General features: G+C 43.4%; 1 protein-coding gene across 1 annotated transcript; it reads right to left on the bottom strand.

The window, feature by feature from the left end:
• Nucleotides 1–505: 505 nt before the first annotated feature.
• Nucleotides 506–46678, bottom strand: LOC120023356 (grainyhead-like protein 3 homolog). The gene is made up of 18 exons (XM_038967366.1): nt 46563–46678; nt 46315–46360; nt 45963–45979; nt 12096–12207; nt 11936–12000; nt 10983–11105; nt 10829–10928; nt 10551–10639; nt 10172–10328; nt 9409–9520; nt 9008–9102; nt 7130–7288; nt 6868–6949; nt 6219–6349; nt 4974–5100; nt 4695–4780; nt 4494–4558; nt 506–623 (listed from the first exon to the last, which is right to left on the bottom strand). Exons 1-18 carry the CDS (start codon nt 46676–46678, stop codon nt 506–508), a joined length of 1800 nt encoding a protein of 599 aa, XP_038823294.1.
• Between the last annotated feature and the right edge of the window lie 25411 nt (nt 46679–72089).

Genomic DNA, 72089 nt, shown 5'->3' on the forward strand with positions numbered 1-72089 from the left:
AAACTATAAGTACATGAAAAGCAGCAAGAATGTCAGTCTTTGGAAAAGTTGACAACATACATGGACGGTATGTCCCCTGAAATGGAAATGCATAGCTTTGGATGTTTGTGGAAAATGGGTTATGCTATCGCTGTATGTCTCCTCAAAGGGACAACTCATATGTCATATTCATTTCTATTTACATCAAATATTTACAGCATAATTCATCAGAATCGCTCTGTTATAAAATATATACTACAGTAAAAAGTCATAAGATGGTTAAATTGTATTTACAAAGGCAGTGACTGGCATCGGTATAAAGCTCTTGGTCTGAAGTCGGTTCGATGGTTGAACTGATGGTGGGTGTAGCTTGTCTTCTTTGGCCCCATTGGTCTTTGCCCTCTTGGGCTAGCCAATAGAGTCTCTCACAGAGTAGTGCTTAAAAAGTTGAAATCGGCAGGCAGTTTGATTGGCCACGCTTTGCAATGGGGTGGGCCCGAACATCAAAAATGTCCGCCCCCTCTCTTCATAACTCCATGAGAGTGACCTGGAACTGACCGCACATGATTTCAGAGATCTCTATGAGGAATGCTGAGTGGTTGCTGTAGTGTTCAATGATGTTGTCATCCATGTTGACGAAAATCCTGAAAAACAAAACAGACAAATAACAGATTCATGTCTTGTAGGGGGGAAACCTTTACGTAAAATACCAGTTTTCTGCTGTCTGGCTGATACATTTTGTAGTCACGAAACAAAAGAGTGAGAAGCCTACAATTCCCTCAACGCTGCAGACAATTAAATCAGGCCAGACTCCTTTTCCCATAGGGCAATCTGTCTTTACGGTAAGTAAAGCTCTGTTGATAATCAAGCGAACTGCCTGCTCACGCTACCCGGAGGGAAGGGACTGATTGAAGACTATAAGCGAAATGAGACATAACCTGTTGGGTTCTCCATTCAAACCTCAGGGCAAACTCAACTTCAGTCAAAGTTATTAAAGCCTTTCAGACAGTGTGACAGAATAACCATACAACATTCTAGGTGACAGTGATCTACTCCATCAAGTCAGCTTCAACAGATTACTGCCTCGGAGCACGTTAGTTACACATCTTCATTGGTATGAATGCTTGTGTGAAGACACATACAGCAGGCCTACTTTACTACTAGTGGTAGATCTGAAGCTTAGGGAAATGTCAGCTATTCAGTAAAAATAAATACCTTCAATGTACACTATAAAATTAGAATAGTACAGATTTTTTCCCCCAAAGACTATGGTGGCGTCCAAATACGCCACGTTCTAAATAGAAGGCATTTTAGTTATGCGAAAAGAGTATGTTTTATAGTATGTGAAATGTCTAAAAATCGAGTATGGTTTAAAGGTGCAATATGCACAAACAGTTCTGCCATTTTCTGGTTGCTAAAATTCAAATAGTTAATGTGACAAAACAAGCAAGTGTAGAGAATCATTGTACCATCTAAAGTGCTGGGAAATATTTTTTCAACAACCAAAAATATTGTATTTTCAGCTTTTTGAAGCTGGTGTACAAAACCAAATGTAAAAGATGCAAAAACTAAACTTAATAACGGGAACCATAGAAATATCGCACATAGAACAGATCTACCACTTAGACTTGGTTTCAATGAGAATGACAGATCTATATACCTCACATTTCTATGTGAATTTGATCAGGTTGCCCAAAAAGTTACATATTGCAGATTTAAATGCCAGGATGCTATACTCATTACTGGTTTTCATCTAGTAGAACTTGCTGCACACTATTAAGGAAAATAATTGTCTTTCCAGACTTGTGTGTGTTTGATAAAGACCTTAGATAATGAAATAAGCGGACGCGCTGTGACCAAATGAACGAATGGCGGGAATCAACGCAATTGCACATTAGATGACAGGTTCTCAGGATGGGTGAGCCTAGTATGTTGATATTTGTTGATAACTGCATTCGTTTTTACTAAACAGTACGTTCTAAATAGTATGTAGTACAATGAGTACATAGTATGACATTTTAGTAAATATTTGGCAAGACCGATTTCGGACACGGCCTAAGGCTCAAGCATTGAAAACAAAATGGCCACCATTATTTAATTTCATGGTTGACATGCTGCCAATAGGGAGACCAGCTCTTCTTCAAAGGCTAGTCCTATTTAATGTCAACCACCTGGCCTCCACATTGTTGCTCAATAAGGCGCCACCCTCTTTTCACTCTCTGAAGTAAATAGACCAGAACACTTCTTGGTGTAGCTATGGGATGGGTAGATCAGATTAGAGGAACATAAATACTGTAAAGTAAAAGAATAGGGTGACTCATCCAGCCTAGTTTTAAAATCTTTCCGTCCTGTGTTTTTTGGAAGAGCTGCAATTATCACATTCCAGAAGACAGAGCTAGCTAGCTCACCTAGCCGGTCTGTCAACTTTAGTTGCCTTCCTTACTGAGGAAAGACCAAAATTCAACCAAAATTCAACTTAGATTCAACCTAGTTGACAAGTTTTGCTTGTCAACAATCAAGTTATCAAGATATGTAACTTTCAAAATACAGAAATCATCCCGTATGATGCATTTTGCAGCATTATACAGGGATGATTTCACTATTTTGAAAGTTATATACGCTACATGACTAAAAGTATGTGGACACCTGCTCGTCGAACATCTCATTCCAAAATTATAGGCATTAATATGGAGTCGGTCCCCCCTTTGCTGCTATAATAGCCTCCACTCTTCTGGGAAGGCTGTCCTCTAGATGCCGGAACATTGCTGCGGGGACTTGCTTCCATTCAACCACAAGAGCATCAGTGAGGTCGGGCACTGATGTTGGGCTATTAGGTCTGGCTCGGAGTCGGTGTTCCTATTCATCCCAAAGGTGTTCGATGGGGTTGAGGTCAGGGTTCTGTGCAGGCCCGTCAAGTTCTTCCACACCAGTCTCGACAAACCATTTCTCTATGGACCTCACTTTGTGCACGTGGTCATTGTCATGCTGAAACAGGAAATCGATTTCCTCAAACTGTTACCAAAGTTTAAAGCACAAAATCGTCTAGAATGTCATTGTATGCTTTAGCATTAAGATTTCACCAGCAGCATACCACCTTGCATACCACTGCTGGCTTGCTTCTGAAGCTAAGCAGGGTTGGTCCTGGTCAGTCCCTGGATGGGAGTCCAGATGCTGCTGGAAGTGGTGTTGGAGGGCCAGTAGGAGGCACTCTTTCCTCTGGTCTAAAAAATATCCCAATACCCCAGGGCAGTGATTGGGGACACTGCCCTGTGTATGGTGCTGTCTTTTGGATGGGACGTTAAATGGGTGTCCTGACTCTCTGAGGTCATTAAAGATCCCATGGCACTTATCGTAAGAGTAGGGATGTTAACCCCGGTGTCCTGGCTAAGATCCCAATCTGTCCCTCAAACCATCACGGTCCCCTAATAATCCCCAGTTTACAATTGGCTCATTCATCCCTCTCCCCTGTAACTATTCCCCAGGTTGTTGCTTTTACTTACCTGGTAAAATAACAGATTTTTAAAAATCCTTTCACTGGAACTAAGGTGTGTAGCCCAAACAATGAAAAACAGCTCCAGGTCATTATCCTCCTACTGAACTTTACAGGTGGCACTATGCAGTCGGGCAGGTAGCGTTCTCCTGGCATCCGCCAAACCCAGATTTGTCCATCAGACTGCCAGATGGTGAGGTGTAATTTATCCCTCTAGAGAACGCGTTTCCAATGGCGGCGAGCTTTACACCACTCAAGCTGACGCGTGGAATTACGCATGGTGATCTTAGGCTGCTCGGCTATGGAAACCCATTTCATGAAGCTCCCGAAGAACAGTTCTTGTGCTGATGTCGCTTCCAGAGGCAGTTGGGAACTCGGTACTGAGGTGTTGCAACCGAGGACAGGCAATTTTTACGCGCTTCGGCAGTCCCGTACTGTGAGCTTGTGCGGCCTAGCAATTCGCGGCTGAACCGTTGTTGCTCGTAGACGTTTCCACTTCCCAATAACAGCACTTACAGTTGACCGAGGAAGCTCTAGCAGGGCAGAAATTTGATTAACTGACTTGTTGGAAATCTGGCATCCTATGACGGTGCCACGTTGAAAGTCACTGAGCTCTTCAGTAAGGCCATTCTACTGCCAATGTTTGTCTATGGAGATTGTATGGCTGTGTGCTCGATTTTATACACTTGTCAGCAACAGGTGTGAATGAAATAGCCAAATCCACTAATTTGAAGGGGTGTCCACATACTTTTGTATATATAGTGCATCTTGAAAACATGATTGCTGACAAGTAACACTTTTTGGAACTATGTCAACAATAGACTCATTCTTTTCGGGGTGGAGTTTTCCTTTAAACAAATCCGAACAATTTCCCTTCAACTCAGTCTTGCTAACGTTACATGCTAATACTATTGGTAATTATGTAGCATAGCTAATGCTGACACTTATTCCTCCTGATGTAAAAAAAAAACAACAACAGGAAAACACAGATCAATGCAGGGCCTCGGTTTAAGAAGTAACTTACCCTCTTTTGCATTTCTTGTAGATGTTCCCGATGGTGTCCTGTTGCATGACGTACTTTTCAGAAATCTGAGAAAGGAACAAGCGAGAGATGAGTGTCACTGTCAACTCCACGGTATCTTCTCCTGGTTGCTGGATGAGATGCTTGGAGGATGACAACAAGGCTGGGTAAGGAAGGAATAAGTATCGTGAATGTACCACCTACCGCTTGTCTTAGGCCTTTCAGGGTTGGGCTGCTGAGCATGAGAGCATCGAACACTTCCTCCGACTCTGTTCTCACGTACAGGAGCACTGCAAAACAAGATAACAGAATACTTCAGGTTGTGTGCGCCAGACAAGGACCACAGCAGTACTTTGTTTTGCATATTGACCACTTATTCTTTGCCTCATACTAGATGTATTGTCTGTACAACAGGTTTGGGTTTGACCAATTCCATTTCAATTCAGGAAGTACACTATTTTCAATTCAAGAATTCTTCTTTACCTCGTTGTTGCTCCTCGCATCTGGCCTGCTTGCTTGGTGGCGGGCTACCATTGCTTTGTTCCAGTCTATCACGGTAAAGTCTCTTCAGTGAGCTCTTCTCAACCTCCTCCAACGTTGTGGGGGGTGCCTACACAGAGAAAAGGAGATAAGTAAAACGATTGGGTACAACTTCTCCATCGAATGTTGTTGCTTCATTTCCCATCCCAGTCATTGTATGGTTGCAACAGTCATGAGTATGAATGCTGTTATCATAAATCTGTAGATGTGCACATGAATGGTGACGCAGATGCAGATAGATAAAAGGTTCCCGACAAAGACGTTCGTCTAACTACCAGAGATGTTTGTTTCACAACCTGCCAGCGAGTCACATTGTATATTATAGGACAGAACATTTCCAGACTCTTTTACGAGTCAAGTTAATGCTAATGTCCCTCCCCTCTAAAGAAGCTGACCTTTTCTAAGAAAGTTATCTAAGACATTTTCTTTGAGAGATGGAATGATTTACGATACTCAAGTCTTGAAACCCCCCCCCCACCTCCAAAATGCAAGGTACCCCCTTCACCTTTAGCCTAAATTAGGTCACATCTCCACCTTACTTTCCTCTCTTAAAGCTGTGAAAATGTATATAATCTATGTACTGTCTAGTAAGTGTGTGTTCATTAACACTAGGGAAATAATGCTGGAAAGGGCTGGAAAGGGGCTGGCATGCAGACCTTACTAGGCAGACTGAGCACACACACACACTCTCCTTCCCCACTCCCTAAATCCCAGACTGTGGGAACTAAAGGCCTGTCAGGACAGCAGCCCTTACCACTTCCACTGGCTTGTGTCAACAACACTGAAAAGGGGGACTTGTGTGTGTGCCAGGTGTGTGTGTGTGTGTCTTTGTCTAAGCCCCCGCAGGTTAATCCGTGTGTCAGTCACACTTGAGTCGAGTTTCGAGTCGAGGAAACTGAACGACCCACCAATTAGATCGTCTGATCTCGGGCGTCTGTCTCTCCTCACTCTCCCTGACACTCTCCCCATCCCAACCCACTTTTCCCACAACATTTTTTCCCACACTATCCCTTTTCCCCCCCTCTGTGTGCCACAGCCTGGAGCTAAAGTCCAGGGATAGCAGGGAACATGACTCAACTCACTGTTGTGGTGGTGAACTCCAAGATCCCTCAATCCCAGAAAAAGAGAGAGAGAGAAAAAGAGAAAGGAAAATAAAGGGGGCGTGGATAAGGGATGGGGGGAACCTACCAAGCCGCAGCGCTGCATGTTGGAGAGGTGCATCTCTGGGATGAAGAGTACAGGGTTGGTGACGTGGTCCTCCAGGGTCTTGAAGAAGGTGCTGCCACTTCCCATTGAGCTGGACACTACTGACTTGTTGGCTGAGGAGGGAGAGGAGAACACTGGGTTAGAATTGGCGTTATAGACTGGCCTAAGATATAAAGGACTGGTTTACCGGGTGCTCTTTAGTTTATGAATAAGGTTTACCTGAGTGTAGGAAACTGGCTCTATGACATTGTAATGCACCACTAGTTATTCTCTTTAAGAAAGAATAGGATGCTATTCAAATGGGGCTAAATCCCCAAATTCTAATTTTGTTAGAAACCCATGGTGTTAAATTACAATCACAGGCTTAAAATACAGGATGTATTTCTTGCTTGGGTTAGTGTCTTGCTCCACTGCTGATCTAGTCAGAGTACATTTTCAATCACGTAATGGAGTTGAGTTGGACTTGGGAAGGCCAAGCTTCATGATAAAAACAAATTGCTGAAAGATACCCAAACTGTAATTAAATTCCTTATTTGCATGTTCTGACACACACCATGATGTATTGGTGGATTATTTGTTGGTGGATGTAGGTTGTCATTATTTTAGTAATAAGAGCCTGAGGTAGACTTACTGTTGTTGCTTGAGTCAATGACTGTCTTGACCCTCCTCTTGCTCCTCTTCCTCTCTTCATCCCTCATCTTCCTCTCTGCACCCTGAGGAAAAAGACAGACGGTCACAACTCTACTCTGACACTTTTACTCCTCATTTAACAAAATGAGTCAGCCGTACAACAGGTGCATTTCTTTGAAAACAAAAAAAATAAAAAATAAATAAATCAATGTTTATGTCATGGATGAGCATAGCTAGCACAGTGGGTAGAGATCTTTACTGACCTTATCGCAGAAGATTTTGATCTGGCAGGCCGCTCTGTGGATAAGGCGGTTGGTGCCGCTGCTGAAATCATATGTGTCGATCTGGAGGTTGAGAGGAAGCCCCTTCACTCCCTTCTGAGAGGAGAAGTCTGTGCTCAGAGAGTTAATGCCAATGTACACCTGGAGGGGAGAGAAGAAGAGGGTTAACAGGATATCAGACAACAGTCGAATTGGAACTTTCTAGAACAGTTGTGCTGCCCTGTAGCACTTTCCTGTCGTCAAATGACCTAGTGGCCTCACGGGTGAAATGCTATTCATAATGAATGAACATTATTTTTTAAAAGCCGCAGAAAATACAGTGTATCTTTGTCAAACGGTTTTGCTATATTTCAGTGATCTCTGATGTATGTAAAGTGTAATATTGGGATGCAAACTCAACATTGAATACATTTCAACTCTATATCTGACATGGTGCAGGTGTCTTCTTTTTTGTAGGCCCATAACCATGTGTGGGAAGTGTATATTTTGTTTCACTGTAGATTTGTTTAAGACTACCAAGAAACACTCTGTGTGACCCTGATTTAGCCCACTGCAGTAAAAGGTTAAAGGTCCTTGCACAGCAATTGGAACCTTAAAAATCATTAAAGCATTTTTTAAATTTAACCTTCATTTAACTAAGCAAGTCAGTTAAGAACAAATTCTTATTTACAGTGACGGCCTACGACAAGAGAGACAACACAACACTACATAAAGAGAGACCTAAGACAACAACATAGCAAGGCAGCGACATATGACAACACAGCATGGTAGCAACACAACATAACAACAATATGGTAGCAACACAACATGGTAGCAGCACAAAACATGGTACAAACATTATTGGGCACGAACAACAGCACAAAGGGCAAGAAGTTAGAGACAACAATATGTCACACAAAGCAGCCACAACTGTCAGTAAGAGTGTCCATGATTGAGTCTTTGAATGAAGAGATTGAGATAAAACTGTCCAGTTTGAGTGTTTGTTGCAGCTCGTTCCAGTCGCTAGCTGGGGACCTTTAACAAAATGTGACTGGCAGAACGGGTGTTGTATGTGGAGGATGAGGGCTGCAGTAGATATCTCAGATAGGGGGGAGTGAGGCCTAAAATGGGTTTATAAATAAGCATCAACCAGTGGGTCTTGCGACGGGTATACAGAGATGACCAGTTTACAGAGGAGTATAGAGTGCAGCGATGTTTCCTATAAGGAACATTGGTAGCGTTGACACAATTCGCAATTGTTTTACTAAACAAACGCTAGAAGTCTATGGACACATGGTGTAATGACACCTTTTTGGATTGGAAACCCCCTCCAATGTGGACAAATGTACAGAGGTACAGTATAGCAGAAAAGTCTAGAATGTTTCCACACTGGTCGGGTCTTGGTAAGGTTTTAGGATATGAGAGGCATTGATTTGAACATACTATTGTGATCGGCCAGGAGTGGAAAGGGATGGTTGTGACAACAAGTGCCTTCTGTGTTTATTAAAAGGAGTTTTTCTCTTTTCTCTCTCATTCCTTCCAACCCGTCCTTTCCCTTCTCTCTCTCTCTTTCTCATTCTCATTCCCTCTCCCTCACCTGCAGTGAGTTTTATTGCCCCACCCTTATACCCTGGGGGGCAGTGTGCAGATTGCAGTAAGCACTCTCGACGTGACGCTCTTCCCTTGTGGTGACAGGCGCACCGGGGCAGCCGCATGCCAGGGATTCCTCCCCTCCCAACCCTCAGCGCTCCTTCATCGCCCCATTTCAGCTCAATGGGTAGCGCGGCTATAATAGGGGTGCGCCAAACGTTACGACATCATCTGTGTGTGTGCCAGTGTGCGTGTTTTCCACTGTTGCTTCAGTTTCCTCGCCGCTTTTACCTTAGCTTCCTCATTGGGGTTCCAGATGAAGGATAAAGCGTTGAAGGCCACCTCTTCCACGTGGCTGATGCCACTGAATACCTCTTTGTAGTCCGCTAGAAGATAAATAGAAAGATATTGATTTAGTTCAGAGAAATCTCTGGAACCATTGGAATAGTTATTGTCTTTCGTTGAAGTGGTTATCTGCTCTGAAAAGATACAGGCTTACAAAAAGCAACAGCAAAAACAACAACTGATAAAACAATTCTTCCAGTCGCTGGCATTTGTTGTTGTAGATGTTGACCTATGGCATTTATCCATGACATTCTTCAGAGAAGACAACGGGGAAAGTCTCGTAACTGTCTGTTTCTATACTATACTATCTGTTTGTGTGTAAGACGGTCAACGTTGCGGTGCCATACCGATGTCAATGACTCTCTGCTTAACGGTCGGCTGCCGTGCGTGCCAGTGATTCCAGCACCTCAGCTGAATCTCTGCGCTCTTGTCGTTCTCAAACACCGCCATGACCACCGTCTGGAGAAAGAGAGCCACAAAAAGAGAGAGAGAGAAAGAAGAGAAAATAGGAAAAGAGAGAGCGAGCGAGAGCCATCAGACAAGGTACATTTTGGGTAGGTTATACGTCTTTGTTGGTGCGTCGTCGACTTTGAGAAAGGCACAACTGGGCACGTTTTATTCAGACATCAGACCCGGTTATCATAATTCTAAATCCTCAGTTCTCTCCTGGTATTGTCACCAACTATTAGCAGGGCTTGTGTGTGCTCTCTTTATACTTGACAACAGAGAGGGTTGTCACCCAGGCCGTTGGCACCACACCTCTCCCCCTGTTCTCCTTCTGACTTAGTCACTTAGTCACAAAGAACTCAGGGCCTGACTAACTGGCTAACATGCATTGGGTTTGTCCCCGCCAGATGAAATATGCAATGGCCCGAGTACTGAGCTTGGCGGAACTCCAAACCCGAAATCACTCGTCACAGAAAGAGAGAAAAAGTTTCCCACCCCAATTCACCACGACTTGGTTCAGACAGTCAACAATGTTGAACCGAGATATTTTTTTTTCCCCTCGGGAGATTCCTAAGGAACATACTTTCACTGGGGTTGTGTCAGACAGAACATCCTATGGGTAGAGGAAATGTTCTTGGGTGATGTCATCAAAGCTTGACTCACCTTGACTTTGTTGGAGATCAGGCTGGCTGAGCTGTCCACCCCCTGAAGGGAGATGGGGTAGAACTGGCCCTTGTTGAGGTAAACCATGGGCAGCTCGGACGACTTGTATTGGATGGCTTGAGGGGCTCCCAGAATGAACTGGAAATTGTTCCTGGAGACAGAAAAGAACAGAGAAGAATGTTAATGCACAGCATTATGCTTTGCTATTGGAATTTTACCCCCATTGCTTTATAATTTATACACAGCTCAATTATATGAATTTTCTTTAGCCTAATAAGCATTAGCGATACTGGGCGTACAATAGTTCAGTGTTCAAGCTGACGTGATGACTTCGAAGTTGGTGTTCTAGTTTGATCTGACTCTCGGGGCAAATAGCTACCTGTATCTCTCTGGAGGAGATTTGCTGTAAGAGTCCGAGTAAACTGGGCTGTGCTGCTCGGCAAATGGATCGCTGTAGGGTAGAGTCTGCTTCAGGGCAACAAAGGAAGAAATGTGAGAAGAGGGAATATGAAAAGGACAAAAAGAAGTAGAGAGATGGAGGGAGGGAGGGTAACTAGAAGTGAAGGGGGAGATGAGACATTGCCAGAGATGAAAATGTACAAAGGACAACACCAGTTGTGATATAGACAAAAAAAACAAGATGGCTACTCTTCTTACCTCAGTGGTGGCCTCAGGGAAGGCTGTCTCTGTGGGCCACTTCTGGGAGAGCAAGGAGTTGAAGATGTTGTTGATGACCTGCTTGTCGTAGGTGTCGGCACTGGGGGTGAGAGGGAGAGGGTTTTGGGGGACAGAGGGGGGACAGAGGGGGGACAGCTTGCTGTTCAGCTCCAGCGCCTCCTGGGGGTGGTTGGAGGAAATGTTCTCGGAGAGCAGCTTCATAATGTTGGCTGGCGTCTCCAGGGAGACCAGCTCGGGGGAGGAGCCAATCATAGTCCTGGATTGGGGGGAGGGGGAGGAGTTTAGATACAGGACCAACCCAATTCGCCACCCCTTTGATTGACACTCAATGAAATCAATGGGGTTGTTTGACAAATAGTACTCTCGTGAGAAACACTGATTGTCAATAGTCCTTCCTTCGAATAAACTCCAGCTCTTTTATGCAGTAGCAGATACAGCAGCACACATGCACACAATTACAGACTCAAAATATGTGTCAAAGTCAATAAAACATGAAGAAAGCCAGTTTAGTTCTCAGAGTCCACTAAGCACACAATGCTACTGAAAGTGAACTAAACAGAGCTGGGCAGGAACTGTTTACTGCCTAATCCTGGAATGTTTTCTCTCTTTCTATAAGTTTCTCTGTGGGACTGACTGCTGTGTTTGACGGGACAACAGCGTGCCCCACCGACGGCCATTTTCCAACCCAGACAAAAGAGAGGGTGAGAGAGCGGCAGAGCTGGGGCTGCTTCTCCTCCTTTGTGAGTCAGAGTGTTGTTCGGGGGAGGGAGGAGGATGATGAGAAGGAGGTGTACCACGGCCCATAATCCCTTGGGGCTCTGTTTGACATGGGGATTAGCCACCAGCTCACCCAACTCTAACCTCACCAAAGCCCTGCCCTGCCTCTACCGCTTGACTCCATGTCAATGGGCTTGACTTCATGACATGGGAACTCCTAATACCACCCGGCAACCACTTAAAATCCTTTTATCTGTCCCATAAGCACACCCCTTTAGTGTCTGCCTCTCTCCCTAGATTGACAGGTGGCTATCTCAATCAAGTCCATACTCTTGGTAGTGTTAATAATGGCTCAGAAGTCAATCTTACCTCTCTGATGGCTTGTACATACTACTGCCTCGGCTGCATGCAACCATTTTCTGCTCTTTGGGTGTCTGTGAAAGTGAAACAACAACCGTGAGTACTGATACAGCACAATATCTATACATAGGACTCAAACAGGTGGTATAACACACAGACACACAGTTACCTTGCACTGGTCGTATGTGAGTAGGCTGTCTGTGTAGGCCCAGGAGTCCATGATGTAGTTATTGTAGCGCTGGTAGTTGAAGCTCTCGTTCTGAAGGACCTGTCCCAGAGTCCTGCAGCAAACAGACCAGGAGAAACATCACATTCATAAACTTACATTATAGATTTATTACAGATCAAAATGGTAGGCTTCCCATTCAGAATGTGGCATGACAGTGAAGGGTTTAGTAATTCAATTCCTCTTCTTTTTTTAAATTGTAAAATAATATATTAGAAAGGCAACAATGAGCATGTTTTGGCTATAGAAGGGACTGCTTACCTGTGCGTTAGAAATGCAAGGCTTTTACAGTGTGATCATCTGCATGGTAATAACAACCTTAAGTACTGCACATACCTGCCTCTGGAGGGTTTCCATTGCAAAACCACAGATCGTAATAAGATTTGGCTGCAAGTGTCAGAGAAGTTCAACATGCCAGGGGCCAAGAGCTCATGTACACACAAACATGCCTTGTACGACCTCGACGTGATCAAGTTACCTCGGAACTTACATTTACATTTACATTTAAGTCATTTAGCAGACGCTCTTATCCAGAGCGACTTACAAATTGGTGCATTCACCTTATGATAACTTGTATGGTGTTTTTTTGTTTTGTTTGTTTTTTTTTAGGAAAGAAAGAAACAACTTATTTGATTTGAGCCTTTCCCTTCCTGGGAGCATAACGATTTCTAAAGTAAACATTTCAGGACCGGAGCGCTCACCTGGGAGTCCCTGGGTTTCAATACTGCCAAAAGGCCAGAAACAAAACAAGCGATTTAGGGGAAGGATGAGTTAATCCTCAGACCAGGATAAACAGAGAGAAAAGCAGGATTTGTTTTGGGAATTTCCTTGCTACTGGGAATGGGATAAACCTTCTCCTGTAAGTTGTCCTGAAATGGCCAGCATGCAAACAGTGCAGGTTTACCTATGGGCTACCACATCATGTGCTAACAACAGAGGAAGACTCCAGGCATTGACAGCCGACTATGTTCGATTAGGAGAGAGGGAGAATGGAAAGAAAAATACCTAAGTTATTACGATCCAACCCAAACTCTTAATGACTGTCACAATAAGGTATATTAGCATCAAATAAGACCGTGTGATCACCTATACGGCTTATATAATTCCATACAACTGTTTACTAAAATGCTTCATCTCAAAACTGCAACCCACCACTGTTCTAAGATACACCTGTCTCTCCCTGTACGCTCACTCACCTCAGTACACTGTAACACCACATTATATCTCATTAGCTACTCTCCTTTCCCTAAATAATGCTCAATACAGATGTTACAATAGAGAATCCCGGTCTAGAGTTTCACTACTACACTGTTATGTAATTCAACTCATTACACATTGTCATTAACCAGCCCCTCTAAGACATTCGGGGGATACCCGTTTCTCTCTCCCCATTGTGTGTTGTACCCCCTGGGTTAGTGTCAACACGGCTTATGACAGGCCAGTTTAAATCACGAGCCGGCTTAAATTCACAACATAGTGGGGAAAGAGAGAATGTCAAATATAAAATGGAGAAACCTGACACACACGCACACTTTTCTAAAAACACACCTTTCACATGGGGGTCTCATTACACAATGTAAAGAGAGAAAGAGAAGGGGGGCCCCCGAGTGGCTGATTTCTCACCCTCTCGCTGGAAGTCTAAGTGGCTCAAACTACTGTACAACAGAAGATGAATGAACAAGTCAACGCTTGCATAATTTTCGATTCTGGCCCTCAGCAGAAAAGATTAGATGAAAATTATAAAAGGAAGGGAACATGTTGCAGAATCAACAGCAGTTTCAGCCAAAGGCCTTACATCTGGTCATTCTAACCAACCAATACACTTGACTATACGACTGGTTGCATTTCACCTTGGAAGTTAAACCACAAGGCACAAGTCAGATTGGGGCCAGATGAAAAACTAACTCCACTACATCCCCCCCCCCTCTGTTGTTGACTATCTGAAATGTCAACGTGGATGAGCAAGTTTTTAAAACGAAACGACGACAAAAAAAAGAGATCATGCTCATGGGCCCCCAACTCCCTCATCAGGAAACTGGGTCAACTCAACATGAGAATCGAGGGCTGCACCATCCACTCCAACTCCACAGTCAGGAACCTTGGTGTTTTATTTGACCCCACTCTGTCATTTCAACCCCACATCCGGAACATCACCAAAATCAGACTTCTTCCAACTCAACAACACCTCACGACTCAGACCCTCTCTCACTGACCCCATTGTTGAAACCCTCATTCATGCTTTTGTTTTATCACACTTGGATTACTGCAACGCCATTCTCTACAGACTCCCCGCCAAAACCACTGGGCAGACTTCAACATATCAAAATTCAGCTGCACGGGTCCTCACACAAACCAAACCTTGGGGACCACATCACCCTCAACTACACTGGTTCCCGGTTCACATCAGGATCGCATTCAAATTGCTCACGCTCACCTACAAAGCACTTAATGGACTGGCGCCCACATACCTTACTGACCTCCTGCACCCCTTCACTACCACCTGTTCACTGCGCTCCTCTGACACTGGCCTCACCATCCCTCGCGCCAGTCTCCGCTCCATGGGAGACCTGGCTTTTAGCAGTGCAACTCTGGAACTCCCTCCCGCTCCATGTCAGAACCTTGCAATCCATACATAAATTCAAGTCCACACTAAAAGACACAGCTCTTCACACCTGCTAACCCGGATTCTCTGTCGTCTTAGCTCTAATCCTCCATCTAGTTCACTTTCTGTCATCATGTTCAGTGTTCTCCCTGGTGAGTCTGTCATCATGTTTAGTGTTCTCCCTGGTGAGTCTGTCATCATGTTCAGTGTTCTCCCTGGTTAGTCTGTCATCATGTTTAGTGTTCTCCCTGGTGAGTCTGTCATCATGTTCAGTGTTCTCCCTGGTTAGTCTGTCATCATGTTTAGTGTTCTCCCTGGTTAGTCTGTCATCATGTTTAGTGTTCTCCCTGGTGAGTCTGTCATCATGTTCAGTGTTCTCCCTGGTTAGTCTGTCATCATGTTTAGTGTTCTCCCTGGTGAGTCTGTCATCATGTTTAGTGTTCTACCTGGTTAGTCTGTCATCATGTTTAGTGTTCTACCTGGTTAGTCTGTCATCATGTTTAGTGTTCTCCCTGGTGAGTCTGTCATCATGTTTAGTGTTCTCCCTGGTTAGTCTGTCATCATGTTTAGTGTTCTCCCTGGTTAGTCTGTCATCATGTTTAGTGTTCTCCCTGGTGAGTCTGTCATCATGTTTAGTGTTCTCCCTGGTGAGTCTGTCATCATGTTTAGTGTTCTTTTATATACTTACTTATTTTAATGTGTGATTTTAACTATTTTTATCCTGCTGATTTTCTTGTGTATGTAAAGTGACTTTGGGTGTCGTTAAAAGCGTTTAAATAAAATGTATTATTACAATTCCAAACACGTTTCCCTTAAATAACACATTCTGGCATGAAACACCAACTCCAACCCCATAGCATGTCACAGAAAAAAATTGTCAACTTACTCAATCTCTTTGGTCATGACTCCTTTCCAAGACAGTAGATCTCAGGCTTCTTTAGGTAAAGTCTCCTCTAGTGTGTATGTGTTTGTGTGTTCTTTTGAAAGGCTGTCAGTCAGTCTTAGCAGAGAGAAGCAGACTTGTCCCGCTGAGGGAGCTTGTTTGATTCCTGTCCACACCGGCTCCCAACATTTATTTCATGCCGACAGGTAGCTTTCCTCACTCACTCCTGATTGGCCGAGGGCTCTGGAGACAGGTGCCTGATAGGACAGGTGTGGATGGGTTAACTGTTTCAGTGCTGGTGAGAAACCAGATGTGAGTGGTGGGTACTTAGCAGGACAATGCTGGGCAGCGTTTCACGCATCTCATTGAGAGTTAAAGAAAATAGTGAGATTGGCTTCTCCAAGGTGTGAAATGCTTCTTATTTAGAGTGGTAAACCAAAGAGTTTTTGCAGGAACTAGGCTTTAAAATGGTAACGTTAATGCAGTATCATTATTTTCTCTCTCTGAGTCTACAGTGTTGTGAACTGGTGGTTTTGGTGCCCTTGTGTTTGTCATTATCATTGGCAAAACTATTTGATGGGAGTAGCTGGGGGTAGTGGTTCAATACTTTATATTTGAGTAGGATTTGTAAGGATGTGTTACATTGCATAATTAAATTATCCAAAAGAGGCACATAATAAAGATTAGAATATGTTCCCTATAAAGAAAGTCATTTTCATGTGCTTAGTGAATTTCTGCTATAGTTTACTAAAAACATTTGCTGATTTACATTTTTTAGAATTAGGTTAGGATTTTTTCTGGTTTGAATTTTGCATTTCAATAAAGGTGACATATGTATTATTTCAAATCTGGAAAGAAATCCGAGTGAGAGTTCATGATTCTCAAAAGCAGTACATCTTTACATATTTCACATATAATATGAAATATCACAAACATAGAGTACCAGTCAAAAGTTTGGACTCACCTACTCATTCAAGAGTTTTTCTAGTAATAGTGAAGACATCAAAACTATGAAATAACACATATGGAATCATGTAGTAACAAAAAAAATGGTGGCTACATTGAAGAATCTAAAATCAAAAATATATTTGGATTTATACATGTTTCCATGTATTATTTCCATGTGTTATTTCATAGTTCTGATGTCTTCACTATTATTCTACAATGTAGAAAACAGTAAAAAATAAAGGAAAAACCCTTGAATGTGTCCAAACTTTTGACTGGTACTGTATATTATATTTGAATGTAGTGTATTTCTTTAGGCTTATTACCATGTGATTACAGAGGAAACTAAATGACAGATGAATAAGAAAGGGGGTCAGCCCATCCAGCACAGACCACAATATACAAATGATATGATACCTTACTGTCTTCACAATTATTTCACAATGAGTTATGAATTGAGTTACCAACAGAAATCTGTTTTTATCAGGATCTTCTTAGATTGTTACAACGATACGGCTCTTCCAGGCAAACGTGCACTGGCCTCATCCACCCACACAGTTTCCGTTCCTTTCTGAATTACCAAAAAGAAAAACACATAGGCATCTCAGAGTAGAGGGGCTGATTTAGGATCAGCTGTGCCTTTTAGATCATAATAAATATGATTAATGGATGGATGGACTTAAAATGTAATTGATCCGGACTCTGGTGTAAACATGCCTTTCTGACCATCTGTGCACTGAAGATAAATGAATATGTAATGCATGCATCTGTAAGGGTGTATACTGTATGTGTGTGTGTCCCTCTGTCTGTATGTGTGTATGCATGTGTGTGTGTGTGTGTGTGTGTGTGTGTGTGTGTGTGTGTATACGTGTGTCTGTGTGTGTTATCTGTTCCTGGGACCTCAGGGCATCTGGCGTGGAGACACATAAGGGTGTGTGCTCTGAGACTTGCCCCTCCCCCCCGCCCCCCACTCACACACAAACCCTCTCACACACAGAGACACACACCCTCACACACACACCGAGGCCTGAGGGCAAGTCTGATGTAAAATCAGATCAAAAGAGAAAGAGAGAAAATGCACTGAGTGACACACCTCTGGGTTAAATACGGAAGACACATTTCGGTTGAATGCATTCAGATGTGCAACTGACTAGGTATCTACTTTCCCTAGTTCAGCAAAATAAGAAATTATGAAACATTTAAAAAAGTTATCCTTTTAAGATAAAACTATACTAAATATATTCACATTTCACCAAATGCCTGATTAAAACACTGTTTTGCAATGAAGGTCTAAAGTAGTCTCAACAACTCACTCTAGGCTAGCAACGTGGTGTAGCCAGAGGACAGCTATTCCCTGTCCTCCTCTGGCTACATTGACTTCAGTACAAAACCTAGGAGGCTCGTAAGCCTTACCCCCTTCCATAGACCTACATGGTAATTATGACCACTTTCGGAGGACGTCCTCCAACCAATCAAAGATTTTGCAATATGAACTGACATGTTGTCCATCCAATCATAGGATTGGATGAACGAACCTAGTGTGGTGTATTGGGGTTGTACCACAGAGCATTATGGGGGTTCTATGTGTTGAGAAGCTTGGTGAGTTGGTGACATATTGGATAGACATTGAGAATGAAGAGTGATAGTTTAGCATTTTTAGGATATTATTCAATTCAAATTAGTTTGTTCAAACTACAGGAGATGTAGGAGGTAGATTAAATATTGTTTTCTTGATTTTTGAAGTTTTATTTTTGTGTCGGGTTAGTGCCATTTATTTCAAGTTGCATTGCTAACTTTAGTAGCAATTGCTAATGTTAGCTAGCTACCAGAGTGCAGTTTTCTCAGCCAGAATGGCTAGCTAACGCTAACAACAATGTATTGGATTTTTTTGTTGAAGAACCCCATTCATTGCCCACATCAGATTCAAGCTTCTTGGAAAAAGCTGCATCGATCATGTAATGGACGAATGTCTGCATATTCAAACTGCGCAACACAACGAGAAGGTAAGAAGAAACGGTCACAAGCAGCTTATCGGCAAGAGTTGGCTTTTAGGGCCACAATGAGAGGGAAAGTTCAGCTAACAAGGGCAACTACAAGGAACTTGCAGCGGTAATTGCGTTTTACGATGCTTTACTTGCTGAGCATATGGACATTGCTAATGTCTTCTTTGGGGTGTAGACATCAATTCAGAGTGATTTGACTGCTTCCATCGCGTCATCCATTAAAAGTGAGATTAAAAAGAGGTCGACGCAGCGCGTAGGCTTTCCACTTCCCTCTGGTATTTATTTAGCAAAGGTGACAACACATAATCACTCCAGACAGACACAAAAGCAAAAACTCATTTCATAAATGTTGCAGCGGCCGAGGCTACACTTAAACATTAGAGATCTGACATGCTGTATTGGTTGAAAACAAGACCATTTTTCAGTCTGATCAACTGTAGGCTACCAATAAGAGCAGATGCATACAGCCTATGCGCCCTGTCCATCTGGTCAGAGTAAACAAATTGGTAACTCTATGTATTTATAGTCCATTTATTTGTCAGGAGAAAATGTGAATGTGATCCATTTAGAATTGGGCTGCCTAGGCTACCTATACCTTTTCAATCCAAAATTATTACCTGGAATTAGTCAACATAATAGTGATCATAGACTGTGAGTTCATGTTATTGCATAAGCCAGCATGATGCAAACATGCATAAAGCAAGCTCAGCCCTGTGAGTTAAATTGTCTATCAGTTGTTGTCTCTCTGTTTGGGTAGAGGAAACCCCCCCCTTAGTCTAGTCTAAATATAATTCATATGAACAAGTATAAGGTTGATGCAGTTTGACAGGGTTTTCATCCCGCCCAGGGCCAGGAGTTTTCCCCAGGAGTTTTTTAAACCATGTGACCTGATTTAGAAAAACTGGTCCTATCATAGCCCATATAAAACCTTTTAACAACTAATTCATCAATGTAATACCCTATAGGGTCCAGAGTTTTCCTGGTTAGGTTACCAGATAAAGAAAAAGAGGGGGGGGGGGGGGGGAATTGCCCTACCACTCTGGGACCAACGGTGCCACCAGTCTGCTCACAGTTGTCAGTTATTGTCAGGTATGTGGATGATCATGGCTATATTCAGGAACAATTCTTGAGCTCCTTTGATCTGTCAAGTGGGTGAGATGTGCAGGTCTGTGTTTGACGTTGTGACATCTGAGATGTCTGCGTTTTAACTTCATGGAGAAACGTGTTGCCCAAACCTATGAGGGTACTGATTTGATTTGCTTTAATGGAATGTATCTGCTATTTGTATTGAAAGCTAAGTCCCCTCCTGTTCCCTGATTAAGAGGTGATGACTACTCCACTCCACTACCATTGTCAACTTTCTCCTGACATGAACTGAAGCCACGTCTCATGTACCTGCTCATCCACTGGCACATTGAATGTGAGTAGACCTGTCCATTTTCTCTCGTCACTGTATGTGGTCAATCACATTCGCAAACACAATCACATTATTACACATCAATAATTTTACTCCTTGCTTGGACTAACTCATTCTTAGCTCTTTTGTCTAACTGTGTAGTGCGTTGTGTTATTGTTTTTTCTTTGTCTTCCCAGTCAAATCCTGTCCTGCCCTCAGTGGAAGTTGAGCTCTTCTTCAACACCATCCGTCCATGACGAGCCTGTCCTGCTCTGAAGCCAAGGAACACCTCAAACCCTGTCCTGCATTGAAGTCAAGCCTCTGAACACCTCAACGCATGCCTCATACCCTCATTCAATCACTGCTGTGATCCCTTCCCAACACTGTGTAAGAAGCTCTCTCATTCCCATTCCCCATAATATTGTACTACTAATGTCTTTATTCAATTGTTTAGGTTAAGATAATTAGTCTTTGGCGATTTTTGAAACACGCTTTGCCGTCTCAGTGGTCCGCACCTATACCGTAGATCTCCCTTCCTCCTCAATTTTCCAAGTCACCAGTCTCCACTGCACTGTATGATCATTAAATGCTTCTTTTTTTTGTTTGCAGACACTGATTTGAATTAGATACTGTAGCATCTTTGAATGTATGGCGCGACAGGGCTCTCTACATAGCAGAATATTTGTTAGTGGCATACCGTGTAAAGATGCCTGAACATAGATTGTTCATGGAGAATTCTCCACAGATCTGTGTGCAATTATTCAGCCAACTAGTGATCTGGTTTCCGTTCAATCACTTTGCCTACTTCTGAATTGATGTTTCGCAGTGCATCGCAGTGCTAGCTGTGCAACTAGAGATCCTGGTTCGAGTCCAGGCTCTGTCGCAGCCGGCCGTGACTGAGAGACTCATGGGGCGGTGCACAATTGGCCCAGCGTCGTCTGGCTTAGGGGAGGGTTTGGCCGGCAGTGATGTTCTTGTCCAATCGCGCACTAGTGACTCCTGTGGCGGGCCGGGCACAATGCACGCTGACACAGTCGCCAGGTGTACGGTGTTTCCTCCGACACATTGGTGCGGCTGGCTTCCGGGTTAAGCAGGCATTGTCAAGAAGCAGTGCGGCTTGGCTGGGTTGTGTTTTGGAGTCCATACGGGAGTTGAAGCGATGGGACAAGACTATAACAATACCACGAAATTGGGGGAGAAAAAGGGCTAAAAAAACAAAAATAATTATAAAATAAATTTACAAAAAAAACATTATGGGATATTAGCAGGATCCTTTACAGTTACTTTCAATCCCTCAGTGGAGATGAAGCATAACATATGAAATCAGGTATGCAAGCTGGAATGAGTCAAAGAGAAATACAACAAAGAGAATAACAACTTACTGTCAAAGCAACCTTGCATACTGTCAGACACCCACCACCCTTTAGCCTCAACACTTTCCCACTGTTGTCTCAATCCTACATCTTTCTTGAAACTTCTGATGAGAAGAGATGGCGAGTTTGACATTTTTTTCTCCCGATGGTAGATTGATTTGAGAAGCAAATAAATGTAAATTAAACCTGCCTGTTTAGTGTTGAAGCATCTAGAGAGAGGAGAGAAGTGAGAAGCTTTTCCAGGAAATAGAAACAATGCCATGGCATCTGCAACAACCTCAGAGAGAGAAAGAGAGAGGAAGGAGAGAGTCAAGTGGGCGAAGTAGAACGAAAGAGAAAGAGAGAGGGAATGGGACGATAGAGAATGGGAGAGACAAAGGGAGAGACAAAGGGAGATAGTACCAAAAAGAATGATGGGTTGAAAGAGAGGGCCTTTTGCACAATACAGCCCCTGACAGCTATTTGTTCACCTTTCATCACCTCTCCCTGGGCGTGGACGGCCTCTCCTTTCAGGTGTGGGACTCTCTCGCTCTGTCCCTCTCTCTCTCTGCCCTTCTCTCTGATTATGGAAGTGATATTAACATATTAGTTATTAGGTTACAGAGAGCTGGTAGTCCTATCCACCAAACTACCAGGTGTGAAACAGGGAAGGGACTCAGGGGGTATGCTAATTTGGTATACGAGCCAACCTAACTCACTCTATTAAATTAATCAAAACAGGAACCTTTTACATTTGGCTAGACATTCAAAAGGAAATGATCTTAACATAGAAAAATGTCCTCCTGTGTGCTACCTATATCCTCCCACTAGAATCCCCATACTTTAATGAAGACAGCTTCTCAATCCGGGTAGGAGGAAATCAATCATTTCCAGGCCCAGGGACATATACTAGTCTGTGGCGACCTAAATGCCAGAACCAGATAAAGAACCTGACATTCTCAGCACACAGGGGGGAAAACACCTGCCTGGAGGTGACAGCATTCCCTCCCCCATATGTCCCTCTAGGCACAACTACAACAACATAACCAACAAAATCTCCTGCAGCTCTGTCGCACGCTGGGTATGTACATAGTCAATGGTAGGCTTTGAGGGGACTCCTATGGTAGGTACACCTATAGCTCATCTCTTGGTAGTAGTACTGTAGACTACTTTATCACTGACATCAACCCAGAGTCTCTCAGAGCGTTCACAGTCAGCCCACTGACACCTCTATCAGATCACAGCAAAATCACAGTCTACTTGAACAGAGCATTACTCAATCATGAGGCATCAAAGCCAAAGGAACTGAAAAATATTAAGAAATGCTATAGATGGAAGGACTGTAGCGTGGAAACCTACCAAAAAACAAATAGTCAACAACAAATTCAATCCCTTTTAGACAACTTCCTGGACAAAACATTCCACTCTAATAGTGAAGGTGTAAACTTGGCAGTAGAAAATCTAAACAGTATATTTGACCTCTCAGCTTCCCTATCAAATCTAAAAATGTCAAATAGAAAACCCCAAAAAATTAACAATGACAAATGGTTTGATGAAGAATGTAAAAACCTAAGAAAGAAATGGAGAAACCTATCCAACCAAAAACATAGAAACATAGAGAAGTCTACGCCTTCACTATTGTGAATCACTAAAACAATACAGAAATACGTTACGGAAAAAGAAGGAACAGCACGTCAGAAATCAGAAATTCTTCAGTAATTGAAGAATCCATAGACTCTAACCACTTCTGGGAAAATTGGAAAACAAACAGCACGAAGAGTTGTCTATCCAAAATGGAGATGTTTGGGTAAACCACTTCTCCAATCTTTTTGGCCCTATAACAACGAACAAACAGCAAAAACATGATCAAATACAAATCTTAGAATCAACTATTAAAGACTACCAGAACCCACTGGATTCTCCAATTGCATTGAATGAACTACAGGACAAAATACAAACCCTCCAACCCAAAAAGGCCAGTGGTGTTGATGGTATCCTCAATGAATTGATAAAATATACAGACAACAAATTCCAATTGGCTAAACTTAAACTCTTTAACATCATCCTTAGCTCTGGCATCTTCCCCAATATTTGGAAGCAAGGACTGATCACCCCAATCAACAAAAGTGGTATAACACTGACGCTGTGGGGCCTCCCGAGTGGCACAGTGGTCTAAGGAACTGCATCGTAGTGCAAGCTGTGAGATCCTGGTTGGAGTCCAGGCTCTGTTGCAGCCGGCCACGACCGGGAGACCCATGGGGTGGCGCACAATTGGCCCAGCGTCGTCCGGATTAGGGGAAGATTTGGCCGGCAGGGATGTCCTTGTCCCATCGTGCACGAGCGACTCCTGTGGCGGGCCAAGCGCATGCACGGTGACACGGTCGCCAGGTGTACGGTGTTTCCTCCGACACATTGGTGTGGCTGGCTTCCGGGTTAAGCGGGCATTATGTCAAGGAGCAGTGCAGCTTGGTTGTGTTGTGTTTAGGAGGACGCACGGCTCTCGGCCTTCGCATCTCCCGAGTCTGTACGGGAGTTGCAGCGATGAGACAAAACTGTAACTACCAATTGGATATCACGAAATTGGGGAGAAAAATGGCAAAGAAAATTACAAATTAAAAAATTGACGCTGTGAGTCGAGAAGCAGGTGCAGGTGAAACGTTTAATAAAACAACAAACATGAAAACGAGACAGCGTAACAGTGGCAATATAGCATGAACACAGGAACAATACCGACTGAGGAAGGAACCCAAGGGAGTGATAGATAAAGGGAAGGTAATCAGGGAGGTAATAGAGTCCAGGTGAGTATCCTAATGATCTGCAGGTGCGCGTAATGATGGATGCCAGGTGTGCGTAATGATGAATCCCAGGACCGGTGGTTAGTACTCCGGCAATGTCGAACGCCGGAGGGGAGGAGCAGGAGTAGACGTGACAAGTGGAGACAAATTTGACCCCAATAACTATCGTGGGATATGTGTCAACAGCAACCCTGGGAAAATCTTCTGCATTATCATTAACAGCAGACTCGTACATTTCCTCAGTAAAAACAATGTACTGAGCAAATGTCAAATTGTTTTTTTTACCAAATTACTGTACGACAGACCACGTATTCACCCTGCACACCCTAGTTGACAAACAAACAAACCAAAACAAAGCTAAAGTTTTCTCATGCTTTGTTGATTTAAAAAAAGCCTTTGATTCAATTTGGCATGAGGGTCTGCCATACAAATTGATGGAAAGTGGTGTTGGGGACAAAACATACAACATTATAAAATCCATGTACACAAACAACAAGTGTGCGGTTAAAATTGGCAAAAAACACACACATTTCTTTCCACAGGGCCGTGGGGTGAGACAGGGATTTGGCTTAAGCCCCATCCTCTTCACCATATATATCAACAAATTGGCGAGGGCACTAGAACAGTCTGCAGCACCCAGCCTCACCCTACTAGAATCTGTTGTCAAATGTCTACTGTTTGCTGATGATCTGGTGCTTCTGTCACCAACCAAGGAGGGCCTACAGCAGCGCAAAGATCTTCTGCACAGATTCAGCCAGACCTGGGCCCTGACAGTAAATCTCAGTAAGACAGTCGCCAGGACCACAAATACAAATTCCATCTAGACACCGTTGCCCTAGAGCACACAAAAAAACTATACATAACTCAGCCTAAACATCAACGCCACAGGTAACTTCCATAAAGCTGTGAACGAGCTGAGCGAGCTATGCAATTAAAAGGAACGTAAACTTCGACATACCAATTAGGATCTGGCTAAAAAATACTTGAATCTGTTATAGAACCCATTGCCTTTAGGGTTTGTGAGGTCTGGGGTCCGCTCACCAACCAAGAATTCACAAAATGGGACAAACACCAAATTGATACTCTGCATGCAGAATTCTGCAAAAATATCCTCAGTGTACAACGTAAAACACCAAATAATGCATGCAGAGCAGAACTAGGCCGATACCCGCTAATTATCAAAATCCAGAAAAGAGCCGTTAAATTTTACAATCACCTAAAAGGAAGCGATTCCCAAACCTTCCATAACCAAGCCATCACCTACAGAGAGATGAACCTGGAGAAGAGTCCCCTAAGCAAGCTAGTCCTGGGGCTCTGTTCACAAACACAAACAGACCCCACAGAGCCCCAGGACAGCAACACAATTAGACCCAACCAAATCATTAGAAACAAAAAGATAATTACTTGACACATTGGAAAGAAACTGAGCAATCTAGAATGCTATTTGGCCTTAAACAGAGAGTACACAGTGGCAGAATACCTTACCACTGTGACTGACCCAAACTTAACGAAAACTTTGACAATGTACAGACTCAGTGAGCATAGCCTTGCTATTGAGAAAGGCCGCCGTAGGCAGACCTGGCTCTCAAGAGAAGACAGGCTATGTGCACACTGCCCATAAAATGAGGTGGAAACTGAGCTTGACTTCCTAAACTCCTGCCAAATGTATGACCATATTAGAGACACATATTTCTCCCAGATTACACAGATCCACAAAGAATTTGAAAACAAACCCAATTTTGACAAACTTCCCTATCTACTGGGTGAAATACCACAGTGTGCCATCACAGCAGCAAGATTTGTGACCTGTTGCCACAAGGGCAACCAGTGAAGAACTATTGTAAATAGTACTTTTTGTACTTTAACTATTTGCACATCGCTACAACACTGTATATAGACATAATATGACATTTGAAATGTCTTTATTCTTTTGGAACTTCTGTGAGTGTAATGTTTACTGTTCATTTTCATTGTTTATTTCACTTTTGTTTATTATTTATTTAATAAACTTGCTTTGGCAATGTTAACATATGTTTCCCATGCCAATAAAGCCCTTGAATTGAATAGAGAGAGAGAGAGTGTTCCCTTTCTCTTGTTACGGGTTGAGGTGTTGAACAGGCCTCTGGCGGACCTAGAGAGTTGTTCAACAATTCAACCTGTTACACTCTGTTAGATAAAGATTAGATTTGAGAAGAATTTTAGGAGACTTGAGTGCTCTGAGTGAAAGCAGGAAGAACACTTGAAAGTGCTCCACAGTGACTGTCCATCATCCCAGCCTGGTGAAACGAATGAGTGGTGGTGTTATTCTCTGAGAGTGTGAGGTGTTAACGGCCCCATCAAGACACAGATCAAGTCTGCAGCTCAGCTCCACTACAGGGTGTGAATAGAAAAGGTGTGCTCCCCTTTCACGCCTTGAAACTGCACTACGGACTGTTCGGCGCCGTCTGTCTATCTGTCTGTCCGCCTGCCTGTTTTACTTGCCTGTCTGTGTGTCTGTCTGGCGTACGTGTGCGCACACATACGTATATATGTGTGTGTGTGTGTGTGTGCAGTCATGCATGAGTACAAGCAAACAGACATGTCAGGGGGTGTCTCTACGCCCCACTTCCGCTGAGAAGGGGCTCTCTCATCGCCTTTCCCTCCCGCTCTATCTTTCCCTCTCTCAGTAACTCTCTTTCTCTTCCTTTCTTCAGTCCTTCCATTGCTAAAGACAACAAGCCCCCACTCTCCCACTAAGCCTTGTCTGAAACTTAGAGCTAACCTCTAATCCTGTACTATTTTCATATGAATTACATTTTTTTTTACTTTCGTTTAGTTTGGAGTATTTTGAACATTTTCGGATATTTTGTGGAAAGCCGTACAGAGGCCTACAACTTCTTTTAGAACAGAACTCGTATATTTTTCTAACAAATGAGGTATTGTACATGCAAATATGAAACACAATAATATACAGATCACAAAGAAAAACCTTTGCAAACGTTAAAAGAGCTACATTCACGTGTGGCATCTTAAGCTAGCTAAGGGCTGGATTCAAGCCGTATCGCGGAAGACCTGTGTTAAAATGTGAAGGTCATTTCCGTTTGAGCCGACACATGCACCGTGTAACGTGAACGCGGTCTCCACGAACACGGGAACATTGCCTTTAAATTTCAATCGAGCTACAACGCAGATCTTCAGTAACACTTCTGCGATACGGATTGAATCCAACCCTACCTCTCAATCTATTTTTAATGGGTAGCTTGTCAAGGAGGTATTTGTGCAGATGGTGGTGTACGACGCTCGAACCCTGGAGCGTGCCATTCCCTCTTGTGAGAACAACGTGTCCACCTGTTACCTTAAGCTAAAGGAATTGACCTGAATACCCAAACTCCTTCTTTCCCTCTCTCCTTTCTTCTCTGCCCTTTTTTTAGTTATCAGCAAATCTGTGGTTATCAGTCCCTGTATCTATTCGAGCCCTCGCTTACAAGACAGTGGTAATCCAAACAACGCCACCGCCCTGAATGCTGGACCCCGCTGCACCCCGGTGGACCTTGGGGCCACCCACGGGTGTGTGTGTGTATGGAGAAGACAGGGGGTCTGCTATCGTGACGCCTGGCAGGTGCTTTTGGCGCTACAGGTGTTATGTGATTGTGTGCATGCACTCTCAGGTAGAGAGCTGTCTTGTCAATGTATTTGCTTTAGCCAGGCACAGATTCCTGAGAGAGAAGACACGACAGACCCTACTAGCACCCCTCTCCAACCCCTGCTCTCCTTCACAGGCTCCCAGCAACCCCACATGGGCTCCAGAAAGTCGGGGGAAGGATGAAGGATGGATGGGGGGCCACTTACCACTTCAAATCCCCAACCATTGCAACACATTCTGGCTGTTGAGTAGCCATGGGGAATGTATGGAGTTTTAATACAGTTGTTGGTGTTGCCCAATACTGCCACATGCATTTCTATTAGACTGAAAATCAATGGAGAAAAGGGCCTATGACTCACCTTAGCGTTAACACAGGATAGGCTTAGCCATGCCCCGCAGGCCTCACGAACCAACCATTCTGTGACAGTGCTAGAAATACAGTCCATGACCAAAAGCATGTGGACACCTGCTCGTTGAACATCTCATTCCAAAATCACGGGCATTAATATGGAATTGGTCCCCCCTTTGCTGCTATAACAGCCTCCACTCTTCTGGGAAGGCTTTCCACTAGATGTTGGGACATTTCTGTGGGGACTTGCTTCCATTCAGCCACAAGAGCATTAGTGAGGTCGGGCACTGATGTTGGGCGATTAGGCCTGGCTCGCAGTTGGCGTTCCAATTCATCCCATAGGTGTTCGATGGGTTTGAGGTCAGGGATCTGTGCAGGCCACTCAAGTTCTTCACTGGAACTAAGGGGCCTAGCCCGAACCATGAAAAACAGCCCCAGACCATTATTCCTCCTCCACCAAACATTACAGCTGGGCAGGTAGCGTTCTCCTGGCATCCACCAAACCCAGATTCGACCGTCGGACTGTGTGATTAATCTCTCCAGAGAACGCATTTCCAATGCTCCCGATTCTAATAGTGGCGAGCTTTACACCACTCCAACCAACGCTTGTCATTGCGCATGTTGATTTTAGGCTTATGTGTGGCTGCTCGGGCATGGAAACCCATTTCATGAAGCTTCCGACAAACAGTTCTTGTGACGTTGCTTCCAGAGGCTGTTTGGAACTCAATAATGAGAATTATGGCACTGAGCCTTTTTCTAAAATGTTTTATGAGTTGGAGAACACATTGCGAGGGATCGTAGAACACATTGCGAGGGATCGTAGAACACATTGCGAGGGATCGTAGAACAGTCGTCCGTACAGAATCCTTCCAGATCCTTGATATCCTTCGTTGCGCTTATGGACTGCCCTCTTCAATTCAAACCACAGGTTTTCAATGGGTTTCATGTCCGGAGACTGAGATGGCCATTGCAAAATGTTGATTTTTGTGGCAAATTAACAATTTCTTTGTGGAGTTTGAATTGTGTGCTTGGTGCTGTCTTGCTGGAAGATCCATTTGCGGTCAAGTTTCAGCCTCCTGGCAGAGGCAACCAGATTTTTAAAGTTAATGATGCCGTTGACTTTAACAAGGGCTCTAGGAACAGTGGAGGCAAAATAACCTCATAACATCAAAGATGCACCACCATTTTTTACACCAGGTAAGGGGTTATTTTCTGCTTATGCAGAGTGAAGGAAAAGCAGCCAACAAGTGCTCAGCATATGTGGGAACTCCTTCAAGACTGTTGGAAAAGTATTCCAGGTGAAGCTGGTTGAGAGAATGCCAAGTGTTTGCAAAGCTGTCATCAATGCAAAGGGTGGCTATTTGAAGAATCTCAAATATAAAATATATTTTGATTTGTTTAACACTTTTTTGGTTACTGTAACGTTTGTCGTCGGAAGGAGACCAAGGTGCAGCGTGGTAGGCGTACATTCTTTTAATTAAATGTTCCACCAAGAAAAAACAAACAATACAACGAACGAACAGCTTCGTCGTGCAAACTACATGCACTCAAACAAAGACAAGATCCCACACTGAAGGAGGGAAAAAAGGGCTGCCTAAGTATGATCCCCAATCAGAGACAATGAAAGACAGCTGCCTCTGATTGTGAACCACACTCGGCCAAACACAAAGAAATAGAGAACATAGAACGCCCACCCCAAATCACACCCTGACCTAACCAAATAGAGAAATAAAATGGCTCTCTAAGGTCAGGGCGTGACAGTTACTACATGATTCCATATGTGTTATTTCATAGTTTTGATGTCTTCACTATTATTCTACAATGTAGAAAATAGTAAAAATAAAGAAAAACCCTTGAATGAGTAGGTGTTCTAAAAATTTTGACCGGTAGTGTATTTTGTAGGCTTACTATATACTTTTACTATAATTCGTCATTTTCCCCAGGTTGTTGCTGTAAATGAGAATGTATTCTCAAGTCAACTCAGGAGTGGAGGCTGAAACTTGGCTGCAAGTGGATCTTCCAGCAAGACAACCCCAAGCACACATCAAAATCCACAAAGCAAGAACCACAAACAGATATAATATTTGACAAAAACAGAATAATTTCAAACCCCAATTACATTGGGATACGATCACATATGCCTCCCTGAATTAAAATCACTTTGAGCTGATTTCCTGGTGCTATAACAGTCTTTCATGTCCAACAGCTCCTCAGAGGAAGAAGGGGAGGACCATCCTCCTCACTGAATTTCATAAAAAATTCAAATGGTAAAACATTGAAAAAGATAAAACTATACTAAATATATTCACGTCACCAAATAATTGATTAAAACACGCTGTTTTGCAATGAAGGTCTACAGTAGCGTCAACAGCACTCTGTAGGGTACCACCATAGTGTAGCCAGTGGACAGCTAGCTTACATTGACTTCACTACAAAACCTAGGAGGCTCTTGGTTCTCACCCCCTTCCATAGACTTACACAGTAATTATGACAACTTCCGGAGGAAGTCCTCCAACCTATCAGAGCTTTTGCAGCATGAACTGACGTGTTGTCCACTCAATCAAGGATCAGACAATGAATCAAGTACTGGAAACATAAGCTACAGCTAGCTAGCACTGCAGTGCATAAAATGGAGTGAGTAGTTGACTCAAAGAGAGAGAAAGACCATATTTGAACAGTTTTCAAAAAATGTATTTCTTCAAAAATGATTTTTTATTATCACTTACTTACAAATTAGCAAATTCAGCTGGCTAGTTTAGCCTACTCAAACACCCGGCTCAAACAGAGGGATCCTATGTTAGCTAGCTGGCTATGACTATTCAACCCAACACTGGAACTCTTCCAAGTCAAGGTAAGCTTTTGGTTTAATTAATTACAACATGCTCATTCAAAGTAAACATTCTCCAGTGAATTATTTAGACCTTTACCAAACATGCCTGCAAACCGAATCAATGGGATTTAAATGTAACACCCCTAATCTCTGACTATTTCAGAAAACACACACACTTTTTAACAGCTTCGGGAGCATTCGAGTCGGTCACACCCAGAGAGCGAAGCTTGATTAATCTCTCTGGCTGGTTTCAGTCCAGTGCAGAGCCATAGAGCCCTACCTATTACAGCCCTAAAGGAACTTGGCTCCAGGCTGCAGTAGTTAACATGATCCAAGTTAGCAGCCCTGCAGCCACAGGCCCAATCTGGCAACCCTGAGGGCAAAATGCTGTGATAGCACAGACAACTCCTACTAGCTACAACAATTACTACCAATTTTCTGCCTGGTTTTGCAGCAGCAGATACTTAAAAGATATTGTTCTCTAAGTGAAATGTGAGAGGGACAGCTGGTGTTTCAACACACGCTCCACTGAGAAAAAATATATGATTCCAACTAAATGCAGGAATTTGGTGAGATGACCTTTTTGACAGTTGGCATGTTTGAAGCTTTAAGGGATATGAAAATGAATCGTCGGTGCATTTGTTTCCTGTTATGAGTTTTTTTTAAAACATGCCTTGTGTATGTATGTGTGTGTGTGTGTGTGTGTGTGCGTGCGCGTGTGTGTACATGTGTATTTACATGTTTGTGCACGGAAAGGGAGATAAACAAAAACTTTACAAATGACCAGATGTGTTATGGAATAGACAGTGTAATCGTCTTTCTGGGAAATGTCTGTAAATCAGGCGTGTGGGTGTGCGTGCTGTGTGAAACTCCTTATCACACTGTCAAATGGACCAAAAGCAAGAACCACTGATTCAGACATAGCGTGCAGTACTCTGCTCTTCCTTCTCTCCCTCTTACGATAACCATCTCCCTCCTTCTCTTCTTCTTCCCCCCTTCCCTCCCTCCACCCCTCCACTTTCTTTATGGATGACTTGCGATATTCCCGTGGGATAGTGAGGCCAGAGTGCTTTCCAGGCTTTCCATGGCCTCGTTGTTGCCTCATCCCAAATCACCTGCAGGGAACATGTTCAGTCAGACCACCTCGCCATCTGGAAGAGTACAGTATCACTGCTCGAAACCGGGCCCTTACCTGGCCGTGGGACACAGGCGATCCCCTCCTCCTCAAACAGACACTATATCCTCTCTCTCTTTCGCTCTATCGCGAGGGCTTCTTTCGAGATGCTCGCACCCAGTTTCAGTCTACGTGTCTCGTCTTGTCCTGTAGTCGAACGAGAAACACACTCCCTTTCTTCTCAATCTTGTTAAATAAATCTGTGTGTGTACGTGTGTGTGTGTGCGCGTTAATCATACGCCTGGGCCACAGTGGGGCGCGACGTCTCCATTGTTCATTCACAAAAGCTGATGTCATTATTTACTATTTCCTACATTGTAGAATAATAGTGAAGACATTAACACTATGAAATAACACATATGGAATCATGTAGTAACCAAAAAAGTGATAAACTTCTTCGGGATCGGTGTCCCTTCCACGGGACGGTTGAGCTAACGTAGGCTAATGCGATTAGCATGAGGTTGTAAGTAACAAGAAAATGTCCCAGGACATAGACATATCTGATATTGACAGAAAGCTTATATTCTTGTTAATGTAACTGCACTGTTCAATTTACAGTGGCTATTACAGTGAAATAATGCCATGCTATTGTTTGAGGAGAGTGCACAATTTTGAACATGAAAAGTTATTAATAAACAAATTAGGCACATTTGGGCAGTCTTGATACAACATTTTTAACAGAAATGCAACGGTTCATTTGTCACGTTCCTGACCTTATTTCCTTTATTTTGTCTTTGTTTAGTATGGTCAGGGCGTGAGTTGGGGTGGGCATTCTATGTTATGTGTTTCTATGTTGGGTTCAATGTATTAGCCTGATATGGTTCTCAATTAGGGGCAGGTGTTTTACGTTTCCTCTGATTGAGAACCATATTAAGGTAGGCTGTTCTCACTGTTTGTTTGTGGGTGATTGTTCCTGTGTCAGTGTTTGTACCACACGGGACTGTTTCGTTTCGTTCGTTCGTTCGTTCGTTCGTGTGTTCCGTCCTGTTCGTGTGTTCATGTGTTTTGTTCTCAAGTTCAGGTCTGTTCACGTCGTTTGTTATTTTGTAGTTTGTTCAAGTGTTTTTCGTCTTCGTTTAAATAAACGTGATTATGTCTTTAAACTACGCTGCATATTGGTCCGATCCTTGCTCCTCTTCAGATGAGGAGAAAGACGAGCGTTACATCATTGGATTAGTCTAAAACTTTGCACATACACTGCTGCCATATAGTGGCCAAAATCTAAATTGCACCTGGGCTGGAATAATACATTATGGCCTTTCTCTTGCATTTCAAAGATGATGGAACAAAAAATACAAAATAACGTTTTTTCTTTTTTTTGTATTATCTTTTACCAGATCTATTGTGTTATATTCTCCTACATTCCTTTCACATTTCCACAAACTTCAAAGTGTTTCCTTTCAAATGGCACCAAGAATATGCATATCCTAGCTTCAGGGCTTGAGCTACAGGCAGTTAGATTTGGGTATGTCATTTTAGGCGAATAAAAAAAAAAAAAGGGGCGTAAACAAGTCTAAAAATATTTTAGACGTTAGATTCTTCAAAGTAGCCACCCTTTGCCTTGATGACAGCTTTGCACACTCTTGGCATTCTCTCAACCAGCTTCATGAGGAATGCTTTTCCAACAGTCTTGAAGGAGTTCCCTCATATGCTGAGCACTTGTTGGCGGCTTTTCCTTTATTCTGCAGTCCAACTAATCCCAAACCCTCAATTGGGTTGAGGTCGGGTGATTTTGGAGGCCAGGTCATCTGATGCAGCACTCCATCACTCTCCTTCTTGGTCAAATTGGTAGTCAAATTGTATACCCATTAAGCACAGACCATATGGGATGGTGTATCGCTGCAGAATGCTGTGGTAGCCATGCTGGTTAAGTGTGCCTTAAGTGTGCCTTGAATTCTAAATAAATCACAGAGAGTGTCAACAGCAAAGCACCCCCACACCTCCTCTTCCATGCTTCACGGTGGGAACCACACATGCGGAGATCATCCGTTCACCTACTCTGCGTCTCACAAAGACACAGCGGTTGGAATCAAAAATCTCAAATTTGGACTCATCAGACCAAAGGACAGTTTTCCACCAGTTTAATGTTCATTGTTCTTGTTTCTTGTTCAAAACAAGTCCCTTCTTCCTATTGGTGTCTTTCAGTAGTGGTTTCTTTGTAGCAATTCAACCATGAAGGCCTGATTCACACAGTCTCCTCTGAACAGTTGATGTTGAGATGTCTCTGTTACTTGAGCATTTATTTGGGCAGCAATCTGAGGTGCAGTTAACGCTAATGAACTTATCCTCTGCAGCAGAGGTAACTCTGGGTCTTCCTTTCAAGGTAGGGGCAGTCCTCATGAGAGACAGTTTCATAATAGCGCTTGATGGTTGTTGCGACTGCACTTGAAGAAACTTTCTTGAAATGTTCCGCATTGACTGACCTTCATTTCTTAAAGTAATGATGGACTAATTTTTCTCTTTGCTTATTTGAGCTGTTCTTGCCATAATATGGACTTGGCCCAAATAGGGTTATCTTCTGTATACCACCCCTACCTTGTCACAACACAACTGACTGGCTCAAATGCATTAAGAATGAAAAAAATTCCACAAATTAACTTTTAATGAGGCACACCTGTTAATTGAAATGCATTCCAGGTGACTACCTCATGAAGCTGGTTGAGATAATGCCAAGTGTTTGCAAAGCTGTTATCAAGATAAAAGGTTGGCTATTTGAAAAATCTCAAATCTCAAATATATTTTCATTTCTTTAACTTTTTTGGTTACTACACGATTCCATGTGTTATTTCATAGTTTTGATATCTTCACTATTATTCTACAATGTTGATAATAGTCAAATAAAGAAAATCCCTTGAATGAGTAGGTGTGTCCAAACTTTTGACTGGAACTGTATATATGTGATAACTTTAACTTTACTACATTCCTAAAGAAAATATTGCCCTTTTTACTTCTTACATTTTCCCTGACACCCCCAAAAACTTTTTTGAATGCTTAGCAGGACGGGTTAATGGTTCAATTCACACAGTTATCAAGAGAACATCCCTGGTCATCTCTACTGCCTATAATCTGGCAAACTCACTAGACACAAATGCTTCGTTAGTAAATGATGTCTGAGTATGCTCATGGCAGTTGGAGTATACCCATGGCTATCCGTAATATAAAAATAAAAATCCAACTGTGACATCTGGTTTGCTTAATATAAGGAATTTGAAATGATTTATACTTTTATTTTTGATACTTCAGTATATTTTTAGCAATTACATTTACTTTTGATACTTAAAGTATATTTAAAACCAAATGCTTTTATACTTTTACTCAAGTAGTACTTTCACTTTTATTTGAGTCATTTTCTATTAAGGTATCTTTACTTTGACTTAAGTATGACAAATTGGGTTACTTTTTCCACCACTGCTTACATTTGACCTTTGACCTCCTGCAGATGGAAACACAGTCGTCACAAACTTGAACCAGTAGTTTCCATAAGCTGCTCTTGTCAACTGCTGAACGCATGGCTGACACAGGAAGCTCTCTTTTGAGTCAAAACTTTTAAAGAAAAGTTTATTAGATTAGATTCAATTAATGTTACTTTTCCCATTAGGTAACTTCTTTTTTGGATTGGTTCAAAAAAAACAAATAAAACACAGTAGACCCACTAGGCACAAATAATAGTCTTACCAGACACGTATAGCCTGCAGGCAGAGGTTACACATATAAACAGGACAGTACAATAATAGCATCATAAACATTTGTAAGTGCAATATAAAGCAGGACTTCCCCAGCAGATTTCTGAACGAGCGATGTTGCTAGCCACGTCTCAGAATCATGACCATGCAGACTCGCTGCCCGCATTTATAGTGGTCGTTCATAAAGTTCACACAGCAGCATTATGGAGATTATGTTTGGTTGGTTCATACCACAGCCATATACAGGTAACTGTCAAAATAAAGGAAACACCAATATAAAGTGTCTTAATAGGGCGTTGGGCCACCACGAGTCAGAACAGCTTCAATGAGCCTTGGCATAGATTCTGCAAGTGTCTGGAACTCTATTGGAGGATGCAACACCATTCTTCCGTGAGAAATTCCATAATCTGGTGTTTTGTTGATGGTTGTGAAAAATGCTGTCTCAGGTGCCGCTACAGAATCTCCCATTATAAGTGTTCATTTGGGGAAAAGGGATACCTAGTCAGTTGCACAACTGAATGCATTCAACCCAAATGTGTCTTCCTCATTTAACCCAACCCCTCTGAATCAGAGAGATTGAGATCTGGTGACAGACAGCCATGGCATGAGGTTTACATCGTTTTCACGCTCATAAAACCATTTTGTGACCACTCGTGCCCTGTGGATGGGTGCATTGATACCCTATGGGGGCATGGCCATGGTAGCCAAAGTAATGGGCAACTGGGCCTGCCCAGCATTTTTATACACGACCCTAAGCATTATGGGATGTTAAAAGCTTAGGAATTGCTCAGGAAACAAACCTTTGTGGAATCCCCTGCTTTCAATATACACTGCTCAAAAAAATAAAGGGAACACTTAAACAACACAATGTAACTCCAAGTCAATCACACTTCTGTGAAATCAAACTGTCCACTTAGGAAGCAACACTGATTGACAATAAATTTCACATGCTGTTGTGCAAATGGAATAGACAACAGGTGGAAATTATAGGCAATTAGCAAGACACCCTCAATAAAGGAGTGGTTCTGCAGGTGGTGACCACAGACCACTTCTCAGTTCCTATGCTTCCTGGCTGATGTTTTGGTCACTTTTGAATGCTGGCGGTGCTTTCACTCTAGTGGTAGCATGAGACGGAGTCTACAACCCACACAAGTGGCTCAGGTAGTGCAGCTCATCCAGGATGGCACATCAATGCGAGCTGTGGCAAGAAGGTTTGCTGTGTCTGTCAGCGTAGTGTCCAGAGCATGGAGGCGCTACAGAGACAGGCCAGTACATCAGGAGACGTGGAGGAGGCCGTAGGAGGGCAACAACCCAGCAGCAGGACCGCTACCTCCGCCTTTGTGCAAGGAGGAGCAGGAGGAGCACTGCCAGAGCCCTGCAAAATGACCTCCAGCAGGCCACAAATGTGCATGTGTCTGCTCAAACGGTCAGAAACAGACTCCATGAGGGTGGTATGAGGGCCCGACGTCCACAGGTGGGGGTTGTGCTTACAGCCCAACACCGTGCAGGACGTTTGGCATTTGCCAGAGAACACCAAGATTGGCAAATTTGCCACTGGCACCCTGTGCTCTTCACAGATGAAAGCAGGTTCACACTGAGCACATGTGACAGACGTGACAGAGTCTGGAGACGCCGTGGAGAACGTTCTGCTGCTTGCAACATCCTCCAGCATGACCGGTTTGGCGGTGGGTCAGTCATGGTGTGGGGTGGCATTTCTCTGGGGGGCCGCACAGCCCTCCATGTGCTCGCCAGAGGTAGCCTGACTGCCATTAGGTACCGAGATGAGATCCTCAGACCCCTTGTGAGACCATATGCTGGTGCGGTTGGCCCTGGGTTCCTCCTAATGCAAGACAATGCTAGACCTCATGTGGCTGGAGTGTGTCAGCAGTTCCTGCAAGAGGAAGGCATTGATGCTATGGACTGGCCCGCCCGTTCCCCAGACCTGAATCCAATTGAGCACATCTGGGACATCATGTCTCGCTCCATCCACCAACGCCACGCTGCACCACAGACTGTTCAGGAGTTGGCGGATGCTTTAGTCCAGGTCTGGGAGGAGATCCCTCAGGAGACCATCCACCTCATCAGGAGCATGCCCAGGCGTTGTAGGGAGGTCATACAGGCACGTGGAGGCCACACACACACTACTGAGCCTCATTTTGACATCATTACATCAACGTTGGATCAGCCTGTAGTGTGGTTTTCCACTTTAATTTTGAGTGTGACTCCAAATCCAGACCTCCATGGGTTGATAAATTTGATTTCCATTGATAATTTTTGTGTGATTTTGTTGTCAGCACATTCAACTATGTAAAGAAAAAAGTATTTAATAAGAATATTTCATTCATTCAGATCTAGGATGTGTTATTTTAGTGTTCCCTTTATTTTTTTGAGCAGTGTACTTTGTATCCCTCATTTACTCAAGTCTTTCCTTTATTTTGGCAGTTACCTGTACATACAGTGGGGTCCGGAATTATTGGATCCCTTGATAAAGATGAGCAAAAGAGACTAGAAAATAAATAATACAAATACTGAGCTATATTGTATGCTCCAAAAATGTTTAAACATATGTTTATACTAATATAATTTCTCAGAGAAAGAGATTTTTTTAACAAGTAAAAGATAGGGGTCAAAATATTGGATCCCCTGTATTCAATACTCCAGCAGCCTCTCCTTGCGAGGATGACACTAGAGATTAGAGAATACATTGGGAGGGATCTTAGACCAGTCTAAGCCTTTCAAAAGAACAACGCATATGTAGGAAGTACCTCATCCCTAATGTAAAATATGGTGGTGGATCTTTGATGTTATGGGGCTATTTTGCTTCCACTGGTCCTGGGGCCCTTGTTAACGTCAACGGTATCATGAACTTTGCCAAGTACCAGGACATTTTAGAACAGAACCTGATTGAATCTGCCAGGAGGCCTAAACTTGGCCGCAAGTGGATCTTCCAGCAAGACAGTAACCCCAAGCACACATCAAAATCCATAAATAAATGGTTAATTGACCACAAAATCAACATTTTGCAATGGCCATCGCAGTCTGCGGACTTGAACCCCATTGAAAACCTGTGGTTTGAATTGAAGAGCGCAGACAAAGGATATTAAGGATCTGGAAATATTCTGTATGGAAGAATGGTCTAAGTTCCCTCCCAATGTGTTCTCCAATCTTATAAAACATTTTAGAAAAACAGTGTTGCTATCCTCGTAAGGGGGGGGGGGGGGGGTGTTGAATTATTGAAAACAGGGGATCCAATAATATTAACCCCCATCTTTTTTAGGTTTTTAAAATGATTTGTTAAAACAACATCTATTTCTCTAAGCAATTGTATTAGTATAAAATAATAGTAAAAAAATAATTGGGGGAAGATCCAATATAAGTCTTTTTTGCTCATCTTTATCAAGGGATCCAATAATTCGGGCCCCACTGTATTTCTCTACAGAATGAAAGCATGCACCTCAGCCCAGCTTGAACTAAAAGGGAATCAGATGTTCAACTCAGGGACTTCAAAATCTCAAAACGTTTTTTTTACACCAGTACATTTCAACAGGTGACTGTCCCGGAAAGAGTAACGAAAAAGGACCACTCTGTGTCTGCATTTATTTACAGGACAAACAAACAGGCTTCGTTTTCTGTGTCTTCGGGTAAGAAAATATTTCTGGGATCTCTAGTCATACCAGAGGTACGTCATGTAAAACTCTGACATGTAAGAATTTGACAACTTAATTAACAGAAATTGTTTTTTATGTGTGGTAAATAATGTGAGGAGCATGTAGGTAACCTGAGTGGAGCAGCCAGCACCAGCTGGCATAAGGTGACATCAGACATGCACCTGCTATTGTGTGACTCAAGTACCTCCTGAATGAATGCACCTGTCAGGGAGAGAGGGAGGGAGAGGGATGGAGAGAGAAAAAAAAGAAAAAAAGGGAGGGGAGCGAGGGGCTACTGCCTTCAAGACAAATGTGTCCTGTCATTATGTAAAACAGCACAAATCAAGATGGAGGCTGAATGAAAGTATGGAGGAGATGGGAGGAGGAGGACAGGGTGGGGGAGACTTAGAGGAGAGGAAGGAAGAGGGGTGTTCACTTGTCCTCTGCTCTGCAACAAGTTCAACCTGAATCTAAAACTAACAAAAGGCAGGGATTGTAAGGTGCTGAAAATATGAAGGAACAAGCAAACAAAACACACATTTTTTTTTTTACAGTCCTTTGTTCACTCCGCTCTCCTCTTTCTTCTCAGGTTTCAGCTGAGGTTTTCTGTCCCGGAGCAGTGTCTTCAGTCCCCGAAACAAGCAAAGATTGACAGGATAAAGTGTCACTGGCAGACTCTGACAAAGTTTATGCAGCCATACGGGCAGCAGGGCAACAAGCATGCAGGCGGCATCCGCACGTGCAGACACACACACACACACACACACACACACACACACACACACACACACACACACACACACACACACACACACACACACACACACACACACACACCACCGAATGCCGCACCCTAACACCTACACTTAAATATACAGTCACTCGCTCACTTTGGTATATACGTTCAAACAGCCATACTAAATCAAGCACTAAGTAACACTCTACACACACAAACCCTGATACAAATGATCTTCTGCCCCATAAAGAAAGTGTTATGAAGAAATGGCAAAATAGGAGTTTTAAGATTAGGATGTATGCATGGATAGGCTAAACACAATCCACAATGTATGAACACCTACACTCCAGTCATGTCTTAGAGCAGGGGTGTCAAACTCATTCCACGGAGGGCCTAGTGTCTGCAGGTTTTTGGTTTTTCCTTTCAATAAAGCCCTAGACAACCAGGTGTGGGGAGTTCCTAACTAATTAGTGATGTTAATTCATCAATCAAGTACAAGGGAGGAGCGAAAACCCGCAGACACTTGGCCCCCCGTGGAATGAGTTTGACACCTGTGTCTTAGAGGATGCTTCCAGAACCACATACAGGTGTTAAACATCTAAGCTAAGGTCAAAAGGTAAGACAGTGAGTTTCTCTTCTCTCCTCATGGCTTGAACCCAGAGAGAACCCTATCCTTGATCCGTGCATGGTTTCGGATCAGGGCTCTCAAAACACTGTCATAGTGTTACAGTGGTACAGTTATGGCAACAGCGTGCCATTGCTACTGTGACAGACATCTGGACAGACTCACACACGCACAAACACATGCGGACGCATGAGAACGCACGCACACACACGCACCCAGAAGAAGCAAGACACATCCCTTAATTAAACGCCAAAATCTCACATTTGTACTCAGCTTAATTATAGTACTTATGCCATTAAGAATCTCCAGCCCGTTGACCCCTCTGTTTCTAATGAGCAGGTATGGCTGCATGAGCTCACTATCGCTATGCCAGAACAATACATTGTGGGGCTTATGGACCTGACAGGTTAACTAAGTGCAACAGCAGGAATTTGAGTGGCTTTGTCAAAGTCGTAATGGTTACAGTTTAGGGGACTAATGATCCATATCATGTTCTATGTGGCAGGGTGCTGGAATTGTGCTGCCTTCAGAAATATGTGTTTTGTGTGGGTTTGTTTGGTAACTCAATACGGTCAAGACAATTGGGTTTTATTATGTGGCTGGCCTGGCATTTGATAGGTAGTGTACTCTATTGTAGGGCTAGTGATATGGGGACGTTGAGGTTGCACGTTTTTACTTATAATAGATTGTACTGGACCGGCATAGCAGCTATTGAGGAGTAGAAGGAATGTAATAATGAATTCTACATTTCAAGACATCAAGGAAAATACGCTCGTTCGATAGTGAGCAGCAACTGTCCTAAATGCTTGTGTAACGTCCACTCAATGGGACTTTTGACTCCTCAACCAGTAAAAGTTATGAGACCCAAAAATCCCAATTTAATTACTTGAGCGGTCTAATAATAATAACACATTTTAAAGAGTCAGTGGCACATACCACCGAAACCAATGTTCCCGATAGGTGCGTGCCCAAAAACCCAAATAATGATTCAATCAATGAAGTCACACTCAAGTCATAGGTATGCATAAAATCCCACCCAAATCATTCATCAAACGTTTCTGAACTTCCTACTAACATTGTCACTGTCACCTTTATAAATCAAAGCCTCCGTATTCCTAAACGTGCAGGGAGACAAGCCTGGACAGGTAGAGAGGATTTGAGAAAAACGCCTGCTCTGCCATTACCTAACCTCGTAATGACACTACATTCTCCGCAAAAAGGAGTATCACCTCATTGCTCAAAAAGAAACTAACCAGCCTTCCTGAAAAAGTGACATGTACACAGTAATAATGCTTTCCCCTTGTTCTCCCAACGTACATGCATTCTTGAGCCGTGATTAAGGGACGTATGTACGGCCCGCCTGCGGGCTTGTTTGCTTTTTGAAACTGGTTTGTCGGATACACTTTAGAGACACTTGTCATTAACACCAACGTTCGTGCATTCCTCTGGAGACGGTGGGCATCGCCCACGCATGGTAAGGAACTGACAACCGTGGATGAGTGACTTACATCTGGTTATACATGAGAAAATACGAATAATATGGAGAACACACGTACAACAGAGACACACGCACATTCATGCACACACACACACACACAATGTATGTCATGAGGATGCTTTATGTCAATCACATGCTTTATTTCCCAAACATACCGAATAAAACACAATATGTCACCCCCCCCAAAGATTATGTGAAATAATAGATGCTCTGAAATCTGGTTTCTCCCTCTTGTAAATGAGAGGACTCCCACACATCTCCACTGATCCCAACACTTTACTTTGACACTGCATCTGTCAAGCGCATAAGACCAACACAAACACCTCACCCACAACCATGACCCTGCGAGTCACAGCTTCAACTAGGGCTAAAGAAATGACACAACCCTTCTCCAGCCCTCCCAATCAAACCCCCAGTCATAAAACCACATGCAGCTTGCCTCAAACCTCAACCAGGAGGAAGTTGTTAGCATTCGAAGCTAATACAATGACAGGTTATTGGAGGATTTTGGGGATTGGCGGATTGATCCATCCTTAGCCTAAGCCCCTGGAGGCTGCCATAGGCAAGTGCTGTAGAAATTCCAACGGTTATTATAGGTGGGCGGATACAGGTGGTGAACTGAACTGGTCGGTCCACTATGCAGTATGAATGACCCTCTAAGGCCCCGGGTAGGATGCGCCCCCTCTCCCCTTTGGCACATAGCCCCAGGACCACAACCCACCCACCCACAAACTCATATATGCACAGACAGACAGACAGACAGACAGACAGACAGACAGACAGACAGACAGACAGACAGACAGACAGACAGACAGACAGACAGACAGACAGACAGACAGACAGACAGACAGACAGACAGACACAACACACACACACACACACACACACACACACACACACACACACACACACACACACACACACACACACACACACACACACCAGGTCTCAGTACGGAGACGAAGGCTCAAAGCTCCTCCTAGCTCTATGGAGATCAATGCCTGTGCTGTGCACCTGTAAACAACCTCTGGAGAATGCCTTATGCCATCTATTATCTCTCACCGGGATACATATCTGTGACCCATAATGACGTGTTCCATTTGGGCATTCACATAACTCATGTGAAGTGGCGATATAGTTTGACAGGTGTGATTTGCTCAGGGGGAACAGCTTTGAAGTTTTGGAGGGAGATATTTGCATCACAGGAGGCTGCTGAGGGGAGGACAGCTCATAATAAAGGCTGGAACGGAGCGAATGGAATGGCATCAAACACATGGAAACCATGTGTTGGATGTATTTGATACCACTTCACTTATTCCGCTCCAGCCATTACGTTGAGCCCCTCCTCCCAAATGAAGGTGCCACCAACCTCCTGTGATTTGCATGATGCCTTTTGTGGGTCATTTTAAGCCAACCCCATGACTATTTCATATAGAGCAGGTATTCCCAAACTGGGGGTACGCCAAATAAAAACGTGATTCCCATTTTCTTTTTAAATATACATATATATATATTTTTTAAATTCTTCTTCATATTTTCAAACAGTCCATTTATATTTTATCACCTGTGTAGCCTTGTTTCACTGCCAAACATTATATTACACCATGTGTTCAGTGAAATAACAACACAATGTCAAATACAGGTAGCCTCGTCAAATAATTAACATCCAATCACATTAACCGTTAATATATGCATATTATTATTACTATTGGATAGAAAACACTCTGCAGTTTCTAAAACTGTTTGAATGATGTCTGTGAGTATAACAGAACTCATATGGCAGGCAAACTTCCAAACAGGAAGTGGAAATTCTGAGGCGGGTGTTTTTTCTACTCATTCAAATCCCAGGAAGATATGGATTTGTTTGCACGTCCTACGCCTTCCACTAGATGTCAACAGTCGGTAGAACATTGAATGAAGTTTATACTGTGATGTGGGACCGGATGGGAGGTGTTTCAGTCAGTGGTCTGGCAGATTGCCAGGTCCTGGTCACGCGCATTCCTCATGATATCGCCTTGCGTTCCATAACTTTTACAGACACGAAGGAATGCTCCGGTTGGAACGTTATTGGATATATATGATAACAACATCCTGAAGATTGATTATCTACTTAGTTTGAGAAGTTTATTCGACCTGTGATATAACTTTTAGAAGTTTTCGTCCGACGTTATGCGGGACTTGTACGAGCGTTTGGATGTGTACTAAACGCGCTAGCAAAAGTAGCTATTTGGAAATAAATAATTGACATTATCGAACAAAACAACAATTTATTGTCGAACTAGGATTCCTGGGAATGCATTCTGATGAAGATAATCAAAGGTAAGGGAATATTTATGATGTAATTTCGTATTTCTGTTGACTCCAACATGGCGGAGAAATGTTATTTATATTTGAGCGCCGTCTCAGATTATTGCATGGTGTGCTTTTTCCGTAAAGTTTTTTTGAAATCTGACACAGCGGTTGCATTAAGAACAAGTGTATCTTTAATTATATGTAAAACATGTATCTTTCATCAAAGTGTATGATGAGTATTTCTGTTATTTGACGTGGCCCTCTGCAATTTCTCCGGATATTTTGGAGGCATTTCTGAACATGGCGCCAATGTAAACGAAGATTTTTGGATATAAATATGCACATTATCGAACAAAGAATACATGTATTGTGTAACATGATGTCCTATGAGTGTCATCTGATGAAGATCATCAAAGGTTAGTGATTCATTTTATCTCTATTTCTGTTTTTGTGACTCCTATCTTTGGCTGGGAAAATGGCTGTGTGTTTTTTGAACTTGGTGGTGATCTAACATAATCATATGTTGTGTTTTCGCTGTAAAGCATTTTTTAAATCGGACACGATGGGTAGATTACAGCAAATGAAAGATAAACATCTTGTTATTGGACTTGTTAATATGTGAAAGTTTTATATTTCTAAAAATATTTTTGAATTTCCCGCGCTGCCTTTTCAGCGGAATGTTGTGGGGGGGGTTCCGCTAGCGGAACGTGTGTCCTAGAAAGGTTAAAGCAAGGCACCTGAACTCTCGTGTATTTTCTGCACTATGCAATGATATGGGCAGTGACCATGTAACGCTTTTACAACATACAGAAGTGCGCTGGTTAGGGGCAAAGTATTGACACGTTTTTTTTAAATTGAGAGACGAGCTTAAAGTTCTCTTTACTGACCATCATTTTCACTTGTCTGACCGCTTGCATGATGACGAGTTTCTCACACGACTGGCCTATCTGGGTGATGTTTTTTCTCCCCTGAATGATCTGAATCGAGGATAACAGGGACTCTCCACAACTATATTCAATGTGCGGTACAAAATTGAGGCTATGATTAAGAAGTTGGAGCTCTTCTCTGTCTGCATTAACAAGGACAACACTTTCCATTTTCCATGTGAAAATTTAATTTAATCAGAAGCCACTGCCAGATTTCTGGATTGGGCTGCGCTCAGAGTATCCTGCCTTGGCAAATCGCACTGTTAAGTCACTGATGCCCTTTGCAACCACGTACCTATGTGAGAGGATTCTCGGCCCTCACTAGCATGGAAACTAAATACAGGCACAGACTGTGTGTGGAAAATGATTTAAGACTGAGAATCTCTCCAATACAACCCAACATTGCAGAGTGATCTGCATCCTTTCAAGCACACCCTTCTCATTAACCTGACTTGACCATCAAGACGAACTGGCAACAGACAAACAGAGAACACAGGTATAAGTACCCAGGGGATAATGGGGAAGATGGGCGACACCTGGAGGGGGGTGGAGACAAGCACAAGGACAGGTGAAACAGATCAGGGCATGACAATACCCCCACCCCCTTCTAGGGACGCCACCTGGCATCCTACATGGGCGCATACCTGGTTGACCGGGGTGCCGGCAGTGGAAGTCGGCGATGAGGGCTGGGTCCAGGATGTCTCTAGCAGGGATGCAGCACCTCTCCTTCGGGCCATAACACTCCCAGTCAACCAGGGCCTAGAAACCCCTGCCCCGCGGTTGAACACTCAGAAGGCATCTCACCGTGTATGCAGGATGGCCATCGATGACACGGGGAGGAGGGGTGGGCCTGGAAACGGAAGACAAAGGGCTGTGAGACACGGGCTTAATCCTAGACACATGGAACGTAGGGTGAATACGGAGGTACGGGGTAACAAAAGACGAACAGCAGTGGAACTAAGGACCCTAGAGATGGGGAACGGGCCGATAAACCGTGGGGAGAGTTTGCGGAATTCCACCCGAAGGGGCGAATCCCGGGTGGACAGCCATACCTTCTGCCCGAGACGATGCCGGGGAGCCGGGGTCCAATGGCGATCCACCTGTCGTTGATACCTGGAGGTGGTCTTGAGGAGGGCCGACCGGGCTCTCCTCCGGGTACGACAAACATCTGGGCAGAAGGTATGCCAACCTCCTCTTCCTGCTCAGGGAAGAGCGGGGGCTGATACCCCAGAGAACACTCAAAAGGAGATAGGCCTGTGGCAGAGCAGGGAAGGGTGTTGCGGGCGTATTCGAACCACACCAGCTGCTGGCTCCAGGAGGTCGGGTTGGCGGAGACCAGGCAGCGCAGGGTAGTCTCCAGATTCTAGTTGCCTCGCTCTGACTGGCCGTTGGACTGGGGGTGGAATCCGGAGGACAGGCTGGTCGACGACCCAATGAGGGTGCAGAACGCCTTCCAAAACTGAGACGAGAACTGAGGGCCCCGGTCAGAGACCATGTCGACCGATAGTCCATGGATCAGGAAGACGTGCTGCACTATGAGCTGGGCCGTCTCCTTGGCAGGGGGTGGTTCGGGGAGAGGAATGAAGTGGGCGGCTTTGGAAAACTGATCCACCACAGTCAGGATGGCAGTGTTGCCGTCAGATGGGGGAAGACCCGTGACAAAGTCCAGGGAGATGTGGGTCCAGGGATGGTGAAGGACAGGCAGAGGTTGGAGGAGACCAGCCGAATGCAGAGACATCAGGGACCATGGTGGGCCACCAAAAGCGTTGTCGCACAAAAGCCAGGGTCTGGCGAGAGCCCGGATGGCAGGCCAGTCTGGAGGAGTTTCGGCTGGGGAAGCTGTGCCTCCTGAACCGGTTTCCCTATACCCCAGCTGAGTGCCGTCGCCAGGCACGAGGTGGAAAGGATGGTCTTGGGCTCCGGGGTAATAGCCGTGGGGCTATAACGGCAAGACAGTGCGTCCGGCTTGACATTCTTGGATATGAGAGGGAGAAGTTGAATCATGTGAACAGCAGGGCCCATTTAGCTTGCCTGGAGTTGAGGCATTTGGCGGTGCGGAGCTACTCCAGATTTTTGTTGTCGGTCCAAATAATGAAGGGGTGTTCCGCCCCTTCCAGCCAGTGCCTCCATTCATCCAACGCCATCTTCACTGCGAGAAGCTCACAATTTCCCACATCATAGTTTTTCTCCATGGCGTTGAGGCGACGGGAGAAGAAGGCGCAGGGATGTAGCTTCAGGTCCAGGGCAGAACGCTGGGACAGGACCATCCCCACTCCTACATCCGACGATCGGCCTCCACCACAAATTGAGGAAATTGAGGGTCAGGATGAACCAGGATGGGAGCAGTGGTGACCGGGAGCAGTGTTTCAGGTCCCGGAAGGCCCAGTTAGAAGCAGGGGAACACATGAACAGAAACTTGGGAGAGGTGAGTGCTGACAGGGGGAAGCCAGGGTGCTGTAACCCCGGATGAAGCGGCGATAGAAGTTGGCGAACCCCAGGTAACGTTGCAGCTGCACCCTGGACGTAGGCTGAGGCCAATCTACCACCACTCTCACCTTCCCGGGATCCATCTGGACACTCCCAGTGGAGATGATGTACCCCAGAAAGGGGATGGTGGAGCAATGGAACTCGCACTTCTCTGACTTAACAAACAACTGGTTCTCCAGGAGGCTTTGAAGAACCTGTCAGACGTGGAGCACATGTTCTTGGGGGGAGCGGGAGAAGACGAGGATGTCATCAATGTAGACAAAGTCGAACCGATTCAACATGTCACGGAGAACATCATTTACCAGAGCCTGGAACACAGCAAGGGCGTTGGTGAGGCCAAATGACATGACCAAAAACTCATTGTGGCTGCTGGCTGTGTTGAAGGCGGTCTTCCATTCATCCCCCTCCCGTATCCGCACCAGGTGGTAGGCGTTCCGTAGATCCAGCTTGGAAAACACAGCGGCCCCCTGGAGCGGCTCGAAGGCCGAGGAGATGAGTGGTAGCGCGTAGCGGTTCTTCACCGTTGTCATTGAATCCCTGGTAGTCGATGCACGGGTCTTGACTGTAAGATCTTATGCTTCACGGAGACGTGGCTGAACGACGACAACATCAACATACAGCTGGCTGGTTATACAATGTACCGGCAGGATAGAACAGCGGCATCTGGTAAGACAAGGGGTGGAGGTCTATGTAATTTTGTAAACAACAGCTGGTGCACGATATCTAAGGAAGTCTCGAGCAATTGCTCACCTGAGGTAGAGTTTCTCATGATAAGCTGTAGACCACACTACCTACCGAGAGAGTTTTCAACTGTATTCTTTGTAGCTGATTACATACCACCACAGTCAGAGGCTGGCACTAACATAGCATTGAACTAGCTGATTTCCGCCATAAGAAAACAAGAAAGCGCTCACCCAGAGGCGGCGTTAGTAGCCGGGGACTTTAATGCAGGGAAACTTAAATCAGTTTTACCTAATTTCTATCAGCATGTTAAATGTGCAACCAGAGGGAAAATAACTCTGGACCTCCTATACTCGACACACAGAGATGCATACAAAGCTCTCCCTCGCCCTCCATTTGGCAAATCTGACCATAATTCCATCCTCCTGATTCCTGCTTACAAGCAAAAATTAAAGCAGGAAGCACCAGTGACTAGAACAATAAAAAAGTGGTCAGATGAAGCAGATGCTAAGCTACATGACTGTTTTGCTAGCACAGACAGGAATATGTCCCGGGATTCCTCCAATGGCATTGAGGAGTACACCACATCTGTCATTGGCTTCATCAATAAGTGCATCGATGACGTCATCCCCACGTCATCCCCTACAGGCAGCATTCGCACTGAGCTAAAGGCTAGAGCTGCCGATTTCAAGGAGCGGGACTCTAACCCGGAAGCTTATAAGAAATCCCGCTATGCCCCTCAAACTGTAACGGCAGATTTCCTCCTCTTCGTCTGAAGAGGAAGTGTAGCAGGGATCGGACCAAGACGCAACGTGGTAAGTGTCCATGTTTTAATAGAACAAACTGAACAAGACACTAATACAAAATAACAAAGTAACCTAACCGAAAACAGTCCCGTGTGGCACGAACACTGACACAGGAAACAATCACCCACAAACCAATAGTGAAAACAGGCTACCTAAATATGGTTCCCAATCAGAGACAATGAAAAACACCTGCCTCTGATTGAGAACCATATCAGGCCAAATGACAAACCTAAACATAGAAACACAGAACATAGAATATACCCACCCAGCTCACGTCCTGACCAACTAAATAAAGACTAAACAAAGGAAATAAGGTCAGGAACGTGACACAAACAGGCAAAGCGTCAATACAGGACTAAGATCGAGTCGTACTACACCGGCTTTGATGCTCGTTGGATGTGGCAGAGCCTGCAAACCATTACAGACTACAAAGGGAAGCACAGCTGAGAGCTGCCCAGTGACACGAGCCTACCGGATGAGTTAAACTACTTCTATGCTCGCTTCGAGGCAAAGAACACTGAAACATGCATGAGAGCACCAGCTGTACTGGAAGACTGTGTGATCACGCTCTCCGCAGCCGATGTGAGTAAGACCTTTAGACAGGTCAACATTCACAAGGCTGCAGGGCCAGACAGATTACCAGGACGTGTATTGCGAGCATGCGCTGGTCAACTGGCAAGTGCCTTCACTGACATTTTCAACCTCTCCCTGTCCGAGTCTGTAATACCAACATGTTTTAAGCAGACCACCATAGTGCCTGTGCTCAAGAACACTAAGGTAACCTGGCTAAATGACTACCTACCCGTAGCACTCACGTCTGTAGCCATGAAGTGCTTTGAAAGTCTGGTCATGGCTCACATCAACACCATCATCCCAGAAACCCTAGACCCACTCCAATTTGCATACCGCCCCAACAGATGCACAGATGATGCAGTCTCTATTGCACTCCACACTGCCCTTTCCCACCTGGACAAAACAAACCTATGTGAGAATGCTATTCATTGACTACAGCTCAGCGTTCAACACCATAGTGCCCTCAAAGCTCATCAATAAGCTAAGGACCCTGGGACTAAACACCCTCTGCAACTGGATCCTGGACTTCCTGACAGGCCGCCCCTAGGTGGTAAGGGTAGGTAACAACACATCTGCGACGCTGATCCTCAACACAGGGGCCCCTCAGGGGTGCGTGCTCAGCCCCCTCATGTACTCCCTGTTCACTCATGACTGCATGGCCAGGCCCGACTCCAACACCATCATTAAACTTGCAGATGACACAACAATGGTAGGCCTGATGACCGACAACAACGAGACAGCCTATAGGGGGGAGACCAGAGACCTGGCCGTGTGGTGCCAGGACAACAACCTCTCCCTCAACGTGATCAAGACAAAGGAGATGATTGTCGACTACAGGAAGAAGAGGACCGAGCATGCCCCCATGCAGTGGCTGCAGTGGAGCAGGTTGAGAACTTCAAGTTCCTTGGTGTCCACATTCCCAACAAACTAACATGGTCCAAAGCACACCATGAGAGTCGTGAAAAGGGCCTGAGAAAACCTATTCCCCCTCAGGAGACTGAAAAGATTTGGCATGGGTCCTCAGATCTTCAAAAGGTTCTACAGCTGCACCATCAAGCGCATTCTGACTGGTTGCATCACTGCCTGGTATGGCAACTGCTCGGCCTCTGACCGCAAGGCACTACAGAGGGTAGTGCGAACGGCCCAGTACATCACGGGGGCCGACCTCTATACCAGGCGGTGTCAGAGGAAGGCCCTAAGAATTGTCAAAGACTCCAGCCACCCTAGTCATAGACTGTTCTCTCTGCTACCGCACGGCAAGCGGTACCGGAGTGCCAAGTCTAGGTCCAAGAGGCTTCTAAACAACTTCTACCCACAAGCCATAAGACTCCTGAACATCTAGTCAAATGGCTACCCAGACTATTTGCATTGACCCCCCCTCTCCTCTCCACACCACTGCCACTCTCTGTTGTCATCTATGCATAGTCACTTTAATTCACTCTACCTACATGTACATACTACCTCAACTAACCGGTACCCCCGCACATTGACTGTACTGGCACCCCCCTGTATATATTGTTATTTTTTACTGCTGCTCTTTAATTACTTGTTACGTTTATCTCTTATTCTTATCTGTCTTTTTTGAATCTGCACTGTTGGTTAAGGGCTCATAAGTAAGCATTTCACTGTAAGGTCTACACCTGTTGTATTCGGCGCATTTGACAAATAAAATTGGATTTGATTCGGAGGCAAGGTGGAATCCCTGGACGTGCGAACAAAGTCAAATTTCTTCTCCCTCCGTCGTTCCCGTAGTTGCCCATCGATTCCGATGGTCAAAGCAATGAGTTCTGTGGGTAACTCCAGAGCAGCAAGCTTGTCCTTGACCTCCTCCGAGACGCTGTGCACGATCAACAGTTCTTCCTGGTTACAAGCACTGTCCGCTGCCAACGTGCGGAAATCCATAGTCGGCCACACCGCAGGAGTCCTGCTGAAGCTGGATTAGATTCTGGGCTGCTTCTTTCCTGGAGAACGTGGCGTAAAAAAACTTCTTTACCTCTCCCACGAACCCCTCCAGACTAACGCATATTGTTCCCATACAGCAGTAGCCCAGGTGAGAGCCCTCCCGGACATCAGCGTGATGAGATGGATCGATCTAAGATAGCCTGAGGGGAAGGAGGAGGGCTGAAGCTCAAAAATGAGGGCACACTGAGCTAGAAACGCCTGACAGGTGCTCGACAAACAGAGAACACAGGTATAAGTACCTAGGGGATAATGGGGAAGATGGGTGACACCTGGAGGGGGGTGGAGACAAGCACAAGGACAGGTGAAACAGATCAGGGCGTGACAGGTAATAATGCCCAACTACCTTTAGTGGGATTGCCCTCCCTCGGCCATCCCAATTGCCCTTTGCAAATTGTCTGACTTGCAAAATCTGAATGACTAATATTGGGGGATCTTAACCTGAATTGGTTGATGCCAGTATCAGATCAACTGATCAACAAAGAGACACTTTAAAACTTTCAATGAGCAACATTTTCTGTGTTACTTGGGGTTGTATGATTGGGAGGGTGTGTCCTCTAGCTCTGATTCGGATAAGGCCCCTAAATGTTTTACCGCTCTGTTTAACTCTATTGCAGTTAAGCCTGACCCATATAAGAGATTAAGGGCAGATCTAACTGATGCTTCACGCATGAACTGTCTGAAAGATTTCATGAAAATAATCGCAGTTGAGGCTAAGGCTAGATTGACTGATTCTACCTCTGATTGGCAGTCCTTCAGACATTTGAGAAATCAAATCAAATTATATTTGTCACATGCACGGAAAACAACAGCTGTAGACCTTACCTTGACATGCTTACTTACAAGCCCTTAAAACCTCTTAAGGATTGGCCCCTTTTTTTTCAATTTTCACCTAAAATGACATACCCAAATCTAACTGCCTGTAGCTCAGGCCCTGAAGCAAGGATATGCATATTCTTGGTACCATTTGAAAGGAAACACTTTAAAGTCTGTGGAACTGTGAAAGGAATGCAGGTTATTAGATCTGGTAAAAGATAATACAAATACAAAAAAACTTTTTTTTTGTATTTTCTTGTACCATCATCTTTGAAATGCAAGAGAAAGGCCATATTGTATTATTCCAGCCCAGAATAGAAATTAACCAACAATGCAGAATAAAAAAAAAAACGAAAGTAAGAAAAAAATTAACACAATAAAAGAACGAGGCTATATACAGGGGGTACCGGTACCCAGTCAATGTGAGGGGGTACAGGTTAGACGATGTAATTGAGGTAATATGTAAATGTGGGCAGGGGTATTTATTGATAAGCTGTATGCATTGATAATAAACAGCGAGTAGCGGCAGCATAAAAAAGGGGGTCAATGCAAATAGTCTGGGTAGCCAACTGTTTAGCAGTCTTATGGCTTGGTGGTAGAAGCTATTAAGGATCCTTTTGGACCTAGACTTGGTGCTCTGGCACCGCTTGCCGTGCGGTAGCAGAGAGAACAGTCTATGACTAGGGTGGCTGGAGTCTTCAACACCTTTTAGGGCCTTCCTCTGACACCGCCTGGTATAGAGGTCCTGGATGGCAGGAAGCTTTGCCCCAGTGATGTACTGTGCCGTACGCACTACCCTCTGCAGCGTCTTGCAATTGAATGCAGAACAGTTGCCATTCCAAGCAGTGATGCAATCAGTCAGAATGCTCTTGAGCTGCTCCACTACAGTCCCATCAATGTGAAAGGGGGTGTGCTCGGCCCTCCTTTTCCTGTAGTCCACGATCAGCTCTTTTGTCTTGCTCATGTTGAGGGATATGTTGTTGTCCTGGCACCACACTGCCAGGTCTCTGACCTCCTCCCTATATGCTGTCTCATTGTTGTTGGTGATCAGGCCTACCACTGTTGTGTCATCGGCAAACTTAATGATGGTGTTGGAGTCGTGCGTAGCCATCGTGGGTGAACAGGGAGTATAGGAGGAGACTAAGCATGCATCCGAGGCCACCCCTTGTCTTACCAGAGGTTGATGTTCTTGCCAATGCACAGAAAAGCCAGCCAACTGTATATTATCCATGTCGGTGAATCATAAGATATTACAGTTTTTAAGGTCCCGTTGGTAGGATAGTCCCGAACGGAGCTCATCCAGTTTATTCTCCAGTGATTGCAAATTTGCCAGTAGGACGGATGGTAAAGGCGGATTATCCACTCGCCGACAAATTCTCACCAAGCCCCAGGATCTGCGCCCACTGTATCGGTGTCTCCTCTTCATGTGAATGACAGGGATTTGGGTAAGGTCCAGGAGGAGCCGTAAATCTTTCGCCTCCGATTCGTAAAATAAAAGCTATTTTCAGTCATAATTATTATTATTATTCTTTTTATTTAACCATTATTTAACTAGGCAAGTCAGTTAAGAACAAATTCTTATTTACAACGACGGCCTACCGGAGAACAGAGACGGTGGCAGAAACATTACGTACAACAAAAGTTACAAACAGCACAATAATACACACAGAATAGCACAATTAGTCATACCCTCCGGGCACCATTATTAGATAGTCTTCCTCTGGATAGAAAAGCAAAGTGAACTTCTTGAATTGTGTATCAGAGTGGTGGAAATCCAGCTAAATTCTGGAAAGTGGTCAAATCTATGAAAAACAATTACACACCGTCATTGCCCCAGCAGGTTATGACAGCCTCTGGTCCCATAACAGACACAAATAACATTTGTGATGCTTTAAATAGCCCTTTTCCTAGAGGGGGTCCTTTATTCACTGCTAGACAGATAGCAGAGAATGATGCACTTCCAAGCACTTACTCTTAAAAAAAAAAATTGAAACATTTTATGTCAATGACGTATTAAAAAATATCCACAGGAACCGATTCGCTTGATCCCTTTCGACTGCAGCTCTCTGTCCCCCCTGTTGTAAAACCTTTGACCCACATTTTTTTATTTAACAATTGCTTCTGGTGCTATCCCTAAGATCTGGAAGGCGGCGCATGTCCTCCCCCCTTTACAAAGTGGAGATCCTTCTCACCTAGATCAAGACCACCCAATTTCTAAACTATCTTGCCTTGCAAAAATATTAGAATCACTGGCAAACACTCATCTAAGAACTATTTTGAACTTCAAATGATGCTGTCTGTTTCAGACCTGGACACAGCACTGTTTCAGCAGCTCTGCTTGTCTTAAATGATACATTAAATTGCTTAGATCATAGGAATCACTGTGCTGTCATATTTATAGACCTATCCAAGGCCTTTAATACGGTCCACCATCCCCTACTCATTCAAATGGGGCTCGACCAGGCATCTTGCAAGTGGTTTGGGAAATATATGTCAGACAGGACGCAATGTGTGCTTTTTGATGGTGTCAAGTCAAGTTATCACGATGTTACTGAAGGTGTTCTGCAGGGGTCAATTGTGGGACCTGTCCTCTTTACTATGTATATACAGTGTATTCGGAAAGTATTCAGACCCCTTGATTTCCCCCCAACATTTTGCCAAACTGACCAATCAGGGGAGAAGGGCCTTAGTCAGGGAGATGTGTCGCGCTGCATGAGGCAAATCAAAAGGTTGGCTGGTCCTCATTAAAGTCCCGTAGATCACTTCATTACTCCCTTTTTGATTACAAAGCTCTACCACACACGCTTTCGACCGACCTCACTTCACTGTTAAAATGTCTAAATATCAGACAGCAAACACTTTCACAGGGATGGTTAACTCTTAAGGATCCACTAGTACGTACGGATCTAGGTAAATCCTAATTCAGTTTTAGTTTAGTGACCCCCCCCAATTTGTTGTATTGTTGTCCTCAGGGAACCATTGTAAATGAGACCCTGATGTCAATGGGTTCCCCTGAATAAATTAAAGTAAAATAAAATACACTAGAACAAGTGAAAAATTGACATGGTCATGTGAAAATGTATTTATAGAAACACTCTCTCTGGTACATATTGATAAAATCGAGTCATAACTATGCATTTAATGCATGCATAGAGTCATAAATATGCAGGCATCCATCCACCTCTCTCTCTAACTACCCACCTAACTACCCACCCAGCCATCCATTCACATGGGCTTTAGAATTTGCTGTGGAAAGGGGGCATATAAAGTCCTGAAAGCCAAGGCAATCTTTTCACAAATCGTTTCCAAATTGTCAAATGTTGCCAGTGCAAGGAAATACGTCACTGCAATGGCCCTGTGTATTGTCCTCAAAATGTCACAATAAATATGTAATTACCTAAGAAGCATTACCCATATTGAGAATAGGAGGGGACAGATGATGAATCCAGTCCATCAAAATATGCAGCGACCTACCTGAGGGTTGTCGGGTTGATGTAACATCTGGGCTCTTTCTAGAAGAGATGGTATCTTTCATTTTCATTTATATTTCTTCAGATGTGTTGATTTCTAGCTTCTGCATTGAGATGAAAAGACAAGGATTACTGACATTTTTTTCATCCATGTCAGTATCCCAATTACACTGGGATACATATCTGGCAGTTTATGTATCCTGCTGTGGAAACAAAAAATATATTTCATCCATGTGAATATGCCAATTTGAGTGTTTTGTGTTTGTTATTCACCGTGTCTCATAGCATCATTGTCATGGGCTTTGTCAATCATTGTCAATACTGGCTACATGTCCCCACTGACTGGGAGAGTCTATGGGCAATTTCTGTGTAAAAACTCTGCTCTCTATGCAAAGTGATAGTACACTTCAAACTGCAAATTGACAACGTATGACATCATCCCCCATGTGAGGGAATAGCCTTCCTGTGTTCTTGTTGTGCTAAACCCAAGACACAGGGTAGTTTTGATTATTAGTATAAATAATTGTTTGCTTCAGAGGTGTTATTATCACTTAAACACATCAAAAAAAAAAAAATGGTATTCAGCTACTCAAGTTAAGGAGGATACTTTCCATGATCAAATAGTCTACAAAATAAAGACCAGGAAAATAAACTATGTAGCATCGCTCCCTCTACTGGATAAAACAAATACTGAAGATATTGTGTGTGGTTGAAGTTGAGGATGACAATGTTCAGTTCTTTTTTCCTCCTTTTTTGTGAGCAGCTTTTTACTTTATTGTCTTTTTTCAAGGGGGGGGGGGTTACAGGTTAAAAGAAAAAGTCAAAGAAATGCTTACAAAAATAACCCCAAACCATTCCCTCCCTCACTCCCTGTCCACATCCCCGACCTGATGAAAGCATGCCCCCCACCGTTTCTCATCTCACCCAGAAACCGAGGTTGCCCATCAGTCCCCATCCCACCCATTCATTCTCGCTGTCAATAATTATAATGTGATAACTTCCAAAAGTAACTGTATCGACTTGTTAAACGGGAGAGAGTGAGGTGGTCGCCATCTTAGAGGCAAAAACAATTTGCAGCGGTAATCTTCTCTGATTGATTGAGAGATTCAAGGAGATGTCATCATTAAGTAACATAAGCATTGAATATTTAAGTACATACAGTTGAAGTCGGAAGTATACATAAACTTAGGTTGGAGTCATTAAAACTTTTCAACAACTCCACAAACGTCTTGTTAACAAACTATAGTTTTGGCAAGTCGGTTAGGACATCTACTTTGTGCATGACACAAGTCATTTTTCCAACAATTGTTTACAGACAGATTATTTCACTTATAATTCACTGTATCACAACTCCAGTGGTTCAGAAATTTACATACACTAAGTTGACTGTGCCTTTAAACAGCTTGGAAAATTCCAGAAAATTATGTCATGGCTTTAGAAGATTCTGATAGTCTAATTGACATTATTTGAGTCAATTGGAGGTGTATCTGTGGATGTATTTCAAGGCCTACCTTCAAACTCAGTGCCTCTTGGCTTGACATCATGGGAAAATCAAAAGAAATCAGCAAAGACCTCAGAAAAAAAATTGTAGACCTCCATAAGTCTGGTTCATCCTTGGGAGCAATTTCCAAATGCCTGAAGGTACCACGTTCATCTATACAAACAATAGTACAATAGTACTTACAATAATAAGTATAAACATCATGGGACCACGCAGCCGTCATACCGCTCAGGAAGGAGACGCGTTCTGTCTCCTAGAGATGAATGTACTTTGGTGTGAAAAGTGCAAATCAATCACAGAACAACAGCAAAGGACCTTGTGAAGATGCTGGAGGAAACAGGTACAAAAGTATCTATATCCACAGTAAAACGAGTCCGATATCGATATAACCTGAAAGTCCGCTCAGCAAGGAAGAAGCCACTGCTCCAAAACCGCCATAAAAAAGCCAGACTACGGTTTGCAACTGCACATGGGGACAAAGATTGTACCTTTTGGAGAAATGTCCTCTGGTCTGATGAAACAAAAATAGAACTGTTTGGCCATAATGAACATTGTTATGTTTGGAGAAAAAAGGGGGATGCTTGCAAGCCGAAGAACACCATCCCAACAGTGAAGCACGGGGATGGCAGCATCATGTTGTGGGGGTGCTTTGCTGCAGGAGGGACTGGTGTGCTTCATAAAATAGATGGCATCATGAGGGAGGAAAATGATGTGGATATATTGAAGCAACATCTCAAGACATCAATCAGGATGTTAAAGCTTGGTCACAAATGGGTCTTCCAAATGGACAATGACACCAAGCATACTTCCAAAGTTGTGGCAAATTGACTTAAGGACAACAAAGTCAAGCTATTGGAGTGGCCATCACAAAGCCCTGACCTCAATCCCATAGAAAATATGTGGGCAGAACTGAAAAAGCATGTGCGAGCAAGGAGGCCTACAAACCTGACTCAGTTATACCAGCTCTGTCTGGAGGAATGGGCAAAAATTCACCCAACTTATTGTGGGAAGCTTGTGGAAGGCTACCTGAAACAGTTGACCCAAGTTAAACAATTTCAATGCAACGCTACCAAATACTAACTGAGTGTATGTAAACTTCTGACCCACTGGGAATGTGATGAAAAAAATAAAAGCTGAAATAAATCTCTCTCTACTATTATTCTGACATTTCACATTCTTAAAATAAAGTGGTGATCCTAACTGACCTAAGTTGTAAATATAGAAATAAGGAGTGTCCTAGTAAAGTGTATGTATCTTTCAAATCGTGGAACGTTCTCAAACCACATTTGGACCATTGGGAGGATGCAAAAGGCCACCCTCCAGATCGCAAGGCATTGCCGTGAAATATTAGAGTATGGGCATGCCATTTTGATTCCCAGTTACATTGTTTTTCAATGTTGTGGCAAATAGAAATTGTGTGACCAATCATAGGACCAACGAATAGTTGACATTGTTTAAGGGACATATCAGTGAAGACCACCTTTCCAGGGCAGTAGGAGGCACCATATTTCTCTTTATACTCAGCCAGGGGGAAGAATAATTATGTCTAAACCAATAGGATGGGGCAAAATGCTAGTGGCTGGAAATACAATTTAAAGTTTGGTACGAATAGTCCACCTACGTCTTTCCCTCTTTGTAAATGTGTTAATTTTATCTGGAATCGTTTACCTTATCATATACATTTTGAAACCACACTATTTTATCCCAATAGGCAGAAGGAGGGGCCATGGGAAACATTGAACTACAGAAATCCAGCCGTGGCAATATAACAGATATTCTGCCGGTTAAAGCAACTGGGACATTATTCCATCTACTGAGGTTGGATTGAATAGATTTTTTTTCTCGGAAATACGAATTATTTTGCTTATTCGCCACAAATAAACATTAAGTTCCTGCCTGTGTGGCTGCCTGTCTGTCTGTCTGTCTGTCTGCCTGTCGGTCTGAGATTCTGAATCTTATCACAACTGTGACATGAGTAGCCTATTGTATCTCCATCATTCATTGTTTCAGTGCTACTTTACCATGGCTTTTCTCAAATCCCCTGACAAAGTATTTCTACTAAACAAAACTTGTCAGTCACCATGACTCATCATATAGAACAGGTGGACTGGCGTGATCCCTGTGTGTTCTTAAAACAGAGGACACAAATAGTTTTATCCTCTGTCATCAGCAGGCACAACACACCCTCCTCCCCTGACCTGCCGTATGAAAGCTACAATAGCAGGAAATGTGTACGGAACCAGTAGCTTTGACGCAACGCAGAGCCTGTCAAATGCCTGTAGGAGTGTATGACACAAAAGGAAAGCATTTGTTTTGTTCAGCAAAGTTAGAGATGACTGATGGCATCAGATTATCATTATGTTTCTCCATTTACCACCCAGCTTTTAATAATAGCTACCATGGAAAAGTACAACGCACAGGCAGAACATACTGCAGTATCATACCATTACAAGTCACAGGTATGTTGTGTGTGGATAGAAGAATTGGGATAAAACTTTATGAACCTCTGGTTTGATAGGGTTTAGCTTTGGTGTAGTGGTTATTTGTCATAATTTGTTCTCCCATATTGATGAATATGGTTTTTATATAGGTAAAAACCTGGAGTACTTCATACTGTATATAATAAACGCACCTGCCTTCATTTAGGTCTATGGTAGCTCTCAAAAACCCAAGTGAGTCTACGCCTCTTCAGATTGGTTAACAGTACTACTCCTAGTAGAAGTGGGAATTAGGGTAAGGATTCTTCAATGAAGAGTTTGTTCAACGAGAGACGACTAGTTTTCATGCACATTTTTTCACTTGAGAAATACTGCACCAAACATCTTAGTTAGATGTCAAATTGCGCAACTAAGACCTCCTCGGAAAAAACTTAAAATGATATACTGTATATGATTTATCTTCAATTAATTCATACTATTTCGATGAAGTGTTAAAGCGATGTTGTAGTTACGGTGGCTCAAGAGAGACAAACAGCAGTAATATAGCACTTTGGAGTCTGGAAGGGCAAAGGGGCATATGCTCTGCACAGGTAGACTGCGTTTAGACAAGAAGCCCAATAATTAATAAAAAATTCACAAATTGCATGGTGTTTTGACCAATCTGATCAACCCTGTGAAAACATCTGATGTAATTGGTCAAAATACCAATTAATGGAGGGGGAAAAAATCTGAATTGGGCTGCCTGTGTAAATGCAGACAGCCATAGCCCTATCTGTGCATGTGCCTGGTTTAGACTGTCATGGTTCCACCTGTCACCAGAGGGCGGCAGAGACCTGTCATGTTCCACCTGTCACCAGAGGGCGGCAGAGACCTGTCATGTTTCACCTGTCACCAGAGGGTGGCAGAGACCGTTTTAGAGACTATTATGACACAGGTGTTTTCTTTTTAAGCAATAATGCACGAGAAGGTGTGGTATATGGCCAATATACCGTGGCTAAGGGCTGTTCTTATGCATGACGCAATGCGGGGTGACTGGATACAGCCTGAAGCCATGGTATATTGGCCATATACCACAAACCTTAGAGGTGCCTTATTGCTATTATAAACTGGTTACAAACGTAATTAGAGCAGTAAAAATACATGTTTTGTCATACCCATGGTATACGGTCTGACATACCATGACTGTCAGCCAATCAGCATTCAGTGCACGAACCACCCAGTTTATAATACTAATTATAAACTGGGGGGGTTCAAGCCCTGAATGCTGATAGGTTAAAACAACGTTCCAGCCGGTGTCTATTCCACAAGTTACCACCGGGCCTTATTGCTTAATTATACAACAGGTGGGTGTAATCCTGAATGCTGATTGGTTAAAACCACATTCCAGCCAGTGTCTATTCCACAAGTTACCAGCGGCTAAATCTATGATGCCTACTTAATCTGTTCCATCTGACTGCGCAATCCACTGTCTCATCAGTCCAGCCAGGCACTTTATAAACGTGATCTCCACTATAAAAAGCATCTAGACATTATCTCACATTTCTTTTTGACTAACATTTTGTTTTCAACAGCGGAGATTTGTATAAACCTTGCTGTCTGTCTCTCTGACATTTGCAACATTGTTTCAATATACAAATTCGATCTCCAGCTGTCCCATAGTAATGAACGTGTCTGGATGAGACAGACAGGCAGGCAGAGTTTCTCAGCCAGTCGAAATCATGAATCAGCTGGCATCATCTTTATGGATATATACAAAGAAATGTCAATTGAAAAAATAAAACGAAACAAAGTGCAACTAGTTTGCAGTCTTTCCAGCTTCAGTTTGAAGTGATTGTGTTAGCTATGTTGTTGGCTAGCTCCTCTGAAGAAGAGTGTCCTGAGGAGTGAGCACATTTTCTATGCCAGGCGAAATCGCGCCTCATTAGCTCATTTTTATGGATGTATCCAAATAAATGTCACTAGAAAACTGCTTAAACAAATGTACTTTGCTATTATTCTGGCTCGACTTCGGCCTAACACCCGTGCCAATATATCCTCCAAACACCGGGCATTTTCAATTAATTATGATTCCCTTTTAAGAGAGGTGTGTTTCTGTTACCCTTTGAGGAAGCTTGATTCGTTTGCCGTGTGCGCTTTTCTCCTGAGTACGTTTTCGAGTCCTAGTGTTTCCCAGTGTTACTTTGTACCTTCTGTTGAACTGTTTTCCAGTAAAGTATTTATGTGTATCCTATAGCACTCAGGCGGCAGCCAGCTTCGTGAATAGACGGTATAATGTTTAATAACAATTACTGCCTATTTGAATGGGCTAGGTCTATGGTTTCGTCCCTTATTTAGCCTTTTTGTTGCCTATTTGAAGAAAGGGCGTGTTAGCGTGGCCTACTGTACGCCAATATGTGACAGTGCAACAGCAACTAATCATATCCTGCAAAATAAACACCATAGGCAAGAAAACAATGTATTGTTGAATTATTGGCAATCATTTACATTAGCAATTACTTTCTTAAGTGAATTTGTCATCTTTATTTGCAAGCTGCACAAACAATTTGGGCATGCAACTTCAATCTGGTATAAGGTACTGTAAGGCGCAACAGAACATTGTACTGTCTACACTCGGTTTGTTGTTTACATTAAAACTTTTTCATTGAATGGATTTTAATCTGAACTAAAGTTTTGTTGCTAAGGATTCCACGACGCAGTTAGCCTTTATGGCTGGGACTGCAAGTTTGTGTTTCTTTTTTTGCGTGGATTCCGCGAGTGCTAGCTGGCTGTACTACAGACACCTGTCGTCGTCGTGGGAAAGACTCATTGTTATCTTTTCGTAAAACAACTGGTTGCAGTAAAGAGCCAACCTGGATACTAAGCAGATCCTGAGGGAAATCGACGAGTACGAACAGCTTTACGCTATGGAGGAACAACATACTCCATCATGGAAAGATCCGACCACCTCACAAAATAACTTTAACCCGACAAAAAAAGAAAAACAGATTCATCTACAGACACGGATGATTTACTTACCATTGAGGTAGCTGGAATCTGGCTGGAATGGCTGGAATCCATGCAACACTGGAAAAGTTGTGTGAGGAGGTAGCAGGGCTGAGGGGGAGTTTGGAGTTCAGCCAGAGTGAAATTCTCATGTTCCAAAGAGAAAACAAGACACTCACAGCCAAGGTAAAAATCCACGATTCCAATATGGATTGTCTACTCAGGGAAAACAGAGTGATGAAGGAGACGCTACTAGACATACAAAGTCGTAGCATGCGTGAAAATATATATTTTTCTGGTGTTCCTGAGGACGCATCCAATAATCCAGAGGGCGCGATCAGAGAATTCATGCAATCCGTCTTGAAACTTCCTATAAAGACTGTAAACAAGGTGGTTTCCCACCGAGTACACAGACTTGGAGCTCGGAGCAACAAGACCAAGGGTCCCCGACCGATCATCGCAAAATTTGAACACTACCAAAAAAAGGAGCTGATCAAAAGCAGGGGGAGGGAGCTTAAAGGGACCAAATTCGGTCTCAATGACCAATTTCCAAGAGAAATAAACAAACGTCGTAAGAGACTGTATCCGGTACAAAGACAACAGAGGGAGAATGGTAAGCGTGCCTTTATCATTGTGGACAAACTCTTTATAGATGGACAGCTATTCCCGAGAGAGCTCTATAACATCGTGGCTGTACTAAATTCTACAGGGACTTCAGGTTACGGAAAAAAAGAAGGTATGGGAACTGTAAAAATATCTGAACATTATGAAGTGGATATGAACACACACGTACTCAATTACATGCTTGCTTACACATACGGACTTATACATACACACACACACCTTCTCTCACTCTCTCTTTCTCTCTTTTCTCTTCTCTTCTCTATTGTTGAGAACTGTTTTATAATTGAATGTGATTATTGTTTGTCTATCTTTTTTATGTATTTGTCTACAAGTTCATATATGTTTACAACAAGCAAGGGGAAGATATCAGAATAGGGGCATTGTGGATAAATAACATATTGTATGCAATAAATGTATTTGTACTGTAGTGAAGCCGTCTCTAGAGTAATACAAGGTCTCTTTCATGATCATGTGAAACGTCAATTGCTAGGATGTGTTTTTCAATTATGTTGAAGGTAATTATGACGCAACTATGATGGTGATACGATATGGATTACAATTATCATAATGAATATTAAGGCTATACGCACTACATGTTACACACATAGACACTCAACCATGCAAATTGGCAGAGTTATTATTTATTTGGACATCACACATTATAGTCTTACTCTTATACAGACATCGTACACACTCTCACTATATCACATCCAATATCATACACATCGACCTACTCAGATTTGTTACACATATAATAGCTTGTCTCAATTTTCTAATATCTGTGGCATTGGCTCACAGGCAAACAGGCAAAGGAATAAAACAAATATTGCTAGAACCTATTTCTTGAATTCTAAATATCAGACATTTGAAAGCTCTAGTTTTGATCGTCATAATACCGCTGATGGCAGTAACTTTACAAGCACTAATTATGGTAAATTTAGACTGAGAATAGTATCTAGTTATGGTAAGGGGTGAAATAAGTATAGCCAGTTATAATTGTAACGGTTTAGCAGATTGTCACGACTTCCGCCGAAGTTGGTCCCTCTCCTTGTTCGGGCGGTGTTCGGCGGTCGACATCACCGACCTTCTAGCCATCGCTGATCCATTTTTCATTTTCCATTGGTTTTGTCTTGTCTCACATCACACCTGGTTTCAATCCCATCATTACATGTTGTGTATTTAACCCTCTGTTTTACCTCATGTCTTTGTCGGTGATTGTTCGTTGTATGTATAGGTGCTATGTCTGTTATGGTGTGCGACGGGTTTTATTGACCCACTTTTCTTTATTTTGGATACGTTGGTTTTTGGAGTTTGTGAGTTTTCATTAAATACTCAGTTTATGCCAAGTTCGTTCTCCTGCGCCTGACTTCCCTGCCACCAGCCCGCACCACATTACACAGATTATAAAAAATGAAGATCAGTCTTTACATGGCTAAAATAAAATTAATATAACATATACTGTTTACAGGCAACTCACTCTATATCCTTAGATGAAGTTGCGTGGAAAAAGGAATGGGGTGGTGAAATACTTTTCTGTCATGGACAAAGGAACTCAAAAGGTGTGATGATATTAATTAAGAAAAATGTTGATCTGAATGTGCAAATAGTCAGGAATGATTCGCAAGGAAGGTGGATCCTTTTGAATATGAAAGTGGATGAAAAAGAGATTTGGCTCATTAATCTGGTCCAAATTAGGATGATCCACACTTCTTCAAAAACAACAATTTATTGAACTTACAGGCAACAGATGATCTAATCATTATGGTAGGAGACTATAACACAGTGCTAAGTACCTCAATGGACCGTAAAGGTAATCACTCAACAAACATTTTTACATTTACATTTTAGTCATTTAGCAGACGCTCTTATCCAGAGCGACTTACAGTAGAGTGCATACATTTTATTACATTTACAAACTATCATCACCGTGCCCTTAAGGAAATCACAAATATTATGGACACATTAGAAATAGTAGATATTTGGAGACTAAAAAACCCTGACCTAGTGGCTATACTTACATGGAGGAGACTTAATCAAGCTAGTCGTCTTGACTACTTTCTTGTCTCTTTCTCTCTTGCATCAAAGGTTAACTTCTACTTCACCCCAATCCCGGATCCGGGAGCACCCCCATCAGTAAAAAAGCTGACTAGCATAGCCTAGCATAGCGCCACAAGTAAATACTAGCATCTAAATATCATTAAATCACAAGTCCAAGACACCAGATGAAAGATACACATCTTGTGAATCCAGCCATCATTTCTGATTTTTAAAATGTTTTACAGGGAAGACACAATATGTAAATCTATTAGCTAACCACGTTAGCAAAAGACACAACTTTTTTTTCTCCACCATTTTTTTCCTGCATAGGTAGCTATCACAATTTCGACCAAATTAAGATATAAATAGCCACTAACCAAGAAACAACTTCATCAGATGACAGTCTGATAACATATTTATTGTATAGCATATGTTTTGTTAGAAAAATGTGCATATTTCAGGTATAAATCATAGTTTACCATTGCAGCCACCATCACAACTCTCACCAAAGCAACTAGAATAACTACAGAGACCAACGTGAATTACCTAAATACTCATCATAAAACATTTCTGAAAAATACACAGCGTACAGCAAATGAAAGACAAAGATCTTGTGAATCTAGCCAATATTTCAGATTTTTTAAGTGTTTTACAGCGAAAACACAATATAGCATTATATTAGCTTACTACAATAGCCAACCACACAACAGCATTGATTCAAGCCAAAAATAGCGATAACGTATAAACCAGCAAAAGATATTAATTTTTTCACTAACCTTCTCAAACTTCTTCAGATGACAGTCCTATAACATCATATTACACAATGCATATAGAGTTTGTTCGAAAATGTGCATATTTAGCGGCACAAATCGTGGTTATACAATGAGAATAGTAGCCAAGCTGCCAACAATATGTCGGGAGAAATCTTGGGAGAGGCACCTATTCTAATCAGTAACTAATCATAAACTTGACAAAAAAATACAGGTTGGACAGCAAATGAAAGATACATTAGTTCTTAATGCAATCGCTGTGTTAGATTTTTTAAATTAACGTTACTACGGCATACAGCGTGCGTTAAAGCGAGACCGCACCGAAATTAATGGCGGAATATGCATTTTACATTTTTCAACAGAACAACGAATTAACATCTTAAATAGTTCTTACCTTTTGATGAGCTTCCATCAGAATCTTGGGCAAGGTGTCCTTTGTCCAAAAGAATCGTTGCTCGGTTGTAGAATGTCGTCTTCAACGTTGGAATTAGCAGTAAACATTAGCCAATTCTCACTATTCGCTGACATCCAGGGGAAGGCGTATGAAGTGCATCTCAACCAATAGAAGACAGGCAAATTAATAAACTGACCTGGGAACAGCTTGCAGAATTCAGCATTCTCACATCCTCATAGGAAAATTCCTCCAACTCCAGTTCTGTTTCACTCACAGATATAATTCAAACGGTTTTAGAAACTAGAGAGTGTTTTCTATCCAATAGTAATAATAATATGCATATTGTACGAGCAAGAATTGAGTACGAGGCAGTTTAATTTGGGAACGAAATTATTACAAAGTGCAAACAGCACCCCCTATTGACAAAAGGTTAAAAAAGTTTTAATAGGAGAAAGAATGCGATCGGATCATCATCTAATTGGCACTCTTAAATGTAATCAAAGTTTACTGGAGGACAACTTATTTTTAACTAAGACAAAATAATTTATAACTGAATTTTTCCGGTATAATATAGGTTCAGCAAATCCCCTTATTGTTTGGGATACCTTTATATGTACCTTCAGGGTCATTCAATTCAATATTCATCAATAATAAAAAAGCAGTTTCTGGCTAAAGAGACAAGACTAACAAGGGAAATGCATGAACTAATAGTACAGGTAGATAGCAATAAAAACGATACTAGAGATACAAAATAAGTTAGAGGAAAAACAAAAAGAACTTCAGGAACTTATTCAAGAATGATGTAATGTAATCTAATACAAAAATAAAGCAAACTGATGGAATATGGAGAAAAATTCTTCCTGAATCTCCAATACAGGAACTCTAACAAAAATAATTTGCAGAAACTCGTTACTGAAGACGGAATCATCTATGATTCTCCGAATTATATTTTAAAAGGGGAAGCTAATTATTTCAGGCAGATGTTGTCACGCCCTGACCATAGTTTGCTTTGTATGCTTCTATGTTTTGTTTGGTCAGGGTGTGATCTGAGTGGGCATTCTATGTTGTATGTCTAGTTTGTCTATGTGTAGTGTTTTGTGTCATGCACTTTATTCGATAGCGTCACATTCGTTGTTGGTTATTTATGTTAGTTCGTTCAGTGTTCTCTTTTCTAAATAAATTCAAGATGAACACTTACCATGCTGCATATTGGTCCTACGATCCTTCCAACTACTCCTCCTCAGAAGAGGAGGAAGACGAACGTGACAGAATCACACACCACAACCGGACCAAGCAGCGTGGTAACGGGCAGCAGCAGCGATCGCAGGACTCCTGGACCTGGGAGGAGATTCTGGACGGCAAGGGACCCTGGGCACAGGCTGGAGAGTATCGCCGCCCCAAGGCTGAGCTGGAGGCAGCGAAAGCGGAGAGGCGGCGGTATGAGGAAGCAGCACGTAAGCGCGGCTGGAAGCCAGAGAGGCAGCCCCAAAAAATATTTTGGGGGGGGAACATGGGGAGTGTGGTTAAGTCAGGTAGGAGACCTGAGCCAACTTACCGGGGACACCGTAGGCAGGCATAGCCCGGTGCGGTACATAGCAGCGCCTCGTATCGGCCGGGCTAGAGTGGGCATCGAGCCAGGTGCCATGAAGCCGGCTCAGCGCATCTGGTCTCCAGTGCGTCTCCTCGGGCCGGGGTACATGGCACCAGCCCTACGCATGGTGTCCCCGGTTCGCCAGCACAGCCCAGTGCGGGCTATTCCACCTCGCCGCACTGGCCTGGCCACGGGGAGCATTCAGCCAGGTAGGGTTGGGCAGGCTCGGTGCTCGAGACCTGTAGTGCACCTCCATGGTCCGGTCTATCCAGTGCCACCTCCACGCACCAGGCCTCCGGTGGCAGCCCCCCGCACCAGGCTGTCTCTCCGTCTCCTCACTACAGGTGCTCCCGCCTGCTCAGCGCAGCCAGAGTCTCCCGCCTGTCCAGCGCCGCCTGAGTCTCCCGCCTGTCCAGCGCCGCCTGAGTCTCCCGCCTGTCCAGCGCCGCCTGAGTCTCCCGCCTGTCCAGTGCCGCCTGAGTCTCCCGTCTGTCCAGCGCCGCCTGAGTCTCCCGTCTGTCCAGCGCCGCCTGAGTCTCCCGTCTGTCCAGCGCCGCCCAAGCCGCCCGTCTGTCCGGAGCCGTCAGAGCCGCCCGTCAGTCAGGAGCCGCCAGAGCCGTCCGTCAGTCAGGAGCCACCAGAGCCGTCCGTCAGTCAGGAGCCGCCAGAGCCGTCCGTCAGTCAGGAGCCGCCAGAGCCGTCCGTCAGTCAGGAGCCGCCAGAGCCGTCCGTCAGTCAGGAGCCGCCAGAGCCGTCCGTCAGTCCGGAGCCGCCAGAGCCGTCCGTCAATCCGGAGCCGCCAGAGCCGTCCGTCAGTCCGGAGCCGCCCTTCAGTCCGGAGCCGTCCGTCAGTCCGGAGCCGTCCGTCAGTCCGGAGCCGCCCTTCAGTCCGGAGCCGCCCCTCAGTCCGGAGCCGCCCTTCAGTCCGGAGCCGCCCTTCAGTCCGGAGCCGCCCTTCAGTCCGGAGCCGCCCCTCAGTCCGGAGCCGCCCCTCAGTCCGGAGCTGCCCCTCAGTCCAGAGGCGCTCCTCAGTCCAGTGGGGCCCTTTCGTAGGGTTGCCAGTCCAAGGTTGGCGGCGAGGGTCGCCGCTCCTAAGAGGCCACTGAAGCGGGTAATGACTATGGTGGAGTGGGGTCCACGTCCCGCGCCAGAGCCGCCACCGCGGACAGATGCCCACCCAGACCCTCCTCTATAGGTTTAGGTTTTGCGGCCGGAGTCCGCACCTTGGGGGGGGTACTGTCACGCCCTGACCATAGTTTGCTTTGTATGTTTCTATGTTTTGTTTGGTCAGGGTGTGATCTGAGTGGGCATTCTATGTTGTATGTCTAGTTTGTCTATGTGTAGTGTTTTGTGTCATGCACTTTATTCGATAGCGTCACGTTCGTTGTTTGTTATTTTTCTTAGTTCGTTCAGTGTTCTCTTTTCTAAATAAATTCAAGATGAACACTTACCATGCTGCATATTGGTCCTCCGATCCTTCCAACTACTCCTCCTCAGAAGAGGAGGAAGACGAACGTGACAGATGTTCTCTATTCCGTCTCATCCTTTCCCGCTGAATGAAGATTATGGTAAGGAATTCTTTCCAAATAATATATAAAATGGAAAATTAACAAATGTACAGAAAGATCAGTGCGAAGGCCAAATTCCAGAGGAAGAACTTTTTGAGGCTATTAAATCCTTTCAGTCTGGAAAAACCCCAGGGCTTGATGGCATACCGGTAGAGGTATGTCAAGTATTTTTTATATACTAAAAGCTCCATTGTTAGATTGTTTTAATAACTACTCCTTTAGAAATGGTAGTCTGTCAGGTACTCAGCAGGAAGGTCTGATTTCTCTATTATTAAAACAAGACCCAGATGGCAAATATAAAGGCCCAGTCTATCTAAAAAACTGGAGGCCCCTTACACTTCAATGTTGTGATGCAAAAATACTAGCAAAATGCATAGCACTCAGAATTACAAGGGTTTTACCAGGTATTGTTCATTCTGATCAGACAGGTTTTTTACATGGACGATACATTGTAGATAATATACGACAACTACTAGAAATAATAGAACATCATGAAACATATAAGAAGCCAGGAATGGTATTTATAGCGGATTTTGAAAAGGCATTTGATAAAGTAATACTTGATTTTATTCATAAATGCCTGGATTTTGGTAATTTCGGTAATTCTCTTATAAAATAGGCAAAAATAATGTATAGCAACCCCAGGTGTAAAATAGTAAATAACGGCTACTTCTCAGAGTTTTGAATTGTCAAGAGGAGTTAAACAAGAGTGTCCGCTATCACCATATCTATTCGTTATGGACATCGAAATGCTAGCTATTAAAATCAGATCCAATAACAGCATTAGAGGATTAGAAATCCAAGGCTTAAAAACAAAGGTGTCCATGTATGCCGATGACTCAAGTTTTATATTAAGTCTGCAAGCTAGATCCTTGCAATGTCTCATTTGAAGATCTAGATAACTTTGCTGTACTCCTTGGACTAAAACCTAATTATGATAAGTGTACAATATTACGTATTGGATCGTTAAAAAATGCAACTTTTACATTACCCTGCAGTTTACCTATAAAATGGGCTGATGGTGAAGTAGACATACTCGGTATTCATATCACAAAAGATATAAATAAGCTCTCCACAATGAATTTCCATAGAAAACTCGTAAGATCCTGCAACCATGGAGAGGTAAATACCTGTCTATTTATGGAAAAATTGCCCTGATTAACTCCTTAGTCATATCTCAGTTTACTCACTTACTTATGGAGCTGCCTACTCCTGATGATTCGTTTTTCAAATCATATGAGCAAAAAATATTTCGCTTTATCTGGGACGCTAAACCAGACAACATAAAACATGCTTATCTATATAATGCATATGAATTGGGTGGGTTGAGATTATTAAATATAAAAGCACTAAAACTCTCTCTAAAAGCTTCACTCATTCAAAAGTTTTATTTGAACCCTAAATGGTTCTCAAGTAGATTAATAAGAAAAGCTCATCCATTGTTTAAAAATGGCCTTTTTGCTTTTGTGCAGATTGCCATGTCTCATTTTTGATTAATTGAAAATGATACTTTTTTCAAAGTATCTCTCTTTTTCAAACAAGCATTGCAGAGCTGGCTACAATTTCAATTTCATCCCCCTGAAAAGATAGAACAAACATTACAACAAATATTATGGCTGAACTCAAATGTGCTCATTGATAAAATACCTGTATTTATGGGAAAGATGTTTGAAAAGGGTATTTTGTTCTTAAATTATATTGTAAATTGTAATGGTAGAGTTATGTTCTTCATGGAGTTATCAGAATTGTACAGGAAGGTCTGCTCAATCCACGAGTACAACCAGTTGATTACAGCATCACCCCAAAAATGGAGGAGGCAGGTGGCAACGGGAGGAGGTAGTGAACTGGTCTGTCTGCCCAATATAAAGGATCAAAACTGGCA

The sequence above is a fragment of the Salvelinus namaycush genome, chromosome 28 (assembly GCF_016432855.1).
Source record: "Salvelinus namaycush isolate Seneca chromosome 28, SaNama_1.0, whole genome shotgun sequence".
Classification (NCBI taxonomy): Eukaryota; Metazoa; Chordata; class Actinopteri; order Salmoniformes; family Salmonidae; genus Salvelinus; species Salvelinus namaycush.

Excerpts from the sequence above, each read along its gene's own strand:
- LOC120023356 (XM_038967366.1), bottom strand. The coding sequence starts at position 46,678 with ATGTTTGTCGTACCCGGAGGAGAGCCCGGTCGGCCCTCCTCAAGACCA. Across the intron at positions 10,640-10,828 it reads TCCCTGAGGCCACCACTGAG|CAGACTCTACCCTACAGCGA; the intron begins GTAAGAAGAGTA and ends GTTGCCCTGAAG. Across the intron at positions 10,329-10,550 it reads TCTCCTCCAGAGAGATACAG|CTCCAGGAACAATTTCCAGT; the intron begins GTAGCTATTTGC and ends GTTCTTTTCTGT.